The following is a 71730-nucleotide window of genomic DNA, read 5'->3' on the forward strand; positions in this document are numbered from 1 at the left end:
GGAGAGTGCGCTGGCGGTGCAGTGGACGCAGTCCGCCTTCTTCCCCTCGACAGTCAACGTGTTCGAGCTTCGGGACTCCTTCAGGCCCCTGTGGGGAGTGAAGACGGGGGGGAGAATTCGGGGCATCCAGCCCCGCGCGTCATCCCCACCGACTGCGCCGAGGCTGCCCCAAATCGGTACCCCTTCTTTGTCGATTATTTTTCTTGCGAGCTCTGTCCTCCCTTCTCCGATTTCTTCAGCGACGTCATGCATACCTTCGGCTTCCGCCTCCTGGATTTTACTCCGAATGCGGTGGCGTGCATGGCCCTTTTCGCGCATCTCTACGAGGGCTTCGCCGGAGTGCACCCCAACACGGCGCTCTTCCGCCATTACTTCTCCCCTCGGATCCAACCAGGGGCGCCATCTCCGGTTGCATCGCCTGGGTCTCAAGATCCAAGGGGGCGTATCCGAGGGCGCCATGAAGGAGAGGTGGGAAGAATGGCGGGGCCGGTGGTGCTGGATCGAGGAGAAGGACCCGCCGGCGTTCTGCGAAGTTCGCCGGGCGCCGCCGGTCCGCAGAAGCGACTGGAGCAACGTCGATGCTGACGACGATAAGCTCACGGTCGCCACCACCAGGATCCTCCGGCTCACCGAGGCCGGCCTCACCCTTGAGATGATCGGGGCGGACTTCATCCGCCGCCGGATCGCTCCACTGCATAACAAGGGGAGGCCAGCCTGGCTCTTCACGAACCCCGCCGACATCATGCGGCTTCGTCCCGGCCTCGACCACAACTTCACAGTGATGGGGCACGCCCATTTCTGCCAGTGGCTCTTCCAGCTTGACGTGGGCCATGACGGCGAGGTTGAGCGGACCGGCAAGGTCGTGAGGGCCGCCGCGAAGGCAGGCAAGGTCCTCAAGGGGCCTCTGTTCAAGCTGCCGACGGGGGTGGTCCCGTTGTGCAATAACTCGCGCCAGTCCAAGATCATTGCTATGATGCCGGATTGCAACGCGCATGGCCCTGACCTGAGCTGGAAGGAGCCGGAAGACGCCGAGGTGCAGGAGTTCTTTGACACTCTGCACGAGGGGTACGTCAACGCCGACGCTGAGCGGCTGCTTGTCCAGGCCACCACCCAGGCGGAGCTGGACTACATCGCCACCAGGGCGAGGGAGGCATAGCTTGCCAAGGAGGCCGGCAGCGCCGGCGGTGTGGAGGACAAGGCCGCGACGGCCGCGGAGGAGGAGGAGCTCGCCCGGTGGGCGGCGGCCGCCGAGGAAGCCAGCAGCGCCGGCACCGAGGCTCCTTTGGTTGAAGATGTGACCGGCTAGTCGGAGGAGGAGGAGGCCGAGCCCGCAGGCCCGACGCCAGCCGCGGGAAGAGGGAAAGTCCTGCGGCAGGCCAGTTCCGGCGAGCCGGTCCGGCCCGGCAGGGCTGCGCGGCCACAGCTGACCTTGGAGGGGTTCGGGCGCCACACGAGGGCCGCGGCGGCAAGGAAGCCGGCGAAGGTCGCGGTGAAGAAGAAGACAGCCGCCCCTTCTTCGTCCACGCGTGCCCACACACCACCTCCTTCTCCTCCTCCGGCGGATGTTGACACGGAGGTCACTTTTGATTATGGATCCCTCAGCCCGAGGAGGAAGAGGAAAACAGCAGAGGAGGAGGCGGATGACGAGTAAGTATCTGGTTCCTTTTCGTTATCTCTGCCTCCTCAATCTGTGTTGCTCGTCTTGACTTGTCTTCATCTTTGCAGGGATGTGGAGACGCTGGCCCAGAGAGTGAAGAGGGCCAAGGTCTCGGCGGGTGGCCAGCCCCCAGTTGGTACTTCGGGGGGCGCCACTGGTGGTGTTGAGCAGCCCGGACAGCAGCCCCCGGCACAGCCCCCGGCGTAAGTTCATCACCCTTCCCCCGTCGACATGTGTTAGGGGCACGATACTTTGGTGCTGACCTTGCCAGGTACGCAGGAGGAGAGCAGCAGCAGGAGGAGCCACAGAGGGCTACTCCCAACACGCCGCCCCCATCGACCACGCCGCCCCGAGGGGCGTCCCCGGCAAGGGCGCCAAGCACCGAGCCCACGCACATGGAGGAGGAGGAGGAGAACTTGGGCGCCGGCGGCTTTGCCTCGACGCCAAATGCTGGCGGGGAGGGGACTTCCGTTCCCCAGCCGGGTACTGGCACAGGTAAGTCATTCGTCGTTCGTCCCTGCTTCTTTTTCCTTCCGGCTCTTGGTCCTGGCCTTGCCTCACCCCCTTCTTCGGCGTCCAGATTCCTCCTTGGTGAACCCAGAGGACGTGGACGCCATCATCGAGGACATTGCCAAGGTCGCCGAGGCAGACGCCGAGAAGATCGCCGCCGAGGAGGCCGCCAAGGATGCCACCGAGGACGTCGCCGAGGGGCCTACCAGGGAGGCCGGCAAGGCTGCCGCTAAGGAAGCCGGCAAGGGGCCTACCGGGGAGGCCGGCGGGGCCACTGTCGAGGAGGAGGAGGAGGTGGCTGAGGACCAGCCTTCCTCTTCCACTGCTTCCGGCTCCGGCAAGTACCTGAGGGTGAGCGACGACTTGTTCGTCCACCTTCCAGGCGCGTCGAGCACCAGGACACCCGTTGAGGGAGAGGTGTTCGACGACGAAGTGCTTGACGCTGCCGGGCTTGAGGTCGTCGATGAGCCGATCGTTCGCGGCGACGGTTCGCAGGAAGAGCGGCTCCTCCACGCCATGGGCGCCAGCTTTCGGAAGCTCCAGGCGCTCCACCGCGCCCGCCTGGACAAGGTTAAGTCCAGGACGGCGGTGGTGGAGAAGGCGGAGGTGGACCTCCAGAAGCGCGTTGCCGAGACGCAGGACTGGTTCCGCGAGGCCCATCAGGAGCTCAAGGCTGCTCAGGGCGAGCTGGCCAAGCGCGACGTGGAGCTCACCATGAAGCTAGCCGACGTTGAGAAGGCTCAAGAGACGGCGAAGAACTTGGCCGCGGCCGCCGAAGCCGCCTGCACCCAGCACGAGGCCGCGCTGCACTCCCAGGAGGAGGACCTTGCCGCACGCGAGGAGAAGCTTGCCGCCATGCTTCGCGGCAAGGATGCAGAGGTGGAGAAGCTTGTCTTGCAGCGGACCAGTGAGCTGGAGCAGAGGCACGAAGAGGCACTCAATGCCCAGGCCCAGGTTCACGCCGGCAAGGTGGAGGAGTTGGAGGCGGAGCGCGACGGGCTGAAGGAGCAGGCCCTGAAGCTGTCCCAGGAGAAGGACACGCTTAACAGTGCCCTCACAGAGGCGCAGGGCGCGGTCGTCAGCAAGGCTGGGGAGCTCTCCGAGGCCAACAACTCCATCAACAACTTCAAGCTGAAGCTGGAGGGTCTCAAGAAGGTGTTGTTGGAGGCCAAAACCCGAGAAGGGACCCTGGCCAAGGAGCTGGAGGGCGAGAAGCTGTTGCGGAAGAACGAGGGCCTCAACTTCGCGGATCACGTGGCGGGCGAGAACTGTTGGCTCGATCGCCTCGCCACCGTCGCCAACCAGGCCGTCGCGCAGCTGGCCATCATGGGGATGCCGGACATGAGGTATGTCCCGGAGCGGAGCGTGAGCACCAATTGCAGCCTGACCATGTTCTTTGAGAAGGTCGTCAGCGCTCTGGAGCGGCTCCACGCCAACCAGGCGGCCTCACTGGCCGACGAGTCCCGGAGGCTTTGCCAGGGTGCCATGACCAAGGTTCTCACCAAGGTGGTGCACTGGTACCCCGACCTCGACTTCGATGCCGCGCTGGAGAGCTTGCCGGAGGGTACTGACCTCGCGCCGCACAGGGAGCGCATCAAGCCCATCATCAGCCGAGTCGGCGAAATCCAGAGGGTGGAGGGCCAGCGCCGGGATTAGGCACCCCATTCTTTATCGCCGCTGCAGGTTCACAACCAAGACAATCGCTATCTCTAGTTAGAACCGCAGCAACAATTTGATGTAATATAACTCTGCAGCACTTTCAGTATTATGCATGTTATTTTCCTATTCAATTTTCCTCTGTATGTCCTCCCTATGTTACTGGGTAGGCTTGCCGGCGCGTAAACCCAAGGCGGCGTCTTGGGGACGGATCCCCATTGGCCTGTCGGGTGTGCTTGCTGCCAGGCGAACCACCTTGCCCCCCTTAGCGCGGCCACCCGAACTGTCGAGCTTGACTCGAGTCAGAGTCGGGAGCGTTGCCAGGTGTGGAAGGCTACCCCGCCACTCTCGACGCGGCCGCTTTGAGCTGTTGAGCGGACTCGAAATAGAACAAGGGCGTTGCCAATTGCGGGAGGGCCCCTTTGCGTGCAGGTTTCTCATACATAGGCGAGATCTCCGAGGACGATAACCTTAAGTATAGGAGGAAATAACTCAAAGCTCTGAATGACTTAGCTTTTCGGTTGCCGAGCCGGCGTCGTTCCTCCAGCCGCCTTCTTCTCAGGAGCCAAAAGCGACAAAGAACTGCCAGGCTAACTACTAGACCAGATTCTCACAATTGCGCCCCCCTACCTGGCGCGCCAAAGATGTCGGTGTGGAACGACACCTATGGGATCACAAGAATCCCTACTACGGTTGCCGGGGCACGGGGTTGCGAGAAGAGCAGGGCTAGCAGACAGCACAAGGATCGTTTACCCAGGTTCGGGCCGCGAGGATGCGTAAAACCCTAGTCCTGCTTTGGTGGGTGTATTTCAGAGAGTTCTTGAGCTCTCGAACTAGCTGTGGTCAGTGTGTGGTTCGAAAGAGCCGAATCCTTCTCCAGTATGCCATGGGCCTCCTTTTATAGTCGGAAGGGGCTGCCACAATGGCACACAGGAGGTGGAAAGGCGTACAGTGCCCTGTGTAGGGGAACGCGACAGAAAACGAAAATTTTTGGTATAGCCAGCACGCCCAGGACCACTATGGAGACTGCATACAAGGTTTGATCTGATCCGTACCGACTCGAAGCGCAGCGGAAGAAGAGTCGGTGTAGATCGTCGGTGCAGATCCCCGCAGCTAGGATTTACAACCTCCCAACCGCGAGGATGTACTCCCTCTCCGGACAGCCCTTCGGGAGGCGGTCGGACAGTCCCCCGGACAATGTCGCGGACAGCCCTTCGGGAGGACCCTCGAAACTCGGACGGAGACTCGGACAGCCCTTCGGGAGGACACTCGAACAGCCCCTCGGGAAAAAGATCGAAACTACAATCTCTCTACGGGGTTGCACACATACGGTGTCAGCTATCCGGCAGGGCTTCGCCGTCCAGAACTAGTTCCTGCCGGAACCCAGACAGCCTTACGGCTCTACGAAACTCTTTTCGTGGGAGGGAGAGAAGAAGCCAGATAATGCATGGCATGTGTATGAGAGCAACGGATCCGTGTGGAGGGCTGCCCCTCCACCTCTATTTATAGGAAATCCCAAGGGGTAGGGTAGTTTCACACAAAAACCCAAAATGCACATGAATGAAGTCCTTCCACAAGGACCTAGAAGTGAAACCAATGAACAAAAGGGTCCCCAATGGGGGATACCCCATGTGGCCGGCCACACCCCCATGAGGGGCCCAAAAAATGGGTCCTATCCATCCATGTCATCCCCAAGATCTTTTGGAGCAAAGCCCCAAAAGGTGGCTTTCCATAAAGTAACCATAAAGCTGATTTTCACTATTCACGACGACATTTTTCAGCGTCTGATCGAACTGAAAATATTTATGTGGGCTAAGAACATTTCCAGTACCCACTAAAATGATTTTCAACGCGTTCCGAAACAATTCCGGTTTTAGTGATTTTCATCTGCGAAACGCATCTGAAGTGGCTCCGGCAGCTCCGGAACATTTCCGGTTTTTATCTCAGAAAATTCCAAAAAGCTTCCAGAATGATTCTGGCATCCTCCAAGAATTATCAGGCATGTGCCGAAACCAATTTGACTTAATGGTGTATCCCGAAACAACTTTTCGGTATCATCGAAACTTATCCGATGACCTCTCTCTGCGGTACGATTCCGCTGTCCGAAACTTTTCGGTGTCCGAAACTTTTCCGGTGATTTTCTCTCAGACTCCCTGTCTAGTATTCAGCAGATAGATGACCCTTAAGTGTGTGACCCTATAGGTTCGGTGAAGTATAGACATGACCTGGAACCCCTTCCGATCAATGATCAACATCGGAGCCGTGGACACCCATATTGACCCCTATACCCACACGAATGAATATTCGAGTGAACCTCCAGTTGCAGTGAGCTATTCCTGTTGCTTCACGATATGTCACAAACACCCGAGGTGAGATTTATTGCATGCCCATGGACGAACAATTTGTCCACCATGCAAGTTACCTCGTTACCGGTTTTGTTCTCTTTTCTCGTTTCCGTGTTCCGGCATCCCAGTGATCAAATCACAATGTGTCTGGCCAGACGATGATGGATACCGTTACACCGAGAGGGCCCGAGTATATCTCTCCATCGTCGGAGGAGCAAATCCCAATCTTGAGCTATCTTGTTACTTCCTATACTTTTCCGTGAACCCGAAAGCTGCCGTAATAGCCACCCAGTTACGGATGACGTTTAACAAACCCCAAGGTTCACGAAGCAAGCACGAAGGAACTTGATACTCTCATGGTCTAAGGAATTATGCAAACATTAACTATCTCAATGATATTAACCATAAACTTGTGATGAAGGTATCTCATAGCTTAACATCAATTTGGGTCGATTCAACACAAGTGTTCTACCAACATCGCGCCCTCAGAATTGCCAGCATAGACATGCCCATGATCAGGAAAACAGGATCATCATGCAATACATGAGCCAGTCTTAGAGGCAAGACTAGGAATACATTTTACCGTTTAGTATACCACACGTGCACATGAGTTTCCCTCCGAGCCTCGTGGATATTGCAGACTCGGGAATCATTGCAGTTATAGCATGGAAGCTAAACATTCATTACAAACTTTGGAGATACAAAATAACTGTTATTACTACCTCTAGGGCATATCTCCTACACCCTGAGCTTATCGCTCGTATTACAGGACAAGACGCATTTAATGCGTAGCTTAGGTGTCCCCTTGCTTTATCGGGGACGGGGGCGAGGCCCGTCCCGTCCGTCGCCGCTCCTCCTCACTTCGACACGCGCCTTGGCCAGCGATGCGTGCGGTGCCATGTAGGCAGGCAGGCAGCTGAGGTGGCGCGGTGGTGGAGCCTTCACGAAGATCTGCATGCGCCACGCAGGCGCTCGATGAGTTGGCCTGGAAACTGCATGTTGCCACGCAGGTGCCCGCCCAACTGGTTGGGCTGGCGGCTGCATGTGAACGGCGGTGGAAGCTTGGTCGCAGGCGGGCCTGCCGGTGGTCCTACTGGCATCCCTCGCCTTGCCGGGTGGCCCGGCAAGGGTCTTGCCGTGGCGCGCTGTCGTCCCCGGCAAGGGCCTTGTCGGGGGTCTGGTGGCCCTCCTCGACAAGGATCTTGCCGAGGATCGTCGTCTTCTAATCCTCATCTGATCTTGAATATGTCTTCACAAAGATCTTCATGCCACCACAGAGGTGCCTTCCCGAGCCCTGGCCCCACGTGGATGATGGCGTTGTTGACCGTGGGCTCAAGGGTGGCTCGCTCTGTGGGTGTGGGGCGAGCCGCCCCGGCAAGGGTCTTGCCGGGGCTGCTGAGGCTGCCCCGGCAAGGGTCTTGCCGGGGGAACCTGCTTCGTCCCTCTGCTCTTTGTGGTCTTGGCCTTGGCGTTGCTCTTGTTATCTTGGGCTTCGGTCTTACCTTGGCTCACCTCCCCTGTTCTGCTTGGTGTGACCGTAAGCGCGGCTCCAACTGCCCGTGCACAGGTAAAGGGGTACAAAAACGTGCCCCTCTTTTTGTACACCGACAAGGAGTTCATGTATTCACTAAGTGCTAATGATTTGGTCTGGTACTCTATTAAAAGGAGGCCTTAATATCCCTTAGTTTCCAATAGGACCCTGCTTCCACGGGAGGGTAGGACAAAAGATGTCATGCAAGTTCTTTTCCATAAGCACGTATGACTATATTCGGAATACATGCCTACATTACATTGATGAACTGGAGCTAGTTCTATGTCACCCTATGTTATAACTATTGCATGAGGAATCGCATCCGGCATAATTCTCCATCACTGATCCAATGCCTACGAGCTTTTCACATATTGCGCTTTGCTTAGTTACTTTACCGTTGCCACTGTTACAATTACTACAAAACTACTACTGTTACTTTTGCCACCGTTACCTTTACTTCCATACTACTTTGCTACTAAATATTTTGCTGCAGATATTAAGTTTTCCAGGTGTGGTTGAATTCACAACTCAACTGCTAATACTTGAGAATATTCTTTGGCTCCCCTTGTGTCAAATCAATGAATTTGGGTTGAATACTCTACCCTCGAAAACTGTTGCGATCCCCTATACTTGTGGGTTATCAGGGGGGCCCTCACGTTTGCGCGAGACGGAGGGCACCGTAGGACAGCACCATAAATAAAATATACAATCATACCAACCAAGATCACGATTAACCCACAAGACAAAATGGATCTACTCGAACATCATAGGATAACCATAGATCATTGGGAAATAATATATGGAGTTGAGAACCATGTTTAAGTAGAGATTACAATGGGGAGAAGAGGTGTTACACCACTGCATAGAGGGGGAGAGAGTTGGTGTTGACGGTAGCAAGATTGTTGTTGTAGATCGCGTCACGATCCTAGCCCCGGCGGCACTCCGGCGCCATCGGGAGAGAGGGGGAGAGAGCCCCCTCCTTCTTCTTCTTCCTTGGCCTCCCCCTAGATGGGAGGAGGTTTCCCCCTCTGGTCCTTGGTCTCCATGGCGCTGGAGGGGCGGGAGCCCCTCCGAGATTGGATCTCCCTCTCTGTTCTCTTCTATTTCGCGTTCCCCTGATACGATTTATATTCCGGGAGATCCGTAACTCCGATTGCGCTGAGATTTGAACAAGATTTTTTCCGGATATAAGATTCCTTGCGCCCAAAGTAGAGCTCCAACCGACGTTCGAGGAGGGCACAACCCACCCCCACGCGCCAGGGGCCTCTGGCACGCCCTGGTGTCTTGTGGGTTGTGTGGGCCTCCGTTTGCGGTGATTCCAACTCCCAAAAATCACAAATATTCCAAAATAATTCTCCGTGAAATTTTATTGCATTTGGACTTCATTTGATATGGATACTTTGCGATACAAAAAACATGCAGAAAACAGGAACTGGCACTGGGCACTGGATCAATAGGTTAGTCCAATAAATCATGTAAAAAGTTGCCAAAAGTATGTGAAAGTGGTATAATATTGGCATGAAACAATCAAAAATTATAGATACGGCGGAGACGTATCAGCATCCCCAAGCTTAATTCCTGCTCGTCCTCGAGTAGGTAAATGATAAAAAAGATAATTTTTGATGTGGAATGCTACCTAACATAAACTTGATCATATGTCTAGTCATGGCATGAACATTAAGACATAAGTGATTCAAAGCAATAGTCTATAATTTGACATAAAGACATCAATACTCAGGCATCCCGACAAACAATCATGTCTTTCAAAATATCAATGCTAAAGAAAGTTATCCCTACAAAATCGTATAGTCTTGTCATGCTCTGTCTTCTTAACACAAAGTATTTATCACGCACAACCCCGATGACAAGCCGAGCAATTGGTTCATACTTTTTAACGCGCTTCAGCTTTTTCAACCCTCACGCAATACATGAGCGCAAGCCATGGATATAGCACTACGGGTGGAATAGAATATAATGATAGGGGTAAACATATAGAAGACAAAAAAGTAAGAAAGTCTCACACCGACGCGGCTAACCAACGGGCTATGAAGATGCCCATCGATTGATATCAACGTGAGGAGTAGGGATTGCCATGCAACGAATGCACTAAGAGCTATAAGTGTATGAGATCTCAATATGAAACTAAGTGGGTGTGCATCTAATCCTATAATGAAAAATTCCCACTAGTATATGAAAGTGACAACATAGGAGACTCGCCATATGAAAAACATGGTGCTACTTTGAAGCACAAGTGTGGTAAAGGATACTAACAATGCCCCTTCTCTCTTTGTTTTTTTTTCTTTTTTCCTTTTTTTTCTTTCCTTTTTTTTTCTTTTTTTCTTTTTTTTTATATTTTTTTCTCTCATTGTCCGGAGTCTCATCCCGACTTGTGGGGGAATCATAGTCTCCATCATCCTTTCCTCACTGGGGCACTGCTCTAAAAATGAATAATGATGATCATCACACTTCTATTTACTTATAACTCAAAAGAAATAAAAAATTACAACTCGATACCTATGACAAAGTATGACTCTATATGAATGCCTCTGGCAATGTACCAGGATGTGCAATGATCTAACGTGACATGTATGAAAAATGATGAACGGTGGCTGAGCCACAACTACTATGTCAGCTATATGATCATACAAAGCAATATGACAATGAATGCTCAAGTCATCAAACGGAAGTGGTGGAAGTTGCATGGCAATATATCTCGAAATGGCCATGAAAAAGCCATAATAGGTAGGTATGGTGGCTGTTTTAAGGAAGATATAATAATGCTTATGTGTGATAGAGCGTATCATATCACGGGGTTTGGATGCACCGGCGAATTTTGCACCACGTCTCGATGTGAGAAAGGGCAATGCATGGTACCGTAGAGGCTAGCAAATTGCTGAAAGATAAGAGTGCGTATAATCCATGGACTCACATTAGTCATAAAGAAGTCATATACTTATTGCAAAATTTTATTAGCCCTCGAAGAAAAGTACTACTACGCATGCCCCTAGGGGGATAGATTGGTAGGAAAAGACCATCGCTCGTCCCCGACCGCCACTCATAAGGAGGACAATCAATAATAAATCATGCTCCAACTTCATAGCATAACGAGAGACTATACGTGCATGCTTAGAGAATCACAAACCTTAACACCAATATTCTTACTAAACACAAACATTTACTAGTACCTCCAACATATTCCATCTCTATATCGCAAAACTATTGCAAGGAATCAAACATATCATATTCAGTGATCCATAAGTTATATGTAGGATTTTATTACTAACAATGCAATTGACCAATTCCTTTTGGCTCTCTAAATATATATAAGTGAAGCATGAGAGTTCAATTCTTTCTACAAAAGATCATGGTCTAATAAATATAAGTGAAGCAAGAGAGCATTCTACAAACAACAGTTTTATATGTGAAGAGAAACAGGCAATCCAAACTTCAAATGATATAAGTGAAGCACATGAAGCATTCTATAAAGCCACACTCAAAAGATATAAGTGAAGTGCAATGAGCATTCTATAAATCAACCATGGACTATCTCATACCAGCATGGTGCATGAAATAAAAATGAAAACTAAAAGCAAAAGACGCTCCAAGGTTTGCACATATCACATGAATGAAACGAAGACGAAAACATACCGATACTTGTTGAAGAAAGATGGGATGCCTTCTGGGGCATCCCCATGCTCAGACGCTTGAGTCTCCTTGAATATTTACTTGGGGTGCCTTGGGCATCCCCAAGCTTGAGCTCTTGCCTCTCCTCCTTCTCCTCATATCGAGACCTCCTCGATCTTTGATCACTTCATCCACACAAAACTCAACAGAAAGTTCGGTAAGATCCGTTAGTATAATAAAGAAAATCACTACTCTAAGTACTGTTGCAAACCAATTCAAATTTTGTTTTGGAATTTTAGCTACTGTAATATAACTTTTTCATGGCTTAATCCACTGATAGAAATCGATAGTTTCATAAAAACGAGCAAAACAATGCATAAAAAACAGAATCTGTCTTAAACAGGACAGTCTGTAGTAATCTGAACATTCACCATACCTCTGGTACTTCAAAAATTTCTGAAAAAAATAGAAAAAATAAACAATTTGTATAGAAAGACAGTGCAAAAAGTTTCAGAACCGTTTGACGTTCCAGTAAAAAATGTAAAATCACGCACTACAGCCAAAGTTTCTGTTTTGCACCGCACAAACCAACAAGCAATGTAATTAAACATCCTAAAGGCAAATCTTGGCACATTATTTTTATAATACAATGGAATTGTACAAGGGGATAATTATTTTTGTTGAAAAGTTTCTGTAATTAAGATTCACAAAGTTTCCATGGGCATGAACAAAGTTCAAGGCTAGCTCCCGCTTCCACGGTGCTCGTCTATCTCACTTTCACTTTTCTTTTTGTGAAGCTTTAAGTTCCCCTCTATTTTTTTAACTTTATAAAGGCAATCAACAGAAATAAATGACTCTCTAAAACCTCCGGGTTGTCTCCCTGGCTGCACTTTCTTTAAAGCCATTAAGCTAGGCATAAAGTGCTCAAGTAATGGATCCACCCGGATCCCAAGGTATATCAAAGCCAATTTGAATTAACAATGATTTGGCATTTAGTAGTGAGCACAAAGCAACATATATCAAGCAATGATGAAGTCTAACTCTCTTCCTATGCATCGGCATGTGATACAAGAAAAATTCATGCACATCAAGTAAAGGCCAATACATAGCATAAGCAGTTTCTTGCAATTTTATCGTGTTGGAAACATAAAGAGGTGGAGATATAGTTCCTCTCTCATAATAATTGCAAGTAGGAGCAGCAAGCACATGCATATTACAATCATCAAAATTATCATGTGTAACGGTAAAAGGCAACCCATCAACATAATCCTTAACAAGAGAAAACTTCTCCAATATAGTGTAGTTGGGAGAATTCAAAAATGTAATAGGACTATCATGTGTGGGTGCAATAGCAATAATTTCATTCTTAACATAAGGAACAATAGCAAGTTCATCTCTATAAGCATAATTCATATTGGCATCTTGGCCACAAGCATAACAAGCATCAAGTTCATTAAAAAGGGATATTTCAAATGAATCAACGGGATCATAGCAATTAACATAGCATTCATCCTTCGGTAAGCACAAAGGGAAATTAAATAATGTATGAGTTGAAGAGTTACTCCCATTAGAAGGTGGGTACGGCTACCTAACCCGATCTTCCTCCTTTTTCTTCGCTCTCCTCATCATCTTTTTCATCCAATGAGCTCACAGTTTCATCAATTTCTTCTTCCATATACTCCTGCAAAATATTAGTCTCTTCTTGGACAGCGGAGACTTTCTCAATAAATTCATCAATATCGGAATTGTATTTATAATTATCATAGCAATATTTAAGGATGGCAAAATTTTCAGGTCTATAAACATCATCATCAAGAGCTTCATATTTTTCAAACAAAGATTCAATTTCATAAGCACCCTTAAAAGCAACAAATTCTTCTATTCGTTCCACATCATAGTAATCATATATACCTCTAGCATAAGAAGCCAAGGTTTCATTATCATTAAATTCACAAGAATAGGGAAGGTGTGGAACCTCAATCTTAGAGCAACAAGTATAATCATATCTCAAGCATAGATTCCAAGCATACCATTGCAACATTTCAATTTGATCCCATAAAAGTTTTCCTTTTTGTGTCAAGCGATAATCCCTAAAGTATTCGCGTTGATCCAACGTTACTCCCATTATCAAGTTGAATGGGGTTTTCTCAAGATTATCAAAGTAGTGCATAATATTTTTCACATAACGAGCATCGAGGGTTTTAGGAGGTTCCCCATCTCCATGAGTAGCAAGTACCACTAATGTTTTTGGTGTTTCGTGTTCCATATCCATAACTAAAGATAGAGAACAACTTAGAACAGAAAATAAAAACTACTTAGTGATAAAGCAAACAAGCACACACGAGAATATTCACCCCACGCTATTGCTCCCCGGCAATGGCGCCAGAAAAAGGTCTTGATAACCCACAAGTATAGGGGATCAATTGTAGCCTCTTTCGATAACTAAGAGTGTCGAACCCAACGAGGAGCTAAAGGTAGAACAAATATTCCCTCAAGTTCTATCGACCACCGATACAACTCTACGCACGCTTGACGTTCGCTTTACCTAGAACAAGTATGAAACTAGAAGTACTCTGTAGGTGTGATAGGATAGGTTTGCAAGATAATAAAGAGCACGTAAATAAAATCTAGGGGCTGTTTAGATAAAGACACAACTAAGTTAGTTTTAGTAGAGAGCTTTTGTCAACAAGAAAGTTATTTGTCCCTAGGCAATCGATAACAAGTACCGGTAATCATTCTTGTAATTTTATATGAGGGAGAGGCATGAGCTAAAATACTTTATCTACTTGGATCATATGCACTTATGATTGGACCCCTAGCAAGCATACACAACTACTAAAGATCAGTAAGGTCGTGAAACCCATCCATAGCATTAAGTATCAAGTCCTCTTTACTCCCATATGTCATACCCCAGTTACTCGGGTTTAAGTTTCTGTCACTCTCGCAACCCACCATAAGCGAACCATGAACATATTGCGACACCCTATAGCAGGGGCCCCTCACGTTTGCGTGAGAAGGAGGGCACCGTAGGACAGCACCATAAATAAAATATACAATCATACCAACCAAGATCACGATTAACCCACAGGACAAAACGGATCAACTCAAACATCATAGGATAACCATAGATCATTGGGAAATAATATATGGAGTTGAGCACCATGTTTAAGTAGAGATTACAACGGGGAGAAGAGGTGTTACACCGCTGCATAGAGGGGGATAGAGTTGGTGTTGACGGTAGCAAGATTGTTGATGTAGATCGCCATCACGATCCTAGCCCCGGCGGCACTCCGGCGCCACCGGGAGAGAGGGGGAGAGAGCCCCCCTCCTTACTCTTCTTCCTTGGCCTCCCCCCTAGATGGGAGGAGGTTTCCCCCTCTGGTCCTTGGTCTCCATGGCGCCGGAGGGGCGGGTGCCCCTCTGAGATTGGATCTCCCTCTTTGTTCTCTTCTGTTTCGCGTTCCCCTAATCTGGTCGAAAACCATTCCTTATATTCTGGGAGATCCGTAACTCCGATTGCGCTGAGATTTGAACACGACTTTTTTCCGGATATAAGCTTCCTTGCGCCCGAAGTAGAGCGCTAACCAATTTTCGAGGAGGGCACAACCCACCACCGCGCTAGGGGCCTCTGGCGCGCCCTAGTGTCTTGTGGGCTGTGTGGGCCTCCGTTTGCGGTGATTCCAACTCCCAAAAATCACAAATATACCAAAATAATTCTTCGTGAAATTTTATTGCATTTGGACTTCGTTTGATATGGATACTCTGCGATACAAAAAACATGCAAAAAACAGGAACTGGCACTAGGCACTGGATCAATAGGTTAGTCCAATAAATCATATAAAAAGTTGCCAAAAGTATGTGAAAGTGGTATAATATTGGCATGAAACAATCAAAAATTATAGATACGACGGAGACGTATTAGGCCACGAGCTGAAGCTCATGCCTTGCTTCACTGCCCGGTTACTGTTACACTCGTTGCACACCTATACTCGCTCACATCACAACGCATGCACGCAGTGCACCTCCCGCAACTCGTGCACATGCACAGGGCCTCGCCCAGCTCCAACCGCCCGCCTCACTATGCTCCACTGCCATGTCCGCAAGGCTCCATCAGCTCCTGCCCCGCGCACACCCTCGAACCCCGCATGTTCGCGCGCTTCGCCACGAGAACCCTCACCAGTTCCCGCACGCCCACCACTGTTCTGTAGCCGCGACTCGCGTATTGGGTGTTACACTGGCTGAGGGTAAAGAGGCAAAAAACCAACATATGCATGTTGTTCGGTAGCCTACATAGCCTGCATGGGGCGAAACAAAAGGTGGGTTGTTTGGTTGCCCGCTTGTTTAGGCGAAAACACAAGCCATGGTGTTTGGTTACATGCAAAGCATGTGTCTGGTAACCTCTTCGTCGAAGTGGTGAGGTTATCAACACACAGAGAGCGTGTAGAACAAACCGAAGACACACAAATAGATAGCATATAAAGATAGTTTTAAACATAGCACCGCACTTAAACCAAGCAGTTTCCAAGCAAAGCAGTACGACATAGTCGATACCAAACTAGCAGGCGCAACAGAGAGTTGTCCTAGACGTTCACGCTGAAGGCGTCGTCGTGCCTCCCGCACTTGGTCACCACTTCAATCCCGTCATCGTTGAAGATGATCACCTTGAGTGTGTCGGGGGTCAGCAACTTGAAGGTCATCATGTACCCCATCTTGCTCTAGTGGATGGCGGCGAAGGGTACCCAACCCTAATCGAGGGTGACCCTGTCGTTCATCACCCGAATAGTGACCCTCCATGCGTAGCCGGTGGATCTTCAGCTTGAACTCCATCGGCACAACCGGGAAATGTTTTGTGAAGTCCAGGGGCATTGGTAGACACTCCAACTTGGGGGCAAGCATGACCTGCAGAAGTGAGTTGGCCCACCCTCCTCATGGTAGTGCCCGTAGTTCCGGCGCTTGCCGCTGCGGGGCTCCTCCAACACCACGTCGTCATCCGTTGGCGGCACCACCTCCTTGCCCTTCTCCATTGCTGGCGCCACCTCCTTGCCCTTGTTCCCCGTCTCGATCTGCATTATGAAGAGCACAAAGTTCAAAGGTTGATCGGCATTAAATCCTATCGTCCAACACCCTATATTTACTCACCCAAACGCTCATGACTTACCCAACACCGCACTCGATTAACCCTCTCTGACTCTCATTCCTCTTCTACCTCTCCATTGCCCTGAACTCCAAGCCCAACCCCTTCCCCGGGGGCATAGGATGGAGGGCATTCTTCCTCGGGTGCTCACACCAAATTCTAGAACACCATGGAAATGTGTTGTTCTCCGAGCATCGACATCAACAAGATCACCCGCAGCACTTCGGCAACATTATCCGCTGATCGCCGTCGCCGGTGTGAGAGTGGGAGAATGGAGAGAGGGGAGAGAGCGGCGAGGGAAGGTGAGAATTATTTTCGGCGCTTCGGGAAACAACACGACTTCTCAAGCGTGGCTCCTCGTGTGTAGCCGCCGCCGCCCACGTACATCCCGCGAGCCTGGCTATGGAAAAACTGCCGACTCTGGGGTTCCTTGCGGGTCTGGCTGGGAGGTGATTTGAACGTCGTGTGATGCAGGCCAAACAGTGAACACAGGTAACCAAACATGCCATTTTCCTCCCGCACGGGCTTGATTGGGCCTAATACGGGCAACCAAACACGCCCTTTCCTCATCCGTTTTGATGAACGGTGTTAGAGATGCCCTTACATGCACCGACTCTAGAGATTCGTCCAAAGAAATCAATGAGGTAAACTGGACATTTCTCAGAAATGATTGAGAACAACCCAACTAGATAACCGTTTTATCCTCGCAATCTTCTAAGATAAAAGTAATTTGGGGCGAATGTAGTACTAGGCAAATGTTTCCTGCGTCATGATTGATTCAATTAGTGCGCGTAGTCTCTCATGGAGTTCACCCCGGCATACAATGTTTTTTTAGGCGAAAACCGTAGAAACAATTGTTCTACGGTATAGCTTTCATTAATCAGAGAGCATATGTACAAGAAAATACAGGGCGTGAGCCAAAACCAAAAAATCTACCACTAACCAATTCCTCTCTTAGTGAACCTCTTGAAATTAAGACGTCTGTAAGAGCAACTCCAATGGGACGACCCATTTCGTCCGCCGCCGTCCGTTTGGGTCGACGCGGACAAAAGAGGAGACTCAACGCGCCGACTCAAACCCAAATCGAGTCCGCTTCGCGTTCGCGCCGACGCATTTGCGGCCCAAATTTGCGTCCCAAATGCGTCGGCGCGGACGCAAAACGGACGCCACGCACGCCTTCTCGGTATCTGCCGCGTCCCCACCTGGCGGTCGTCCAACTGCCCGCGGCCTTCTTGGTCAGCTTAATTTATGACCTCGGGCCCACGCGTCAGCAACGGCGGTCGTCCTTTTTAAGCCAACCGTGCGGCGGGTCGTCCTCATCCGCTTCCAGCTAGCCCCCGTCCCCATCTAGCCACACTCTGCTCCCCCGTTGCGGCGGTCTATCGGGAGAGCGAGGAGGACGAGAGGCGCAGGGTGGCGGCGGTCAAGGAAGAGGAGGCGGCGTACGAGGCGGCCATGGTCCTCTCCGCGGCGGGCAACTGCGTCCTGCCGCCGGTGGCCCCGCCGTCCCCTGTCAAAGCCGAGCCGGAGCCGCCCCCATCGAGCGCTACTCCTGGACGGGAGTAGTGCGCGAGTGGGTCAACGCGCCGCCGGTCTGGATGGGGGCGACGCCGCCGCAGGAGGCGGCGTACCTCGAGCAGTGGCGTCAGCGACTGCTGGCCGAGGAGCGCCGCCACGACGAGTACCTCGAGATGCTCGAGCGTGATGCCGAGGACGAGCAGCGCGAAGCCGAGGAGGTGGCGCGCCAGGCCGCGGCGGCACAGCCCCCGCCCGACATGAACGCCCTCTGGAACACGGCGTTCCCCTGAGCCGGCCCTGCGCCAACGCTCATCGACCTCACGGACCCCGAGGACGACAACCACGACGCCTAGGCAGCGCGCCGCCTCATAGTTTAGTTTGTTTTTAATTTTCATTAATGCAAATGTGGACGCGTGAACTCTCGCCGGCCTTCGTGGCAGGCTTTAATGCTTAATTAATGTTGTTTTTATTTTAAAAATGCATGTATTCTTTTTTTTCTCGCGCCGTCAAAATGGATCGAGCCAACGTTGGGCGCATGCACCGACCGAAACGCGGAAGCGGACGTTCGTGTCCGCCTGGCCGACCTAAATGGACAAAAAACGGACAAAATCGCCGTCCGTTTGGGTCGGCCCGTTGGAGTTGCTCTAAATGTGCTACTCTATCCAGTCAATAAAAGACTTGCTTATACTTGAGCTGTACTTTGTGCTGTAGGAGGACAAGGTCTCTTTTAAGTAGCACTCTCCAGGAGGAGAGACTTGGATTGATCTGTCTAAAAAAATTTGTCATTCCTTTGCATCCAGATCTGCCAATAGGCCATAATAGTTAAGTTCATACCAACTTAGAATGTGCTACTAGACCCGGAAGCCCACGGCTCGTCTGATCTGCTGATCATCGCCATTTGCCGGTGCCGACGTTCGAGCAGCCGCTTACTGCCTCACAGGAAGATTGGAATGAAAAGGGTTCAAAAGGGCATTGCCACACGCGACAAGATGGGACTGAAAGAGCTCAAGGTGTGCAGTGCAGGAAATGGGCGAAAGAGAAAAGAAGGCGTCGGTGGAGGGGCATGCAATGCGGCATGGCCCCCACCCATCGGCGCGGCGGACGGGGCAGTGCAGAAGATATGGGAGGGAGGAGGCACCGCGAACGGAGGACACGGGACTCTTCTTCTCCACATGGGGGGCGTACAGTAGAGGTCTAGAAGAGGAAGGGGCGGGGCCATTGATGTGCTGTGCGGGCAGATGCCGTGCGGCCCCTCCGGTCCGGCGTAACCACCACCTTCTTGATTCCAACCCACGCAACGCAACGTACCAAAATCTCTCGTGTCCTGTTCAAGTTATTTTACGCGCCGAAGCAGAAGCGAAGGCCATGGATTTGCTCGCGGCTACGTACGGAGTGGGGTGCCTGTGTTTTATCACTTTGGAAGTTTGGAGTAGGGCACCGGGTGCGCAACCAAGAGCAGCATGTCGGTTGCATTGATCGTCACGAGCTAGTACTAGCGTGCACTGCGAGGTCGGCACGTCGTTCCACTGCCCATCTCTTTCCTCCGCCGTCCCATTCCCACGTGCCTCCACATGCGCGGAAATGTATGGATACGGAATTCAGAACAGGACGTCTGTGCTCTAGTACCAGTGTACCACAGTGTCGGTTCAGCGTTTACAGAGACGAGGCAAATGAAGCGAGATCAGCGAGTCGACGCCACACCGCAGTTAAGCATCGTCACTTAGAGCAACTCCAACGGGCCGACCCAAACGCGGCGTTTTTGTCCGTTTGGCTCGGCCGCCCGCCCGCCCGTCGTCCGCCCTCTTTTAGTTTTGGGTCGGCAGTGCGCCCAACGGGCCGACCCATTTCATGACCGCGCGCGTTTTAGATCATGCCATCGCCCTGGTTTTGGCGCTACAGCGCGCGGGAAAGGTTCGCGCGCGCCGCGGCCGGCGCTCGTTATAAAGAAGGCGCTCCTTCCACACTCTGTCCGCCGCCCACTCTCGCCGCTTCTGCGCCACCATGTCGATCCGCCGCCTGGGCACTTCGGATTTTCGCGGAGTCCGCGAGCGCCGCTCCGGCGCCTTCTCCTCCAAGATCTGGTTTCGCGAGAAACGTCTCATCCTTGGCACCTTCGACACCGCAGAGGAGGCGGCCCGCGCGCACGACGCGGCGGCGTGGCGCCTCCTAAGGCCTCGTCGGGATATGAATTTTCGCAACGTGTCGAGCCAGCGGGCGCAGGATCTGGCGCCTCTCCCGCGGCTTTTCACCGACGAGGATCGTCGTGTCCACCGGAGGCGGCAGTGTCGCCTCGCCATCGCGGAGAAGGACGTGGAAGCCTTGGTGGTGTAGTGCGGAGGCTTCCCGCAGGACATCGTCGACGTGCGCCAGTTCTACAAGCAAATGAGGTTGGAGAGGGACGCGAGGAGGAGGGAGCAAGCCGCCTATCGGGAGGACAAGCGTTCGCGGAAGCAGGCAGCTCAATTGAAACTGAAGCTACGAGAAACGTCGGGTTGGGACTTTGAAGACGAGCAGCTTGCTGACGCCTACATTCAGACGTCGGAGGAGGACATTACCGAGTCGGAGTCAGAAAACGACGAGTAGTGGTCTTTTTCTTTTATCTGTGTACGCTAGAACTATCTATGTATCCATTTTATCTGAAAAAATGGCCGGCGGCGTCGGCGACGTAGCAGGCGGGCGAGGGTGTGAATCCAATGTGCCACCGACCAGCGGGCCCGGTGAGGAAAGAGAGCGAGCGCGCGCCCGTCCGTTTTGTGTCCGCGCCGACGCAAATCAGGCTAAAAAATGGGCCGGGAATGGGTCGGCAGGCGGACGAAAGCGGACGCGTGTCCGTTTGGGTCGGCGCGTTGGGCCGGCTTTTTTGTCCGCGCCGACCCAAACGGACGGCCGCGGACGAAATGGGTCGCCCCATTGGAGTTGCTCTTAGGAGCTGTTTGGATTGTGACTATGTTTGCCTTATGTTGTCACATTATTTTTTGTCACACTTGTCATACTTGCCAAACTTGAGTTGCTCAAATTGTTAGCCACATTTTAGCTTGCCTAAGGAAATCTTGCCAAAAACATCCAAAGGCTTCATCACCCCTTCCTTTCTTGAGAGCCGAGGAAGGCAAATTTGATAATTTTGAGCTGTGGATGAAATTATTTCACAAAATGAACTGCTCCTAAAAAATTTTCACTCGGCTGACTTTTTGAGTGGCGCCCGACACGAAGGCCCCACACTACATTGTGCGGCGCCTGACTGACAGGTGTTGCACGCCTAGCCAGCGTTGCACCCGGGTGATTCAAAAAATTACTAAGTCAGTGCGCAACGCCTGAGAGCTTGCACATTGTCAGTCAGGCGTTGCACATTGTCAGTCAGGCGTTGCACAGTGTAGTGTGGCGCCTTCATGTCGGGCGCCACTCTAAGGTCAGCTGAGTGAAATTCTTTTAAGGACAGTTCATTTTATGAAATGATTTCATTCAGAAGTTAAAATTGTCAAATTTGCCGCCGAGGAACAAACTAAGTTTCAGGAAGGTACTAATGATTACTTCTCAAATGGCGCTGCAGGATATGGTGCCTGTCTTTATCAGAATCGCACCTTCAAACACTGAAATGAACTAATATGCAGTTATGCACATACAGGACAGGGTACCAGGAGTCGATCAGGGCCACACCTATTACTAGAAGAGATCACAGGCGAGTCGCTAGAGACCAATTGCAGCTATTCCTCTTGTTTTGCGCGTGGCGGGGCAATTCATCTTCCAACATTATTCATCTTCATCGCGACCAACCGTACATTACTAGCTCAAGGACAAGAGTGAAGCACGTGGGATTAGCTTAATGGTGTACTTTTTTTTTGAAACCAAGCCAAAAAAATTTGGCTCATCTATTAATTAAGCCGAAGAGAATTGCCCAGTAATTAAGGAAAGCCGGGCAAAAACCGTCACAATCCGCTGAGCGGCACACATAGCATACCCCACACACTCCCCTCTGAAGAAGGCCTCGTCGAACTAGTACACATGTGTCGTCGTCATCACTTCTCCTTAAGCGACGTCATCGCTATCCCTAATCCCGAGCAAGCGACTCCAACTTTACCATAAACGAGCATCAACCCAACCCATACCATAGGGGCCAATGTGAAGACAAATGAAGATATGCACCATTACTCAGCCACCCGCGCCCAGGACGGCGCAACACCGACTCTGACGGAGAGCTACGAAGAACTATGTAAGGTTGGCGCCATAAAGACCACCGAATAGACCACATGCTGTTCGTCATCGTTGCCGCCCGCCGCAGCTCCGATTTCACAGCAACAAACAGACCAAGGTAATCCCACGAACACACCGAAGAAGAGCCAACTAACACAACCATTCCCGCGTCTCCGACCTCGCTCACCACCGCCATCGTTGCCATAGAAGCCTTCTCGCCAACTCACCCTACTGGCACACCTGCCACCAGTACTTCCAACTGTAGCGACCAGACCTCAAATGGCCTGTGCTGTTGTGCACCAGTGTCATCCCTGGATCAGTAATGCTGACACGCACAGTACAAATGGAGGATTGATAACAGAGTAGCAATCACACACTTATTACATCGAAAGATCTCCAAAGAGATTAAGTATGAAAACATGGCTTAAGGCCATCTAATAACGATAACAGCGGAAGACTTGGAAGATAAGTGAGTCCATCAACTCCAGCGGCATCACTGAGTATAAGACCACGACCTAAGGCACCTTACTCGTCGTCTGAAAAGTCTGCAACATGAAACGTTGCAGCCCGAAAACGGGTCAGCACATAGAATATGCTGGCAAAGTAACACATAGAGAACAATGAACAATGATAATGCTATACTATATGCATTTATGGCTGGTGGAAAGCTCTATGGTTACAGTTTTGCGAAAAGCCAATTTTATCCTACTTCAAAAGGAATAAATTTTATTTAACTATCATGGTGGTTGAAACATTGAGAAGGTACCTCCAACTCAATCCCAATTAAGTATCATCATTAACCCAACAAAATTAATTATAAGTATCACGGTGATGAGATTCAAATGATAATCCAGGTACTAGATACTCAAATTGTCCATAACCGGGGACACGGCTAATCATGATTAGTTTGTACACTCTGCAGAGGTTTGTGCACTTTTCCCCACAAGACTCGATCGCCTCCGCTTGATTCTCGCACTGCATGATGTTTGAGAAACGGATGGCCGAGACACAGTCTTTCAGAAACAATCACTCTTTACTCTGGATGGACCGGTACACCTACTTTCCCCTACATCTGCTAGTCCACTTCTTCAAGAGATCCTGTAACCTACTCAGCTATGCTAGAGCCCATAATAGCTTGTGGCTGCACACGGAAGTTTCTAGCATGAATAATCTTATGATCCCTTTGAGCCTGGGTGGCGGACCTTATACATACAGACAACACTGGGTTCTCCAGGTGCCTCAATCCACCCAGATGTGAGTTTTAGTTGTCACCTTAAGTTGAACCATTAATAAACAACTCACATCTGTCATGAATATCACTCAAACCCAATCCACGTCTACGAGCATAGCATAGCAATAATAAAAGCAACGTAGAAGTAACTCCCAAGGGTTTGATAAGAAAACAGGTAATAGGTACTACCTCAACTACTTCCCAGTACCCACAATTTAATTAGATCCTAATCATGCAATGTTTGAGAAAATAGATCTAATGCAATAAAACTGGGTATGAACGGGGTATGATCAAAGTGTTACTTGCCTTGCTGATGATCCGCAAAACCTAACGAGTCGAAGTAACAAGCGGCACACTCCGGGTACTCTATCGCAAACAAACAAGCATACAATCAGTACTCATCTAATGCACGGGTAAAAATTGAATGAAAGATCCAACCAGAAAGTTCAACTTAAGAACTCCGGTTTGCAAAAAGAATCAACTCGAAAGAAGCAACGAAAGTCAAACGGCGAAAGAAAGAAACTTCGTTTGCTAATCTGGATCTAGGTCAAATTTTACTGTAGCAAAAACTTGTTTGAGTAGGTTAAACGGAAAGAGAATTTCGAGACGAAACTCTAGGCGCTTGAATCGCCTAATTCCGATAAACGAGCGAGAAGTTAAACAGAATCGAAGATTCGATCAGAAATCGAATCTGAGAAAATAACGAGAAAATCCGACGAAAAAGAAAAACGGACGAACGGTTAAATAACGGACGTTCGTTAACAGAGAAAAACCGACGAACGCGTTCGTTAAAACGAACGGTTCGGTGAACGCTCGCAAAATAAGAAAACCGAAAAAAACCAATCTAGGATTTTTTTTAAAAAACAAAAGGGTTTTTTTTACAGAAAACCGGTCAACGACGGAAAACGGCCGGCGGCAGTACCTCGACGGCGGGCTCCGGCGAGGGGCTCCGGCGGGGGCGGGGCTTGGCGGCGGGGTGCGGGGCTCGGGGAGGGCGCGAGGGGGCGGCGAGGGCGGCGGCGGCGGCTTCCCGGCGGCGGCGACGAGCGGCGCGTGCGGGCGGGCGGCGGCGGCGATGTCGGCGGCGGCGGCTCGAGGTGAGGAGAGAGAGAGGGGGGTGCGTCGGCGTGGGGAAGGGGGCACCCGAGGCGGCGGCGGCTACCGTGCCCGGGACGGACTCCGGCGGCGAGCTCCCGAGCGGGAGGAGGAGAGGGCGCGGGCGGGCCGTCGGCTGGGCCTTTGGCCCAGTCGGCGCGCGGGCATTTAAAAAAAAAATAAGTTCCGCGGAAAATATTGCGTAGAAAAATAAATAAAAATCAGAAAAATATGAAATAAATTTTCCCCGTCTTGTTAGAAAATCTAGAATAGGGTGAACATTTTTAAAATCAAAAATAAATATTTTGAAAACATGCAATATTTTTAATGCAATAAAAATTGCAAATAAAATCCAAATAATGTTTTTAACATTTTTCCTCCAGTATTTCAATTGTTTTGGAGAAGTCATATTTTCTCCTCTCGTTTATTTAAAATGAAATATTTTTCCGGAGAGAAAAATAATTAAAACCAAAATCCTCGTTGGAAAATAAATTTGAAAAATTCGGGAAAATCCCCAACTCTCTCCGGGTCCTTGAGTTGCTTAGGATTTATCGAGGATTTGTCAAAATGCAACAAAACATGATATGCAATGATGATCTATGTATATCATTCCAAATTGAAAATTTGGGATGTTACACCAACTGACCCCCCCCCCCCCCCGCTTTAAAGACGAAGCCCACAAGAGGGGCACGACGCAATACGCCGCCATCGCCCGATCCATGAATGCACAGATTTGAGGTTTCCCTTGGAGAAAGGGTCGATACGGAGATGAATGCTTCACCACGGCAACACCTTCAAGAAGATTGCAATGCCCACAAACGCCGCCGTCGCCAGCTCCGGCCATAACCGGAGTCAAGCTTCACTCGGTGTCGTCGCACCACACCCATAACTAACCAACTGAACCTCCAGCAATGCATCGTCACCTGTTGACGGAGAACGGCAAGGAACCGCCGCAGTCAACCGCACCGTGCAGAGGCGGCAAGCGTCCCGCCATCAAATTCAGCCGCCAATCCAGATCTGACCACGGCTGGCCAGATCCAAGGCCTCCCGCCGCGGACTGAAGCCACCGCGCCCTGCCAGCACCGTGCTGACATAGGGGACAGAGAAACGCCGCCCTTGGCCAAACCCAGTTGCACCGCAGTGCGCACCTGCGCCAACGTGTGCCCCCGCGATGCACCTCCAGGCGCCAGGCGAGAAATGCGCCCCTCGCCTCCGTGCCACGCCACCTCATTGTCGCTCGCATTCAAACCATGTCGCCCTCGTCGCGGTCGCCGTGCCACGCCGCCCCTCGTCGCCGCCACCGCGCTGCACCGCCCAGCGGCCGAGCGCACACACGCCCGACTCTCGCGCCACCCGCTGCCGTTATAATGCTGATCGAGAACGTAGTTTCTTTTATCTGCAAGAGTTTCTCGAGAAAGTAATTTCAATGGAGTATATACTTATTTATAGACATGTGAAATGAGCATGTCCTGACCGATTGCTTTTACCCGGACCGCAAAACCCTCTCATTATGTTATGGGGCTCGAGATGGATTTGGTAAACCCTACCGAGGACCGCAAAACCGTACTGTTCTACCATCGTGTCCTTTTCACTACCCATGTGAGGTGCCAATAAATTGCTTCCATGGTACCGACGAAGTTAATGTCCCCCTCTCCGTCCCCACCCGCGTAACGAACCCAAACTGTAGCTCAAAAAACAGCTCTGTGCACAAAATGGAACACCAAAGACCCGCTGACAAGTGGGTCTCCGTCTACTACAGTCTGAGTTTACTCAATGGCGCGACTGTGAAACGAAGCCTTGAAAGCTTTGGTCTATTTAAGCACCCACTGAGCTTCAGCTCACCGCCATTGCCATCCAGTTTCAGAGAGCGCAACCTCCTAGCAGACCAGCACGAAACCCCCCAGAAGAAATGGGGCTTCATCATGGAGCACCGCTTGCTCTGTCCGTGCTCGTGCTGCTGTGCGTCCATGGAGGCCGAGAAGCAGAGGCCGCGGGCGGCGGGTTCGTGAGGGCGCAGGGCACGCGCTTCGTGATCAACGGCAGCCCCTACTACGCCAACGGCTTCAACGCCTACTGGCTCATGACCATGGCCGCCGACCCCGCGCAGAGGGGCAAGGTCACCTCCGCGCTCAGCCAGGCCGCCGCCCGCGGCCTCTCCGTCGCTAGAACCTGGGCCTTCAGCGACGGCGGCAGCAACGCGCTGCAGTACGCCCCCGGCAGCTACAACGAGAACACCTTCAAGGTCCTTGCCAACATTTTGCTCAACTCTTCTCTTTGTAACTTGCACTACTTTTTGAAACATTCAGTTTCTTGGATCATTTGGTTCTTTTCCTTCAGCTGCTATATATTTCGCCTATGATTCTGTTTCCCTGAGAGGATTCTTGCTGTTGTTGTTTGAGCGTGCAGGGGTTGGATTTTGTGCTGTCCGAGGCTAGGAAGAATGGGATTAAGGTGATACTGAGCCTTGTGAACAACTACGACACTTTTGGAGGGAAGAAGCAGTATGTAGAGTGGGCAAGAGGGCGGGGGCAGGCCGTCGGATCTGAAGATGACTTCTTCACCAACTCCGTCGTCAAGGGCTTCTACAAGAACCATGTCAAGGTATGAACAACAAATCTTGAGTAACTTCCAAGGTTTTCTTGCAAGGCTTTACCATCTTTGTTTATAGACATTTATTTGGCCAGTAATCTTTGTTACCTTTTTACATGAGGTAAAGATGCTTACTTTCTCATTATTATTACGTGGGAGAAACTACAAGATTTTGTGGAGTATCGTTGGCAATCCTTGTTCTTGCTTTTGCTTTTGATTTGTGGTATATTACTTTTTAGAAAACATAACCGTGAAACCCTTCCAGGGGATAAATATTCACCACTGACAAGTACCAAGGTCAAAATAACGTAGAGTAACTACTAACTGTTTTGCTCTGCTCAGTACGTATGTCTACACCGAGGCCCCGACAGTGTCTTAGTTAGCGTTCAGACATAATAAATCGCCGCTGCAAGTCACAGTAGTGACATTGGAGTGTGCATAAGAAGCACTTTTTTGTAATTTTATTCGTGGGAATACTGTTGAATGGATGCTTCTGGACACCAGACGACTGGTCAAACACCACTCGGCTGGGCCGTGCTCCTACTGTCACTCACTGCGACATGATGATAACTCTTTGAATCTCTTTATTGGCACTCCCGGCACGCTCGTGACAACTTTACTTTGCCTCTCTTTGCATCATGGAAGACCGTGCTGACGAGGCTGAACACTGTGACTGGGGTGGCGTACAAGAACGACCCGACGATCCTGGCGTGGGAGCTGATGAACGAGCCCCGGTGCCAGTCCGACCTCTCCGGGCGGACCATCCAGTCGTGGATCACGGAGATGGCGGCGCACGTCAAGTCCATCGACGGCAACCACATGCTGGAGGCCGGCCTGGAGGGCTTCTACGGCGCGTCGTCGTCCCGGGCCGCCTCCGTGAACCCGGCCGGCCGCCAGGTGGGCACCGATTTCATCGCCAACAACCAGGTCCCCGGCATCGACTTCGCCACCGTGCACTCGTACCCGGACCAGTGGCTGTCGAGCTCCGACGACCAGGCGCAGCGGAGCTTCCTGGGCAGGTGGCTGGACGCGCACATCGCGGACGCGCAGGGGACGCTGCGCAAGCCGCTGCTGATCGCCGAGTTCGGCAAGTCGCAGAGGGACCCCGGGTTCAGCAGCGCCCAGCGGGACGCGCAGTTCGGCATGGTCTACGCCAAGATCTACGAGTCGGCGCGGAGGGGCGGCCCCACGGTGGGCGGGCTCTTCTGGCAGCTCATGGCCGACGGCATGGACTCCTACGGCGACGGCTACCAGGTCATCTTCGCGGAGGCGCCGGCGTCCACCACCGGCGTCATCACGTCCGAGAGCCGGAAGCTCAAGATGCTCGGCAAGGCGTTCGCGCGGGCCGAGCGCGCCAAGCGGGACGCGAGCGGGAAGGGCACCGGTGGCAATTAGGGACCACTGACCACGACAACAAAAGAGGATCTCTACTTTATATAATGCGTGCTTTTTTTCGTGTGTGAGTGAGTCTAGTTCTCCTCGAGATGATTCACGATTATTCATCCGGGAGAGAAGGAGTAATATTTGTCATCCTTCTTGCTACCTTCCTTGGGAAGAGGACATGTTTTCTTCAGTGCTCTTGTGGATCACGAGATAGCCAAATGTGATGGACTGATCATCATGGCTTAGAAGCAGCCGGTGATTAGAACCTTGATCATACTGGCTTCTAGATTTTATATCTATGGTGGGGTGCTTAATTGACTAGCCTTGATTATTATTTTTTCGTTTGTCCATCTTGTTCTTAGTGAAAATCACTTGCGAAATACTGGAAGCCGGCACAACCTCACCATGGCAACTACAGTAATGAGTATGAAAGCCTGCCTCATTATATTGGACAGGTTTATTGGTATCTCGGATCACACGAGCATTATTAAGCATGTAACATACGCACATACATACTTTGCCCAAGACCAAACCAACCTGAAGATTAGACAGCTCTGCGGCTCATCCGCCCACCATGGGGGAACCCTATGCCGCCTTCGCGAACCCAATCTTCATGTTGCCATAGTCGAAGACGGTATGGTAGGCTCCCATGAATATAGGATCCTACAACGCCAAGTTCTCATTGTCAGAGTCCGCAGCTGTTTCGTGGAGCATTCGCTTTCAGTATTTCGGAGGTGTTTAGCACTCCCAACGACTGCAGATAAACCTCACAGATGAAGAAACCTTAATTGCTAACCCGTATGATCATTAGTTCAGTACTACACTAAAAAGGGGCCAGCGTCGGTAAAAGGAAAAAGCTCTGACAATATAAGGGGTGCATAATTTTACCAGAGAGGGCCACGGGGACGAGGAATGTCCATGGCCGTGAATCCGCTGATGCACTGGGTAGCATCTCCCTCACCGATCTTCAGGATATACTAATAACGGAAATCAAAAGTGAAACAAATTCAGTTCACTGCAAATAAAAACAGAATATACAAATCTGAACGTATGACAACCACTTGCATAGAGCACTCAGAATTTTGCCTAAAAAAGTACGTAATAGCTGTAGTAGTCCCCTATATGTAACCTTCGCCACCGGTTTGTGCACTATGGTCTCCACAGGTTGTTGTTTCAGTTACCAAACATAAAACTGAATGACCACAGTCTTAACTATGACTCTATGAGTGAAGTAATAAGCCTTGTGTGTCTCTTAAACTTTTATGTACAAGCAAAAAAAAATCAAAATCATGCTTAGCTTCATACATCAGTGTTAGTATGCCTATGTGAAACAACTTAAGAGAACTCATGTACATTTACATTTTCGAAAAGGAGGAAAAAGCCCCCAGCAAGAGACTTCCAAGCCTGTGTGTCTACTATGATCTCTCCGAGATTTCTAACTTCGGAAAGTATAGGGACAAATCTACAACATGGATGAAAGGACTGAATAATCTCCATCTGGAATGTTTAAAGAAAATGATAGTGCCTGCTAAAATTCTAAACATGATAGTAGCTAATGTGGATGCAGGTCTACAGAGAAAATAACCATGGAGAAGCATTACTTGTTCTGGTGTCAGCACAAACTGTTTGCCCCCGATGGAGAAGGCGACGTCAGGCATGGACGCAAGTCTGCTGCAGTCCACAGATGATTCTCCCATAGGGCTAGGAATACGGTCACATAGCTGCAATGTTGAACCAGTTTGTAAAAGTGTGCTACGATGTGATTCTCTCATTGGTGTTACAAGATACTAGGAAACATGCCTGATTAATGTACTTGAATATAAGATCCTGAGTTTGATTCTTTGCAAGTTGGTTCGTCATCCATACAACAGCCATCTCACAAGCATGGCACATGACATCATTTGATCTCCCAACTTCATGATCTAGCACACTTCGAATACCAGCCCTGCCATTACATTACATACGGAGACAATGACTATCATGTGAAAGGTACATAAGTAAAACAATGTGAAAGGTAAAGAGGATATGTAACCGACTTCATGCACTTAAGCTATGTTTCTTCCGTGCCGGTTAGGGAAAAATTGGTAAAATTTTGGTAATGGCAACTATAGCAAAAGAACTGGGTCCAATTTGAGAACCCACGGTAAAAATAATTTTCTAACACAAAAGTGTCATGCAGGCATAAACTCGCTCTGCATCGTTGGTTATAATCCTGACGCCGAATTTCATATCCCCAATGGAGACTTTTTTTGAAGTGCCAGATTTTGAATTTGGCCAAAATAATAATAAATTTAATACTCTGGTACTTGCATTGGCATCATCCATAATCAAGTGACCACTAATTTGCAGCTAATTGCAAGTGTAAATACTAAATCTATATACCGACATGAAAGGTGCAACATTTTTTTATTGAATCAGTCCAAACCATCTAGAAGATTGATCAAATGGATTAGAAAATAAGTGGGAACCTTGTACTTTGTAATTACTCACACACTAATTACTCTATTATTTGCACAAGTATTCTTTTAATTTATCAAATAATTTTCCTTCACTACTCAATGTTTCAATCCCATCTTTTTCTGGTTCAGTTTACAACTTGTGTTATTGTGCACGGTGGTCTCTAGATCCCTTCTCTCAGCTATGTATGACAATTGAACATATAAACCTTGCTAGAGTACCCGCCCATCTGGGGGCACTGCGCGCGCGCGACGCGTTCGGCCGCAGGATTGGGTTGCTCGAAGCGCAACAGTGTATTTTTTGGCTGCTGGCGTTTGGTCAGCCGTCCACTTTTTTTAACCTTTGTGACTGCTTCGGAAGAGGATGACAGGTGGGGTCGCGAGCCTATGGAGGCCATCGAGGAGAGGGAGGGTTTCGTGGAGCCTGCGTGAACGAGGCAGACCAATCCACTCCCGAAAACGAGATCCTCGACAAGAGCCAGGCCAATCCTCTCCCGGAAACCTAGCGCTGTCGGGCCAATCCTCCGCGTCCCCTCCTCGCTGCGCCGCCTCCTCCTCCCCTCCACTTCTATCCACCTCTCGACGCCCCAGCGCGTGGTCGCCGTCGCTGCTCGTCTCTTTCTTCCCACGACGCCTCCCCATCCTCCATCAGCCATCGCCGCGGCTGTGGGCGCGCAGCGGCGGAGCGGGAGGCAGCGGCAGGCGTAGGCGGGCGGTGAAGGGAGGCGGACGCGGTCGGGCCACGGCGGCGGCGGGCATGGCGGCTGCGGAAGGGCGCAGCGGAAGCGAGCAGCGCTAAAGGGTGTGGGACAGGGCGCGGCCGGCGCGTGCGGTGCACGAACAAGGTGTGCACGGGGCGGTCAGGCGGGGCGAGCAGCAGCGCGCGCGGGTGGCGCTCAGAAGCAGCAGCGGGCTCGCGCGGGTGGCACGGGGCGCGGCCTGCAGAGCCGACGGGTGGTAGCGGGCGGGGGCACACGCCCCAACCACCCAACCCCAACTCCGGCGGCCTCCTCTCCCTCCATCGCCGCTGCTCCCCTCGATCTGGGGCCTCCCCTCGCGTCTTCCAACCACCAATCCCTCCGCTCTCGAGCCCCGTGTCCCCCCTCCGCCTCCTCCCCTTCGTGTTTCTCCTCCTCCCGCTAAGGCTCCATGGCGGCGGGCCGGCTCAAGGCGGGGGAGCGGCGGATGCGTCGGCGGCAGCACGAGAGGAGCGGTGGTGGCGGCGTCGAGCTGCGATGAGGTGCCGCTCGGGCACGAGACGACGGAGACGGTGGCGGCTATTCCGGGGCCCATCTGGGGAGGGTACGAGGCAGGGAAGGATGCCGTCGTCGCCTTCGCTGGTCTTCCTTCTGCCCCTTTTGCTCCCTCTGATTTGCCCTCTTCCTATCCCTCTTGCTCGCCAGCGGCGACTCCTCCCCTGCCTCCGCACGCCGCCCTCGAGTTGGAGGAAACGAGGACAACATGCGGTCGAGCTCAGGCCGGCGACATGTGCGCTATCCGTCTCTTATGTTTCCCTTGTGTCTCTTGGCCTGAGTTTTACGGCCAGTATTGCCTTAGTGAGATGTGTTGTTGAGTAAAAACTAAAATTTTGTCCCAGATGCTACTACTACTGATTACTCGCAGTAATTAGAAATTTGTACTTATGATACACAAATCAGTTACTTTACTACTTTGCCTATTTCACTAACCAGTCTTCATATAAATATATAATAGAGGATAAGGCCATGGAAGTCCGAATGGGTTCTGCTGGTGGTCACACTGGTAGGAACGGCATTGCCTGTTAGTTGTTATGAGAAGTATGTTGGGAGATTGCCACCTTCCTGAAAATCACTGGACAAAGAAGCGATGTGATGGAAAACCAGAGTGCCAAAAGAAGGTGGATTTGGCAGTTGCTGCTCCATGAGACGAGTTTATTTGCCTGCTCAAAATTCAGACCTGGAAAGGATGAAACCAGATGGAACGCAAAAGCTACATGGCAGAGCACATTTTGGGCACTGGTTCATTTGGCGCCGTCTTTCAGGTGATTGCTCTAGCCAATGTTTGTTTCTCTGTTTGTGTTGTCGATTACCAGCCTGATGTTTAGCGAAATGGTTGCATGTGTAGGCTAAATGCTTGGAAACTGGGGAGACGGTAGCCATTAAGAAGGTACTGTCGGGAGCTGCAGCTTATGCGTTCGATTAACCATTCCAATGTTGTCTTCCTCAAGCACTGCTTCTTCTCAACCACAAGTGGAGTGAGCTGTTTCTGAACCTTGTCATGGAGTATGTCCCGGAGACGCTCTACCGCGGGCTTAAGAACTACAGTAATACCAAACAGGGGATGTCACTTATCTACGTCAAGCTTTACACCTATCAGGTTTGTGAATTGTCAATGAATAAATGTGAAATGTGTGTCTTCCATTGTGCAACTATTCTAAGTCAATTCTACATTGGTGGTGTCTATTTAGGGGGCTCGTGTACATTCATTACTATTCGGAATCTGTCACAGGGATGTGAAGCCACAATTTTTTTTGGTATGCATCAGTGAACACTTGCTGTGTGCATCACTTATGCAGAGGCCAGGGTCACCCCCTTCTAAAAAAACAACAAACAGTGAACATATTAGCTCGGTTATCATGTGTTCTCATGCTTGCTTTTGAACTTGCCTTCACTTGCTTCCTTATACAGGTGGGCAGGGCCTTTGGATGGGAATCATCTTCGGTATTTTGGTCCAGGTCTTGTTGTTCGTGGCCATCACACTGCACACCATCTGGCAAAATAAGGTATGTGTTCAAAGGTTGTAGCTTGACTAGGCCATTTCTGGTTTCTCAGATTTAGGATCATGTGTGTAAGTATAAAGTAAACCATGTTTCGTCAACTGAATATGTGTATGTATGCATAGGCAACAAAGTTGAAGAATAGAGTCTTCACTTTTTCTCTTCCAGCGGATATCCTAGCAAAGCGAAGATATGGATAGGTGCTACTGAAGTAGCCAACATATGCTTAGTATGGAAGAGAGCGTGCCGGTGTACAAAATAGCGAAGCAAGTGTGATTCTGAGAAAATCCGCATACAAGTATATCGCAGGGTCAATGCTATATTATTCTTAAATGAAAATTACACTAGGTTGGCTTTTAATTAATATATACTTGGAGCATCGATAGATTTACATATTATTTTCAATAGCCTAATTACTCCATGTAACTACCACATCCATTTTGGTATGTGGTATTGCAAGTGTAAATTCAGGAAAAAACTATGTTGGTTAGTGCGAGCTGCAAATTTTGTTTTTCGGTATGGATAGGTATTGTGGGTTGTAACACACCATGGTTAAAACAAAATAAACAAGCCGTGAGCTTAACTTGAATGATACAACCACTCAGCTAGGGTGACTTACTGAAATGAATATGTCGAGCAGAAGGAGCTAGAGTGAGATTGTGTTGTACCAGTTATCAAATGATATTTTGAGAAGGAAAGAGTAGTAGTCTAAACATATTAGAAAAAACAAAAGTAGATTGGTTTACCCTAAAAGTTTACTCACCCTTATTCTTTATTGTGCAGCAACCATGTTGACAGCCTGGCATCTCTTTGTTCCATTCTATTGACTTCATGTGGCATTATGTATGAAGCCCTTTGAGCACAAATCTTTCTATGGAAGGACCTTCATGGGATTTGGAGTGCTCAATGGCATCTCAATTTGGCTTCTCAATCAGAGTCTATGTTTCAACTCTGTTGGTTTCTATCAGGTAAGCATTGTTCTTTGTTTCTGTCCAAACTTCTAAAAAATGAATGGTCAGTTCTTTTTGGTGTTGGAGTTGCAACTGTGGATGAAATCCTAATTTCTGAAAATAACTCTGAACCATGTATATATTTGCAGGGCAAGTCGAGTGCATTGGTTGGATCTAGATTCCTGATATTGCATAGGACTTGTCAAAAGGTTAGCATCTATTCTATAATGTGGGTCACATAAAAATCAAAATTTTAATTTCTAAAATAAGATTGAACCATGTTTGAACCATGTATATATTTCCGGATAACAATTTACCTCTAATATCTATGTACCTTATTATTCTGTCGCCGCTCTTCCGATTTGCTCGGGTACCTTATTATTTCTCCCTATTATAGTGTTTTCTCAAAGTTGTAATCCCATATCGTAATTAATTCCTTATAGTATACTTGCTTTTGCTCCTGTCATCATAACGAACCTATTTAACTCATGACATGTGTAATGGTCATTTGTACCCATTTAATCTCTTCTAGAGCTCTTCATGAATCTATGCTCTATTTGCTGAAGAGGGTTCAGTGCAGTGTCTTCAAAGGTCGGGAAAAAAATGTTATGATGCAGAGGGGACAACATCTTGAAGGGAGCAATGTTTTGATACTTGCTTTATAGGAATTCTCTTTCTTTGCCTAGAACTTGTGATTTATGGCTGATGACTATTCCATCTTTGCAGGTGCTTCTCAATTATAGATGGAAAACTTGCCATGGAGGCACATAGCTTGCTGATTTTGTTTCTGGATTGGCCCTTGAGAGGGAGACCGACGCATACTTCAGCATGTTTCAGGTGTGCGACCTCTATTCCTTGTGTTTGTTTCCCTCGCTGAGCTTGGGCATTGTACATTTTGGTAAATATAGTTAGTTACTTTGTTTACTGGCAATTGTGAATATTCAGAGCACATACATGCTTGGTTTACTTCAGTTAGTACCTGCCATTCAGTAATCAAGCCTGAAGAAAGTGTGCCTCCCTATTTTGTGCACATAAATACTTAGCTTACTATGACCAAATTAAGTAAACTTATACAATAAGCTTCTTCATTGTTTCACTTGTGGAAACTAAACTACTACTGTGTTAAATTTATTATAGTCATCTTTAAAGGAGTTGTGGTTGGTTGCCATTGTGTTGAAGTAATTTCTTGCTGAAGCACCGGTCTAAATTTATCATTGGTTTCGCTGGTGCTTCATGTAAGCGGGATTACTAATTGTTCCATTGGTTTTGCTCTGGTGAGTTCTTCCCCATATACCTTTGATGCTTTTGCCTCCATACCTTCGAGCTAGTATTTTTTTCAAGGGTTATCATGTTTTTGTGGTAGTGTGACTGGCTCAGAGTTTATAATCATTTGTCTTCTTCAATGAATGTCTGTGCTATGATATTCTGTAAGGCTAGGCACACACTAAGTTGGTTAATGCTTTTGATCTAGGTTGTTGGGAGATAATGAAACAATAATGTTTATCTGCTCACAATGCCTTATATTGATTGCTCTGGACAGGTATTTTAATCGTAAGAGATGTCTCCAAAAAGGCAAAAACAACAATTCACTGTTGATTTACTTTGCTACGATTGCTCCCATTAGATTGTCCTTAAATCATGTGCAAAGCTGAAGTATTGTTCGCTGACTGTCAGCCTGACAGATCAGATGGGATGATGATGCAGAGTGTTAAAAGGCCTAATGGGTTATCTCCTTGGTAGATGAAGCTTGTTGGATTGATTTCAGGCCATTGAAAACAGATGACACCATGCCTCCCCCAGTTAATGAACATGTGTCGCTTCCAAGTAATAATGAATTTTCTACTATCTCTGCTCTGCCGAACTTTCTTTTCTTTTGCCATTTTGGCTGGTAGTCTTTCATAGAATTTTGTGATATCTACCTGACTCCAGAAGGTCATGCAACATTAAGAATTGCTGGGTTTGAAAAACACAGGATGGAATTGTTAATTCATTATCTCTGTCTGAAGCAAGACATTTTTGGTACACTGTTGAATAGAGTTGATGTATCAGCATGAGTAACATTGCGACATTCTAAGGGTTGGTGCTAAAAGCCAACCTAGAAACCATTGTTTTCCCAAAAACTATGTGGTTCATATGTTGACATGATTGTTTACTAGTAGGACAACCAGGAGGTAGTGCAATATCCTTATTAGTTATACTCAGGGATGCAAAATCTTCACCTGATGATTCCACCCCTTTTTACATGACACTAGCTGCCGCATGGTAAAAGGTGTCTCGCCGATGCTCTTTATGACACCCGCTGACAGATTAATGAGTGCACTCATAGAGAACATAACAAGGTATTTTAGGAAGTGCTTGGACTAGGTTCAAATTTTTGAAAGTTTTAGGCACGCTTTTTTTACAGTGTTGGTTTCAAGTTTTTCTTTCCGACACAGTTAGACTTTCTGAAATACAGCCTTGAACTACACATGAAACAATAGTGTTTATTTGGTCACCAGCAAGATGATGATGTGAAACGAATGACTTTGCGTCTTTCAGAGTTTCTACCATTAAATAGTTTCCCATAACAGAATATTTGCTAATATTGGTAGCTAAAAATGAGATACTTATGCTTGTTGATGCATTCCCTTTTTGTAGTAACATCCATGTGTCCAGCATATGTAGAATATTAGATTTTTTTGGCTGTTTATTGTAGTTCGTTCTCAAGGTTTGGAAAATTCTTTAGCTATATTCCTTGTCTCAAGCGAGCATGAGCAATATCTTCTTTATGCCGCATGCCGCCAATTTTCTATTTTAGATGGTTGTGTATTTTCTCTTCTAAAAAGGGATATGTATTTTATTAATCTGACTATAATTTGTGGTAGGTACATACTGAAGGATGTTCTGAGGCTAGCACCTGGTTTAGAAGTTTTGCAATTCACAACAATACCTCATAATTTTGATTTGATGTCCAGAATGTCAATTGAAGAATGAGCCTATGAACTGCATTGTATTTTGTAATATATCCTTATATATGGTGCTTGTGGCGTTTTGTTTTTGCAATTATAAGTTTACGTTTATGGGTATTATAGAGTCCTTTCTTTTTCCACAAGGGGCAGTAGCTGTGCCATTCGATTCGAAGGACAAAGAGTTGATCACAAAGGGGTAGCACTTAGGATATATACACAAGAGTATAGAACCAAATTATATGATGTAATTCACCACTATTTCTATTAACTTCTCATGTACAAATGTTCACGAGTTCATGTATTAAGTACATTTTATTGTGTCACTTGTGTTTACTCTTTTTAATGCAAGTTTACAGCTACTCGGAGTTCCTAATTGCAGACTCAACTATCTTGACCTACCGATAATCTAATTTGTGGCATTATTACCTTCAGAAAATATTTGCATTTAATTTCATTTATGTATAGGGGTATAAGTTCTTACCAAATGTACTCAAATATACGGTTATTGAAAAAATGCAAATATTTTCAACACGAACATGGTTTTAAATGGGTCTTTGCGCCATTTGGCGCAACTGGTCATCTAGTATATATAATTCATGTGATATGCACACCTCCTCTCAGGTTTTTTTAAAGGAGGAAGACCCCCGGCCTCTACATCTCGGTGATGCATGCAGCCACTTTATTAATCACCTCCTCTCAGTTACATATGTCACTGTATATTTAGCTGCATATATATTGTGTATGATGTGCATGAGTGTGAAAAGTACAAGAGTTCCCAACTCTTACCTTACACCTTGTGTTCCATTGGGAGTACATAGACCGACTAAAGAGCATATTTTTGATGGCTCGATCTGCATCATAGACACAAAAAGAGTATATTTATAATGCTAACATAGGACTAATCAAACAAAAAGTTGCCTTTGAAAATGTTCAAACCTCCTTTAACAGCAGATCTAGGATCCGCTGCCCATACTGAGAAACAACAGCCTTGCACTCTTGGCTGACTACCCCAGGTGCACCGATCTTTTCATTTATTTGAGTAATTATGGCCTGCATATTTCAATGTTGAACCACTAGGTCTAAGACACACAATGATTAATCTAACAATGGAATATGCACCCACCAGAGTAGAACTATAAAGCATAGATAAGGACATTGCACATATTATGCTTTAAATGGTCTACCAGGTTCTACTTCACTGATCTTCACATTCTGTAATGTACCTATTGATCCAGACATGCTCTTAGAAGTTTTTAGTTTCCAAATTTATTTGTAATAGTTCAAGAGCATCATGCAAAAAAAATCATGTCGTACTGCTTGCCCTTCAGGTGTAATTACCATAATTTAATCAAAATAAAGACTATAAATATAATTTATCAAAGCATACACCTTGTTAGAATGCACATTTCCTCTGCTAAAAGGTAAAACTCGAACCGAAAGCTTATGTTAAGGAATGACTCCTTTAGGTTGCTTCAAATGTTTATTGTGCTGACTTGATATTGTAAAGCCATTTTCCTTGTTTATGAGATTAAGATAAACAGAGGTCACAACCATACTGTGGGACCAGAAAGCAATGAAGTTCCCGAATCTGCTATAGCTGCACAGCGAGACGCACATAATCCTAGTACATAGAGAGTATAAGAAAAAGATTATAAACACTTTGTTATATACAGGTACATTGGGCATGGCTACTTTTTTGATAGGTCAGAGGTTACTACCTGTGGAATTTCCTCCAATCAAGACATCACCCATATCAAACTGCAAAAAGCGAGTCAAGATTTATCAGCACAAATCACTTACCACTTCTTGAATTTTAAAATTACTCAACTAAGTGAAAGAGATACACCTGCCAGTATCCCTTCCTAGTAACAGGGACGTATGTATGATCTCCATTATGATGATTAGGATCAATTCCTCCAAACACAATTTCTCCCCCTTGCCCTTCACCGGCATGTCTGTTCAACCAGAATGTGAAAATAGGGCTACCAACTAGACCTTGGCTAACCATGTTATACCTACAGGTTTTGTTGTGATGTTAGGGATAACGAATATGGTCTACATTTTAAGTAAGATATGCCAATAAATCAGAATAACCCTGAGTGCTGTGTGTGGATCTTAATAATACACCATAAATTTTGCATAAAGTAAAATATTCACATCTAGTGTTGACATCACCACCAAATATGCACACGATATTTAGATAGAGAGACTTGCTCACCAGACAGGTACAACATCACCTTTTGAGATTTCTTTAAACCCAAGACCAAGAATGCCATCAAATTTTGCAACCATAAAAGTAATACTTGGTTCCCTGGTAGCTTCAATAAAATCCTAACATGGTGCCATAATGAAATTAGTATACTCTAAAATGGGATGCGCATGATCAGATAGCATAAAATAAGTGTGCAATTCGGATGCAGGCATAAACCTGATTTTTCACAACTACACCACCAACTTGCACATTGTCCTGGCTAACATATCTAGAAATTGCACCAGTTCCATATTGAATTGCAACCATTTTTCCTGCCAAGAGGGGAAATAGAAATTATATTCACGAAGTAAACATAATTTGCCTGCTTGCTACAACTTAATGTAAAAAAACAAGCCCAATGCCCAACTGTTCTAAAAAGATCCTAATATAAGAAACATGCACATATAGTGTGTTCGAGCGTCTCCAAAAAGATTGCAAAAAAAAAGAGTCCCAATAAATGGTTATTGGGGCTCTCCCAGTAAATTTTCGGAGGGTTTCCAGGTGGAGTATTTTTTTAGAGCCCCAATAAAAGTTTTATGCCTAACTTTGACCATTAATTCTATATGCCTAGCTTTGACCATTAATTTTACCAATAAAAAGTGAGTTATATGCCACAAAAATTATGTCATTGGATGCACATTTGAAAGAACTTTCCGATGATATATTTTTGATAACATATAACCCATATTTTGTGATCAAAATTACAAGTCAAAGTTTGACACAAAAAACGAAGTGGCCTTGTACAGAAATGGAGGGAGTATTATTATTATTTTATTATTAATATTATTGTTGTTGCTGCTACGATGGTAGTTGACCAATACGGTTGTTGTTGCTTTCTCCGTTGGGGGCAACTACCATAGTATTTTTTTATTAATATTATTGATGTTGCTCAATACGGTTGTTGACCATGTCGTCCGACCATCTCAAACGACTTTCATGCAAGGTAGAAATATACTCGACGGAGTTGTAATCCTACATGAGACCGTTCACGAGATGCACCGTAAAAAAATAGTGGAGTAGTTTTCAAAATTGACTTTAGAAAGGCGTACAACAAGGTCGAATAGTCATTCCTTCAACATGCCCTAATAATGAAAGTATTGTTTGATAATTGGCGTCCGTGGATCCAAAATTTTGTTACTAGAGGCAGTGTGACTGTCAAAGTCAGTGATGACATATGCCATTACTTTCATACGAAAAGACTACAACAGGACGATTCCATATCTCTAATGTTATTTAACATCGTTGCTAATATGTTGGCTATTCTAATTGATTGCATCAAGCGGGATGGTCAAATTGCAGGAGTAGTACCACACCTTGTGGATGGTGGCCTCTCTATTCTGCAATATGCTGACAATACAATTCCTTTTATAGTACATGACCTGGAAAAGGCTCGAAATATGAAACTATTGCTTTTAGCGTTTGAGCAAACGTTAGGGCTTAAAATTGACTTTCATAAAAATGAATTGTTTTGCTTTGGAGAAGCCGGTGAGGTGGCGGCTGAGTATGATGACATGTTTGGTTGTGCGCGAGGCTAATTTCTGATTAAATATTTGGGAATATTGATTCATTATGGATGTCTCACAAATGCGGAGCGAAAACATGTAGAGAAGCCCTTAGAGAAACGGTTTAGCAGTTGGAAAGACAAGTTGCTCTCTGTTGAAGGACGACTGGTCTTGATCAACTCTGTCCTCACAAATATGGTTTTCTATATGCTTTTTTCAACTCTCAAAATGATCTTGCTAATTATTTCAAATCCAGATTCTTTTGACAAGGGGATAGTGAAAAGAAAAGGTAAGCCAAATGAAGCGTGGTTTGTAGACCAAAAGACCAAGGTGGACTTGGCATTCATCCCCTGCATGTTAAGAATAATGACTTACTAAGTAAATGGTTGTTCAAACTACTTATTGAGGATGACGTATGGCAAACCCTGCTACGCAATAAGTATCTATGGCAAAATGATGTATCCCAGGCCTATTGAAAACCTGGTGACTCGCACTTTTGGATTGGTTTAATGACGACGAAGAAACATATTTTTTGCTTTACATTCTTCGCGATAAAAGGCGAGCCAAAGATTCGTTTCTGTGAGGACAACTGGCTAGGTAATGCCAGCCTCTAAGAAAAATATCCAGCTTTGTACCACATTGTTCGTGATAAGAAGATACTCTTGCGCATGTGCTCAATTCATTCCCGCCAAATATTTCTTTCTGACAGGATTTGATTAGCCCCCCGCCTTATGTCATAGCGAAATATGTTAGGAATTGATTAGCCTAACACAAGGTTGGGACGTGTTTCGCTGGAACCTCACTACGTGCGAATCCTTCATAGTCAACTCTATGTACCATGTGCTCACACATTTAGAGGTCCCAGTGGATAATAAAAAGAAAATTTGGATGTCGAAGATTTCACTAAAAGTGAAAATCTTAATGTCGTATTCTTTGGAGTGAAGTTGTGCTAACTAAAGACAATCTCACTTGACGCAACTGACAAGGAAGCAAAAAATGTAACTTTTGTACTCATGACGAGACAATCAAACATCACTTTTTTAATACAAGTTTGTGGGTTCTACGTGGACATTCATCGAAATAGCGTCCAATTTGTATCCGTCCACAAGTGTTCCAATATTTTGATCATCGTTGGACGGAGTTTCAAATAGGTTCAGAACCGTAGTAAGGGTGGGAAAATATGCCTTATTATGGGCACTTTGGCTATGTAGAAATTATTTGATTCTCGTAGGCAAAACACATGTCATTTGCGGCTTATTTTTCGCTCTACATATTCGCTTCATACGTAGTTTACGCTACACTAAACGGAGCAACAACCGTTGTTCAAAGTGGTGTATGCGGTTGGAGCAGGTGGCTAAGGATGTTTTTACCTAACATGGGTGGTAGCATAATCTCCGGATTGGTCCACTACCTCCTTTAACATAGGCATAATATCGGCTCTATATGACTATCTCTACTATTAAAGGGGATCGACGTAATGGTTCGACCTCCTTCCATCCCCCTCCTTCGCTCCTCCCCTCGAGAGATCCCGCACCTAAAAAATCGCTAGGAAAGAATCCACGTTCACAACCAACCAGCCTCCCACCCCCTACAATTCCCACTTTTCAGGTAAGATAAAAAGAAAAAGAAAAACAAAACGGTCCCACGATCCCTAAGGCGCCCGCTCAACACCCCCACGACCCCTCTTCTTTCACTTCCTCTCACGAACGGCCTCCCTCTGCTCCGCCGCTGGTTCCCCTTCTCCATCTGCAGTCACACGCCCGCACCACACCCCTGTTTCCTCCTTCCTTCGGGCGGTCACCTTTGCTCCTCCGCCTCGCGAACGGGATCGGTCGATGTGGCCAATGGAGATTGCGAGCCCCGGCAGGGCAGAGTCAACCGCCAATACACGGTCCACCGGCACCCTCCGTCGCCCTCGCACAGCGCCAGCCGCTTCCCATGTCTCGAGAGATCATGAGTGGCCAGGGAACGACGGAGTAGCGGTGGCCTGAGAAAGAGAGCACAACGATAGTCTAATTCCTCTATGTCTATCCATGTTGCGTTGTGGTAATCTCTCTCTCTCTCTCTCTCTCTGGAACACACATCACACAGATTAATGAGGAGATGAATCAGAGCACCTCAATCATGATCCGTCTCTGCCTGGTGATCAACCCTCATCTGGTCTGACGTCCCGGCCAACTGCAATCAATCATCGTCGTCTGGATCGATCTTCTTCGATTTGGCCGATAGGGTTCGGGATGAACAGGCGGGATGATGTTCTTAGCATCCTGCTACAACGATGCAGATATACTCATTGATCTAGCCCCACTCGCCCCGACTGCCAGGACGCCCCCAAGTCGCGCTTCAAGCTCCAGGCACGCAATCCTCTGTTCCTCAACCTATTTTTCTTCTGCATTATTATTCACGTTTGGACACCTACATGGTCAAATTAGAACACAAGTTGGTGTCCATAAGATTGAAAGCACATGTGGCTATGTGTGTGTAAGAGTAATAATGATAGGCAAAACCACAACAGAAGTATCAACCCATATATCTGGAACATCCTCTGTGCCTATGCGTAAAAAAATTCAGAGTCCCAAAAGCTGATGCCAGGGCAAGACCGCTCGTCTCGGCTTCGCAGAATCGCAGCCGAGGGCGACGGTGACGGCCGCTAGCTGCTCGTGGAGCTAGCGGAGGGCACGGCTGGGGCACGTGGTCGATGCTTGGGACATCTGCGGAGCGGCGTGGGCACGAGTGCAGGGCAGCAGTAGCCAGGGTGGCAGGAGAGGACCCAGGACACGTTGTGTTCATGTAGTTTTCCTCTTTGTATCCTCTAGCTCTGACTACGGTTTCCTCTTGCATCCTGTAGCTCTAAGAATGACTTGTGCAGATAAAGATGAAAAATCTAGGGGAAGATTTTGGTGAGGAAGAAGAACAAGGTAATTTATTTCTGGTCAGCACAACAAGTTTGTTCCTACACTTTGATGTTATGATTAGTGCTTATTCACTAACAATGGAAGTACTGATGGGTATAGCATGGTCTGACCAAGAGAAAGAATACTTTTCTACAAGTTATTTTATTAATGATAATGATAAAATATCATCATGGAATATTAATATAAGATCATAGTACGTACACTCTTTGCTTGATATATGTATATTACATTCTCTATGTATATGCTCATGCCATCAAAAGTCTTTATTTCCTAGAGATAAAACAGCTAGCTACATTATCACACATTTTATATGTTCGTTTAGACTAATGATTCTAATATTTGTTTAGTAATCTTTTGCAGATTTTGAGGTTGCTCCATTCCATATTGTTGAGCTTCGTAAAAATGGAGAGGGGACTTGTTGCGGATTCATCATCTATGATCTCACATGTCAAATTTCTCATTCCATTTTTTTTCAAACATATTGAATGAGTTTGACTCTTAGTACTCTTACATAAGTGCCAACATTCATAATGTAGTTATACATGAGTTTATCATTATAATTTAAATACGGTTTTCTAATCTTTCACAAGTGCAACAAAACAGATATGATATGCTACTGAGCTTTCATGTTAGACTGTCAATGCTACTTATTGTAGATATGTTGCTACGCTCTTAAGCTTTCATATTAGGATTTTAACATTCCTTAAGTACTTCCCTTTACTCCTAGCCTTCAAGGTATGATGATCAGGGTCAGGTTTCACTAATTAACTGATGGATTTGTGCAAATATTTTGGGATCATCTGAAAAGAAAATTCAACTTCTTGATTTCCCAATTTAGCGAACCAGATCAAAGAGTTGTGTAGCCATTAGATGGACAGCTTCACACTGGCGTAAGTATTCATGACGCTGTAATATAAGGCTTCTTTACCTTCTACCTATATTTGCTACTGTAAAGGAGAAACCATCTATCTTGGTGTGTCATTGTTTTTTTAAGGGAAGGTGTGTTATTGTTATATTGTGTAAATTGTAACCAAGCATATGAAAGATTTGGTATATCGTTCTGTTGGTCAAAAGTCATTATTCATGTTTCAAGGGGATGACATATACCTTTAAGCAAAACATGAAGCAGACTTTTGCTTTAGGTACTCCCTCCATGAAATATAATGCCCCTGACTTTGCTTGTGCGACTTTGGTCATTTCTATATACAAAAGTACATGCATTGGACATGTATAAATTGTATTGTCTTATTTTTCTTGCAAAACAATTTTATTTCATATATGTTTATACTAATTTTGTAGACATACAATAAGTGATAATAATTATTAAGTTGTGAGATGAAAATCAGATAAGTAGTATTAGAAAGGAGGGAGTACTATTTATTGGCGTCATTTAATATCTAAATATTTTGTTTCAAATAAAGTGCCACATTTAGTCATTAATTTTTCTTTCCTGTGGCATGCACGTGCCTCTAATCTTTATGGTTTTGGCCGATGTACCTAGACTGTACATGGAATCCTAATGATCTTCACTGCCAATTACACCAGGTGACATATTGCTTCAATAAAGCTTTTGTCTGCGACGCAATTAAAATGGTGTGACACGGACAAGGAAACGAATTGTAAAAGTAATAGAGTTGACACTTAAGTTTCGGATTCAATTTTAGTCTTTGAAAGTCATCATAAAAAACTTATTCATAAAACTTAGCGATCATAGAACTTCTATGATACGCCTAAATAAATAATGTATTTGCTATACCCAAACCGATCAGATTATCTTATACTCCAAAGTAAGCACATCAAACATTGAATAGTGCAATGATTTGATTGGTTACATCATTATTTTTTGATATCTCCCGTGGTAACGCACGGGCATTCGACTAGTACTATTAATATGTTGCTTTTTTATCTTCTTGTTAGTTTGTTAGTGTTTGGCTGTGTGCATCTTATTTATGCAGAGACGAAGTGTTGCTCATTATGCTTTGTATCCGCATGGCTACATTTTGCGATAACAAAAATGCTCTTTATCGAAAAATCAACAAAAACAAAACACTGTGGAGCTTGAGAAGAGATTACGATAGGAAGGGCCAAGGCACAAACCATTCTTCTTGTACGTGCTCGACCGCTTGGCCTTGTAGCTCGCGTGGAAGTAGCAAGCAATCTGCAGCATAAATCATAAAACGCGCACTGCAGATTAGTAGTACGTATCATAAACCAAACTGTGTAAAACCATCACGGCGACCAACACGGGCGGGGCGCACCGAGAGGAAGCACTTGGAGGAGGGCACCCAGAGGTTGGAGCTGCCTGTGTCGAAGATGACGGTGAAGTTCTGCGGCGGCGTTCCGATGCCGATCTCGCCGTGGTACTGAGCGTTGTGGTAGTTCTTCAGTGCCACGACGTGGCCCTTTGCCTCGGCGTTGCCGCCGAGAGCGACGAGTAGCTGGGCGTCGTCAACCGGACGCTTCTTCAGCGCGACGCGGACAAGGCCCTCCGCAGGCGTGGCGAGGAGGGCATCGAAGAGGAGCACGCTGGAGAGGAGCAGGAGGTGGAGCGCGAGGCGGGGGGTTCCCATGGTTGCGCCGCGAGCTGCAAATTACAGAGAAAGAATACCGATGAAGTGAGACCGGGAAAGGAGCAGACCACTCTGGGGCGGGGGGTGTCAATTTATGAACTTGATCGGTGTGGCTACATGATCACCCAATATGTCGCAAATTCTGCGTGATCGATTGAAAAAGTTGATCCAGGAAGATACTGGACCACAGTTGTGTTCACTCAACAAAAAGGTTTTGCAGTTTGTACCATTCCCACAAGAAAACAAAAGTTTGCTTGTGCGTGCAGTGGTACTAGTGTCCGCCGCACGGTTCATGACTCTCACAAAGCACGAGCAGAAACTATCATGTCATGGTTGCAAAAGGGGAAAGTTCCAACAACAAAAATCTCCCTCTTGATGACATTCATCGGATTCTTGCGGACTCCCGCGCCACACCACGTCCAGATGGACATCGGAGAAATGATTTAATTGTTTTTTTGGAGATCAGACAAGTGTGTACTTCACTTGATCATGCCTTCTGTTTGTGATCACCCTTTTCCACGTCGATCTGAGTTGGGGATGACATAACCGTGTGAGCTCACCAATTTCGTGTTGCTGCATGCATATTTTGAGGATGCATACTAAGACTACCGCTTTGCTAATAGTTTGCAAAAAACATCAATTTTGAGTAATCCGCCGCCGGCCCCTCTTCTTCCCATTGCAGCCGTTGCCCTCCTGCCGCCGCTGCCTCTCTCCCTCCCACACCGACGCCGCACATTGCCGCCGCCACTATCAGTGTCAAAACCGGCAGATCTCGGGTAGGGGGTCCCGAACTGTGCGTCTAAGGATCGAGGGTAACAGGAGGTAGGGGACACGATGTTTACCCAGGTTCGAGCCCTCTTAATGGAGGTATAGGGGTTACAAGAGTTGATCTACCTCGAGATCATAATGGCTAAACCCTAGATGTCTGGCCTATATGATTATGATTGCCTCCACAGACTAAACCCTCCGGTTTATATAGACACCGGAGGGGGCTAGGTTTGTACAGAGTCGGTTTACAGAGAAAGGAATCTACATATCCGCACGCCAAACTTGCCTTCCAGCCAAGGAGAGTCCCATCCGAATACGGGGGAAAACCTTCCATCTTGTATCTTCACGGCCCATGAGTCCGGCCCATGTCATATAGCCCGGACGCCCGAGGACCCCCTAGTCCAAGACTCCCTCAGTAGCCCCTGAACCAGGCTTCAATGGCGATGTGTCCGGCGCGCAGATTATCTTCGGCATTGCAAGACGGGTTCCTCCTCCGAATACTCCAAAGTAGTTGATCAACAAGAACTATATCCGGTTCTGTTTAACAGTCACAATATCACTGCCACAGGGCATAATACTTAATCACAAAACACGATATGTCTACACGGACAATTCCGCTGGCGAGATGTTACATCCAGCCTCCTCATTATTTTGAATCGTTTCTCCCATTTCGCGTTTCAAGATGCAATCCCCGATGACACGTCTTGTCAAAGCAAAAGATCGTGTCCCCTTATTACGGGTTTCCCATCAATACAAGTTTGGGTAATCCAACCGTGCCGTTCGCATGACCCCTTGGGAATAGGCGAGTTTTGATGCTCGTGGGGAGACGCTCTATATTCACTGCCTTTATAAGGAGATAAGAATCCACCTTTTCACCCCACGCCTTCTTCTTCCTCAGCCCATCCTCCCTCGAGCTGCAGCGCCCAAGCTTCGATCCCTTCCGTCCCCAGAAAACACTCTAGCCATGTCCGGATCTGGAGTGCAGGGTAGGTGGATGGCCTCCTCCGTCACGGAGGGGAACATCAAGGAGCTTCGGGAAGCGGGGTATTTAGCCAAGGAAATCGCCCACCGGCTTCCGGCCAAGAAGCAGATCGTCCCTACTCCGGAGCCCCACGAGAGGGTGGTTTTTATTCCTCATTTCCTTCGCGGATTAGGGTTTCCCCTCCATCCTTTCGTCCACGGCCTTATGTTTTACTACGGGCTAGATTTCCATAATCTAGCCCCGAATTCCTTCCTCAATATTTCGGCGTTCGTCGTCGTGTGTGAGGCATTCCTTCGCATCCTTCCCAACTTCGGCCTATGGCTCAAGGTCTTTAATGTGAAGCCAAAAGTGGTGGATGGTCAACACGCGGAGTGCGGCGGCGCCATGGTGAGCAAGCTCCCCAACGTCACTTGGCCCAAAGGTACCTTTGTGGAGACCGTGAAGCGGTGGCAGCAAGAGTGGTTCTATGTCACGGAACCCCGCGACTCCACATGGGCCGCTTCCCCCGAGTTCAAGTCCGGGCCTCCAATGCGGCTTACATCCTGGCTCAATAAGGGCCTGGACTGGGCGTCGTCCGACGAGGTGACGATGCTGCAGAAGTGCATCAAGAGTATGGTGGACAAGAATACAAGTCTTGCCAGCGTGATCCAGGTAATGCTCTTTCGCTGGATTCTCCCCTGCCAAAGCCGGACTCAGCACATGTGGGAGTTCGACCCGACCGGTCCCCGGACCCTGCAGTGGTTCTTCGGCATGAAGCACGAAGACATGTGCAAGCTGCTGTTCAAGACCCAAAAGACGTGGCCAAAAACGACCGATGACCTCGGCCTCGACTGTACTCACGCAGTGTCTCCCGTAAGTTTTTATGATAACCTTACTACTTGTAAATCCAAGGGGCATGCTAAGCTTTCCATTCCTCCCACAGGGCTGGACGAAGAAGGCGGAGCGGATTCACTGTCTGGCTCCGCTACCCGAAGTCCCAACCATCCCTCTGCTGACGAGGATGCTGGTTCCGGCGCCCTATCAGGCGCCGGAAAAGAAGGCCAAGAAGAAGGGCAAGGAGGCCAAAAGTGGCCTCCGTCGTAAAGGCGCTTCGGACGTAGTGTCCGAAGACACCAAGACTCACTCCTCCCCTGACGAAGACGAAGGGGAGGAGGAAGAGAGTAATTCTCCCCTTAAGGGGGGAAAGAAGAAAAGGGGGGCTTCCGCAGATCTAGAGGCGGAGGCGTCCAAGAAAGGAAGAATCTCCCTCACGGATGACTCCGAATCGGACGCCGATGAGTGGCGCCCCAGGCCGAAGCCCCTGGCCGGATCGTAAGTACCCCGAAGGCACTTGTACTTACATACCTTTCCGCCTTGTGATTGTAATATACTGAATTATGTGCTGCAGTCCGGCTCGCGTCCACCCCCAGCAATCCTCATCTTCGGGGAATTCGCTGGATCTGAACGTGATGGATAGTGGGTCACCTCCGCCGGCCTCTTCCCCCCAAGCTACGGACAATGATGAAGTGCTGTCCCGAAGGACCCTTCCGGGTCAGGGAGAGGTGCGGGAAGCCGTCGAGGTGGTGCCAGAGGGCGATACCTCTGCTGCCAGAAACATGGGGCACCGACCCCCATGGAGACTAGCGACGGGGGCCATGCCCAATTCGGCCCACAGCCGGACATTATTCCGGAGACCCATACGGCTCCGGAATCAGGTGAGCAGCCTTCTTCGAAAGAAGGGGGTGTGCCAAATCCACTGACGACCTCTGTCAATCCGGAGGCGCCGGGTACTCTAGTGGAAGCGCTTCAGGGTGCCACCATTGTGGAAGAACATCGTACCCTTATGGGTACGGTGGTTGAAAGGGTTTGGTCCGCTAAAAGTGGATTGAACGAGGCCTATACTAGCCTTCTGAGAGGCTTTGAGGTATGTAGTATAATGCCTTTTAACTATATGAGAAAAATATCTGTGTATAGATAGTAGCCCCTGAGACTCTGTTCGGTGTTCATAAAGAAAGGCCGAACAAAAAAATCTAATTACTCGTACAGGAGATTAACAATCAAACAGGCTGCGATGCAGGCGTCACCTTCCCATGCCGCCGAAGCGTTTGAGCTGAGGCGAAAGTTAGCGGAAAAGCAAGGTATGTAATACCAAAAATGCGAATGAAATAATATCAGCAATAATTTGTCATCTAAATGAGTGTTATAGCTTTGCTCACAGCTGACTTGTCTGAGGTCGAGACCCTCAAGAGCACACTGGCCGAGGCTAAGAAAGAGGCGGAGGAGGAACAAGACACCCGCCTAAAGCATGATTCAAGGGTGGAGGAAGTCCAGCAAGAGCTCAAGGATGCTATAAGAAAATGTGAGTCCTTAGAGTGCAAGATTTTGGATAAAAAAAATCTGAACTTGCTAAGGCCCTCCAGAGTGCTCAGGAGGCCCGGACTGAAGCCCAAAACGCCTGCCGGGAGATCCAAGAGGCGATGCAAATTGCGGCTGGTAAGGCCTTTAATATGCAGAGCAAATTTGTGAGGAAGAAATACATCTTACTGACCTGGGTTTGGAGTTCTCCAGGAGCGTTTGCAGATCTTCCTCGGAGTGTTGTGACGCTGCGGAGTTCTTCCGAGCCGAAGAAGGGAGCACAACGGAGAAGCTGTTCTGTTCGCAATACCTTGCGCCAGAGCATCCAGTGTCCTTCAATGATCAGCTGAAACAGCTGACCGAACTGCATAGGATGGCCGAATTGGCCATGAAGGATTTTATAATCCGTTTGTGGCCTGCCGAACCCATACCCAACAGTTACTTCGGGCTCGTGAAGCGGCCGGTCAATGCCTGCCCCCGACTTGATGCTGTAAAGCGGCCGGTCTGCATCGAAGGTGCGCGGATGACCTTCGCCCGTGTCAAGGTGCAGTGGGCGAAGATGAACGCCGTCAAGCTCGCAACCGTGGGACCGCCCGCAGGCAGAGAGCACCGCACACCGGAGCGGTATTTCGATGATGTCCTAGAAGGATCCCGTATTGTAGAGGGCCAGTGTTCGAAAGACATTATTTTTGAATGAATGTATCTATGTTGTCCAATCCTATATTATGAAACAAGGCTTATGTATGATATGTTGCTTGTTTTACTTTAAAATATCTCCTCATGTGCGGCTGTTTATGACATCTGAGGGTTGGCCAGTCGTCGGCTTCAGCCCCCATGTAGGTAGTACGGGGGTGTTCGAGATAGCACTTAAACACACTTGACCCAACGTCTTGGTCCGTGAAGGGGGTGTTAGTGCGGCGAACCAGGCAATCGGACTATGTGGCTTTATCGCTCTCACTTAGCCATAGGAGTTTTACAATGTGAGTGTGGGCGCAGCCCCTAGTATTGTTCGATTATCCAAACTTGGGTGTTGTGAATGCCCGGCCGGGTTGAGGCTGGCCTATCGCATAATGTGGAGAAAAAATCGCAAGATATTTATACTTAGTCACCGAATAGCTGACTAGCGCTCGCCACATCATGACAGTCAGTTTTTGGCTTTCTCTACTGAGGTGTTTGTCCGGATGAACCGGAAACACAATCGCAGTAGTTCTCCCTCTACTACCTTAGCCGAACAAGCGGAACGTAAGGTAGTAACCACAGGAGCCGGGCAACCCAACTATTGACCAAAGACATGATTCGGAGCCGATGCATATAATGCTATATTCGGGACGCCGAATTGTACTATAAAAGTGTTCGGACTTTATTTAGTATTTAGGAAATGTACGTGGCTCAATAGAGCCCCTCGCGATTTGAGTCGTACCAAGGTGTACATGACAATTGGACAAAAACAGGAGAATACGGATGAAAAGGTAGGCCAGTACCGCATAGGTTGGGTTAGAAACCATTTCCATTATAGTCTGATTGATACGTCAAAACGTATTGGTACAAATAGTGCAGTAAGCAACAAGGCTATTTTACATGCCGGGCACAAGGGAAAGCTGTGTATGTGTCCTGAAAACGGATGAGGTGATCTTTAAAGACCCTTTAGATACTCTGCCACGCGTCTATGCTGCTTTCCTCCGTGGTGTGTTGTCCTTCGAGAGGATCCTCGATCAGGTTTTTATAATAGGCCTCGAAAAGAGGCCTTGGTACCGTCGAAAGGGTGATGTGGGTTGTAAAGAACCTGGAAAAATAAAAAGAAGAGAAAAAAGAAATATGAGTGTCCTGATAGGGTCTAGCCGTATTGTGGACCTTATCTTTATTATGCCTCCATCCTTTCCCATGGTATCTTTAGTGCGTAATTATGTACGCGTGGTACATATGCCACAATTTGGTAGGGGCTGAGATGGAGGCCGAATTGCTAATCGAGCCCCTAACGAGCTGGACTGTCGTACTGTGGGGTAGTCCGGACTCGTTTGACGGTGTCCAGGGACTTGGCCGCCGATGTAATAGTTGGCTTGATAAGGCCACCCTGTATTTCCGCTGCCAGGGCCATGGTGTGCTCCTCATACGGAGGGAGCGTTCCATGTTTCCATTGACTATTATAACGTCGCGTGGTCCGGGCATCTTGAGTTTGAGATAGGCATAGTGCGGGACCGCATTGAAGCGAGCGAACGCAGTTCGTCCAAGCAGTGCATGGTAGCCACTTCGGAAGGGGACGATGTCGAAGATCAAGTCTTCGCTGCGGAAGTTGTCCGACGAACCGAAGACGACCTCCAATGTGATTGAGCCCTGATAATCCCCAAGTGCAGGGAATCATCGTAGCAATTCCCAAAGGTGGAAGTGATAAGTATGAAGTGTTGAACCCACAAGGAGCTAAAGGTAAGATCAGTACTCTCTCAAGTCCAATCTGCCACTGATACGACTTTACGTACATCGAACGTTTGCTTCCAACTAGAAACGAGAAATAAAACTATGTTGTGGGTATGAAGAGGATAACTTTGCATGATATCGGAGAGCTAAAACATAAAAGTAGGTGTTGTTATCATAAAGTTAGAATATATTACTAAATATTATAAATAGTGAGTGTGGAATAATGATGGGTCGGTGTGCGGAATTATCCTAGGCAATCGTTAACAAGACTGGTAGTCATCATTGCAATTTCATATGAGGGAGAGGCATAAGCTAACATACTTTCTCTTCTTGGATCATATGCACTTGGATTGGAACTCTAGCAAGCATCCGCAACTACTAAAGATCATTAAGGTAAAACCCAACCATAGCATTAAAGCATCAAGTCCCCTTTATCCCATACGCCACAACCCCCTTACTCGGGTTTATGCTTCTGTCACTCAAGCAACCCACTATAAGTGAATCATGAACATATTGCAACACCCTACAACGGGAATCCCTCACGCTTGCGCGACACAGAGGGCACAATAGGACAGCACCAAAATAAAACATACAACTCGTACCAATCTAGATCATCAATCAACCCAAAGACAAAGGATATCTACTCAAAAAATCATAGGATGGCAACACATCATTGGATCATAATATGTGGCATAAAGCACCATGTTCAAGTAGGAATTACAGCGGGGTGCGGGAGAGTGGACCGCGTAAAAGAGATGATGATGGTGATGTTGATGAAGATGATCACCGCGGCGATGATTCCCCTCCCGATGGCACTCCGGCGCCACCGAGAGAGAGGAGGAGAGGTTCTCCCCCTTGTGCTTCCTCCTCCATGGCCTCCCCCTGGATGGGGAGAGGTTCTCCCTCTGGTCCTTGGCCTTCATAGCGATGATGGCCTCTCCGGGATCCTCCTCCATGGCCTCCGGTGATGAAGGCCCCCTCCGGCACGGTGCCAGAGAGGGCCTAGATTGATTTCTCGTGGCTACAGAGGCTTGCGGCGGCGGAACTTCTGATCTAGGGTATTTTCTGGGGGTTTCTGTATTTATAGGAATTTTTGGCGTCGGTTTCACGTCAGGGGGGGGGTCTCTGAGTCGTCCACGAGATAGGGGGCGCGCCCAGGGGGTAGGGCGCGCCCTCCACCCTCGTGGACGGGTCGGGACTCTTCTGGTCCATCTCCGATGCTCCGTGGGCTTCTTCTGGTCCATAAAAAATTGTCAAAAATTGGCACGTCAATTGGACTCCGTTTGGTATTCCTTTTCTGTAAAACTCAAAAACAAGGAAAAAACAGAAACTAGCACTGGGCTCTAGGTTAATAGGTTAGTCCCAAAAATTATATAAAATAGCATATAAATTCATATGAAACATCTAAGATGGATAATATAATAGCATGAATACTTCATAAATTATAGATACGTTGGAGACGTATCAGCATCCCCAAGCTTAATTCCTGCTCGTCCTCGAGTAGGTAAATGATAAAAGAAATAATTTATGAAGTGTGAATGCCAGCAGGTGCACAAGTTTGATCAATGATAATTTCAATCACCTTTTCTAGCATCATTATATGTCATAGTAGTAGCTCATCTCATAAAAATTTTCATGATCAAGTAACAAGCTATTCACATGTTAAAGTATAGATCATAAACTTTCTTGAAAACTAACAAACAGTGCTCTTAGTCATCAAACAATTATAATTCATCTTATTTTCGGGAAGGGTCTATGTAAGAGCTTTGATTCAGCAAACTCCACATACTCAACTATCATTTAATCTTTCACAATTGCCAACACTCATGTGATATTTATGGGTTCAAAGTTTTAATCGGACACAAAGAAAGATAGGGGCTTATAGTTTCTCCTCCCAACCTTTTACCTCAAGGGTAATGTCAACAATAGTAATTTATGAAAACCTACATCCAAGTGGATATATATATATATATATATATATATATATATATATATATATATATATATATATATATATATCCGGATCGCTCCAACACAAAGTGCTTGCCAAAGGAAAAAGTGTAAAAGGAAAGGTGATGATCACCATGACTCTTGTATAAGGGTAGAAGATAAAAGTAAAAGATAGGCCCTTCGCAGAGGGAAGCAGAGGTTTTCATGCGCTTTTATGGTTGGATGCACAAAATCTTAATGCAAAAGAACGTCACTTTATATTGCCGCTTGTGATAAAGACCTTTATTATGCAGTCCGTCGCTTTTATTTCTTCCCTATCACAAGTCCGTATAAAGCTTCTTTTCTTTGCACTAATAGATCATACATATTTAGAGAGCAATTTTTATTGCATGCACCGATGAGAACTTACTTGAAGGATCTTACTCAATCCATAGGTAGGTATGGTGGACTCTCATGGCAAAACTGGTTTAAGGGATGTTTGGAAGCACAAGTAGTATTTCTACTTGGTGCAAAGAATTTGGCTAGCATGAGAGGAAAGGCAAGCTCAACATGTTGGATGATCCAAAACAATATAACGTTTCGGATATAGGAAAACATAACGCATTAAGTTGTCTTCCTTCTCCAACATCAACTTTTTTAGCATGTCATATTTTAATGAGTGGCCACAATTACAAAAGATGTCCAATATAGTATACTTATATGTGAATTCTCACTTTGTTCAATATTATTTCATGAATTGTTCAAGTGACCAATTCTGCGTTTGCTAACTTTCAATAAGTTTACTACCTATACTCATTATGTGTGAAGTCATTACTCCCCATGTTATAAGCATATGAAACGTATATAAATTCAGATTTATGATATTCAATTCATTCAACCATTTACTCATAGGATATATATGAAGCACGTGAGTAAATGACAAACTACTCCAAAAAGATATAAGTGAAGAACACTGAGTAGTCAAATAATTGACTAGCCATGGGAGGATTCTTTTTCATTCAAGATTTCAGATCCAATGATTTTATTCAAACAGCAAGTAAAATTGAAAATACGCTCCAAGAAAAACACATATCATGTGACGAATAAAAATATAGCTCCGAGTAAGGTATACCTTTAGTTTTGAAGACGAAAGAGGGGATGCCTTCCGGGGCACCCCCAAGCTTAGGCGCTTGAGTCTTTCTTGAATATTAATTTGGGGTGCCTTGGGCATCCCCAAGCTTAGGGTCTTTCCACTCCTTATTATCCTCATATCGATATCTCACCCAAAGCTTGAAAACTTCAATCACACAAAACTTAACGGAACTTCGTGAGATAGGTTAGTATGATAAAGAGTAAACCATTCACCTTGTTACTTTAAAAGACAAGGTTAATAATTGTTATCACACAATGCCTACTTTACCATATCATTTCTACAATATATATTGAGAAATCTAAGCCATAGAAACTAGAAAACAAGCAAACTATGCAATGAAAACAGAATCTGTCGGAAACAGAACAGTCTGTAATAATCTGAACGGCAACCATACTTCTGCTACTCCAAAAATTATGAAATAAATTTGTGGACGTGAGGAATTTGTCTATTAATCCTCTGCAAAAATAATAAACTCAAAAGCACTCTTCTGTAAAAAAATGACAGCTAATCTCGTGAGCGCAAAGTTTCTGTTTTTTACAGCAAGATCACATTAACTTTCACCCAAGTCTTCCCAAAGGTCTTACTTGGCACTTTATTGAAAGAAAAGATATAAAACATGATTACTACAGTAGATTAATCATGTAAACACACGAAAACAGTAAGGGTAAATATTGGGTTGTCTCCCAACAAGCGCTTTTCTTTAATGTCTTTTAGCTAGGCATGATGATTTCAATGATGCTCACATAAAAGATAAGAATTGAGACATAAAGAGAGCATCATGAAGAATATGACTAGCACATTTAAATCTAACCCACTTCCTATGCCTAGGAATTTTGTGAGCACATAATTTATAGGAACAAGAATCAACTATCATAGGAAGGCAAAACAAGTATAACTTCAAAACTTTAAGCACATAGGGAGGAAACTTGATATTATTGCAATCCCTACAAGCATGTATTCCTCCCTCATAATAATTTTCAGTAGCATCATGAATAAGTTCAACAATATAACCATCACATAAAGCATTATTTTCATGATCTATAAGCATAGAAATTGTACTATTCTCCACATAAGCAAAATTCTTCTCATTCGAAATAGTGGGAGCAAACTCAACAAAATAACGGTCATGTGAGGCATAATCCAATTGAAAATTGAAATCATGATGACAAGTTTCATGGTTAACATTATTCTTTATAGCATACATGTTATCATAATAATCATCATGGATAGCAACTTTGTTTTCATAATCAATTGGAATCTCTTCCGAAATAGTGGAATCATTACTAACTAAAGACGAAACTCTTCCAAATCCACTTTAGATGATAGTATTATTCATACTCCAAAAGATATAAGTGAAGTTTATGGAGCATTCTACAATTAAAATAGACTAACTAATATCCAAGCTCAAAATATATAAGTGAAGCACACGAAGTATTCTATAAAACCATACTCAAAAAGATTTAAGTGAAGCACAAAGAGCAATTCTATAAGATCATACTTAAAAGATATAAGTGAAGCACATGAAGTATTCTATGAATAAATGAAGGGATATCTCATATTAGCATGGTTCTTAAAGGAAAAACAAAAACACAAAGGACACAAATCATGTGAACAAAACAAAAACCGAGGTGTACCAATAATTGTTGAAGAAGAGAGATGGGATGCCAACCGGGGCATCCCCAAGCTTAGATGCTTGAGTATCCTTGGAATATTTAAGTGGGGTGCCTTGGGAATCCCCAAGCTTGAACTCCTGCCTCTCTTTATTCTTCTCACATCGGTAACTCCTCGTTCTTCGAACACTTCATCCACAAAAACTTAAGAAAAACTTTGTGAGATCCGTTAGTATACTAAAGCAAATCACTACCTTTAGGTACTGTTCCAAACTCATTCCAATTTCATATTAGCACTTTATCTACTGTATTACAACTTCACCATGGTTCATACCCCCCCCCCCCCCCCGATACTACCCATAGATTCATCAAAATAAGTGATCAACACATAGAAAACAGAATCTGTCAAAAACAGGACAGTCTGTAGTAATCTGGAAGTTTAGTAAACTTCTGTAACTCCAATTTTTTTTTTAAAATATGAAAATTTAAAAAATTTGTACAGAAGTAATGTGCAAAAAGTTACAGACCCGTTTGACTTTCCAGTAAAAAATGTAAATTCTCGCACTACAGCGAAAGTTTCTGTTTTTGTACTGTACATAGTAAACAAGCAATCTAATCATCCTAAAACCAAAGCTTGGCAAATTATTTTTATAATACAATGGATATATACAATGAGATAATTATTTTCAGAGAAGTTTCCATGAAAAGTTTTACATTGTTTCCATGAGCATGAACACAAGTGCTCAAGGTCGACCCTCACTTCTTCAATGCATAATCTTCCAATCACTTCTCTTATTGAAAAACTTTTTAGGCATGAAAGGAAAGTAATTTTTTGTATTTTCATTCTTTTAATTTTTTTGTATGTTTCACCCACAACTAAATAGAAACAAAAAGGAAAAACAAAATCTACTTAGTGAAGAAAGCAAACAAGCACACACGAGAATATCAACCCCACGCTATTGCTTCCCGGCAACGGCGCCAGAAAAGAGCTTGATAATCCCCAAGTGCAGGGAATAATCATAGCAATTACCAAAGGTGGAAGTGATAAGTATGGAGTGTTGAACCCACAAGGAGCTAAAGGTAAGATCAATATTCTCTCAAGTCCTATCTGCCACTGATACGACTTTACGTACACCGAACGTTTGCTTCCAACTAGAAACGAGAAATAAAACTATGTTGTGGGTATGAAGAGGATAACTTTGCATGATATCGGAGAGCTAAAACATAAAAGTAGGTGCTGTTATCATAAAGTTAGAATATATTACTAAATATTATAAATAGCGAGTGTGGAATAATGATGGGTCGGTGTGCGAAATTATCCTAGGCAATCGTTAACAAGACCGGTAGTCGTCATTGCAATTTCATATGAGGGAGAGGCATAAGCTAACATACTTTCTCTTCCTGGATCATATGCACTTATGATTGGAACTCTAGCAAGCATTCGCAACTACTAAAGATCATTAAGGTAAAACCCAACCATAGCATTAAAGCATCAAGTCCCCTTTATCCCATACGCCACAACCCCTTACTCGGGTTTATGCTTCTGTCACTCAAGCAACCCACTATAAGCGGGAGAGTGGACCGCGTAAAAGAGATGAGGATGGTGATGATGATGGTGATGTTGATGAAGACGATCACCGCGGCGATGATTCCCCTCCCGATGGCACTCCGGCACCACCGAGAGAGAGGAGGAGAGGTTCTCCCCCTTGTGCTTCCTCCTCCATGGCCTCCCTCTGGATGGGGAGAGGTTCTCCCTCTGGTCCTTGGCCTTCATGGCGATGATGGCCCCTCCGGGATCCTCCTCCATGGCCTCCGGTGATGATGGCCCCCTCCGGCAGGGTGCCAGAGAGGGCCTAGATTGATTTCTCGTGGCTACAGAGGCTTGCGGCGGCGGAACTTCTGATCTAGGTTATTTTCTGGGGGTTTCTGTATTTATAGGAATTTTTGGCGTCGGTTTCACGTCAGGGGGGTCTCCGAGTCGTCCATGAGATAGGGGGGCGCACCCAGGGGGGCAGGGCGCGCCCTCCACCCTCGTGGATGGCTCGGGACTCTTCTGGTCCATCTCCAATGCTCCGTGGGCTTCTTCTGGTCCATAAGAAATCGGCAAAAATTGGCACGTCAATTGGACTCCGTTTGGTATTCCGTTTCTGTAAAACTCAAAAACAAGGAAAAAACAGAAACTAGCACTGGGCTCTAGGTTAATAGGTTAGTCCCAAAAATCATATAAAATAGCATATAAATGCATACGAAACATCTAAGATGGATAATATAATAGCATGAATACTTCATAAGTTATAGATACGTTGGAGACGTATCAAGCCCGTGCAGTGGGCCTCTACACCGGGTATTACTCCTTTAAAGGTAGTTTTGGTGGGCTTGATCCTTGACGGATCAATGCCCATCTTTCGTACTGTATCCTGATAGAGCAGGTTAAGGCTGCTGCCACCGAGCATGAGGACTCGGGTAAGGTGGAATCCATCGATGATTGGGTCAAGGACTAGTGCAGCCGAACCTCCATGACGGATACTGGTCGGATGGTCTCTACGACCAAAGGTGATCGGACAGGCAGACCATGGGTTGAATTTTGGGGCGACTGGCTCTATCGCATAGACGTCCCTTAGCGCGCGCTTGCGCTCCCTCTTGGGGATATGAGTGACGTATATCATATTCACCGTTTTGACTTCGGGGGGAAATTTCTTCTGTCCCCCTGTTTTCGGTGCGCGAGGTTCCTCATCGTCATCCTCGCTGGGCGACCCTCTCTCCTTATGTTCGGCATTTAACTTGCCGGCATGTTTGAAGACCCAACAACTTCTGTTGGTGTGGTTGGCAGGCTTGTCAGGAGTGCCGTGGATCTGGCAAGGTCGATCAAGTATTCGGTCGAAGCTGGATGAACCGTCCTTGTTTATCTTGAATGGCTTCTTCCGCTGACCGGATTTGGAGCCACTGAATCCGGCGTTGACCGCCGTGTCTTCGGTATTGTCATTGTTGTTTTGACGCTTATTTTTGTTGCATCGGGGCTTGCCGTTGCCGTTTCTAGCTTCAGAAGTTCCAGGGTCGCTGGTACTGTTGCTGCTATGGGCTAGCCAGCTATCTTCGCCCGCGCAAAAGCGGTTCATGAGTGCTGTAAGGGCTGCCATGGACTTCAGCTTCTCTTGTCCAAGGTGTCGGGCGAGCCATTCGTCGCGGATGCTGTGTTTAAAGGGCGCTAAGGCTTCGGCGTCCAGACAGTCGACAATTTGGTTCTTTTTAATTAGGAACCTGGTCCAGAATTTTCTGGCCGACTCTCCGGGCTGTTGGACTATGTGACTGAGGTCATCGGCATCCGGAGGCCGGATATAAGTGCCTTGGAAGTTGTCTCTAAAGGCATCTTCCAAGTCTTCCCAACTTCCAATAGAGTTTTCTGGGAGGCTGTTTAACCAGTGCCGAGCTGGCCCCTTAAGTTTTAGGGGAAGGTACTTGATGGCGTGTAGATCGTCACCGCGAGCCATGTGAATGTGGAGAAGAAAATCTTCAATCCATACCGCGGGATCTGTTGTGCCGTCATATGATTCAATGTTCATGGGTTCAAACCCTTCTGGGAACTGGTGCTCCATTACCTCATAGGTGAAGCATAGGGGGTGTGCGGCGCCTCTATATCGGGCCATGTCACGACGCAGTTCGGATGAAGGCCGTATGCGGTTTTCGGCCCAGGCGTGGTCATGCTTGTCGCGCCAGGCTTGGTAGCCGTCTTCTCGCACCGTTGCATGCCCCCGCGATCCATAGATTGATCCTGGTCTGACCTACTCTATTTTTCAGGTCCTGCCGCAGGTCATATGTGTATCCCCAAGTTGTTGTTTCTCTGCTTTTACAGCGAGGTGGTGCGAGGTGGTGTTCGGCTTGAGTTACCGTTTTGTCCCGGCCACGTGGTGGTCGGTCGGGTCCGTCAGACGCGTTACGGGCGGGTGGTATAGGCTCCGGTGCCTCCTTGTCGAATAGGGGTAGCAGCTTACGCTTTGAGTAACTCTTTGTTGGGCGTTCGAGGCCGTATTCTTCGGCTGCCAGGACGTTAGTCCATCTGTGTTGAGCAGATCTTGGTTAGCTTGAAGCTGCTGCTTCTTCTTCTTTAGGCTTATTGCAGTGGCTATTAGCCAGCGTTTAAAGCACTCTTGTTCGAGGGGTTCCTCTGGCACGATAAAATCTTTGTCGCCGAGGCTCACGTCGTCCTCGGAGAGTGGTAGATAGTTACTATCCTCCGAGTCTTTGTTCCCTGTTTGCTCGTCAGGGTCAGCTTGCCCGTCCAGCGTCCGATGAACGGCGGGTTTTGGGCCTGCTCCTCTCCGACATCGTCGTCCATACCGTTGATGTCTTCGGAGGCGTAGTCGAGCATGTCGGTTAGATCCTCGACAGTGGCTATAAAATGGGTGGTGGGTGGGAAGTAAAATTCCCTATTTTCAGCCCCTAGTCCAAGCTCGGCACAATTCGGAAGCGGTTCCTGTGTGATTGCGAGGGATCGCATTAAATCCAGAGCCTCGTTTAAGAGCGAGGTTTGGACGGGGATGAAAATTCCCTGGCCGAGCCCGCATGACGCGGACTGCGAGGGTTCAGAGCTAGTGTTCGAATTAAGGCCCGACTTTGTGATGACTGCCGGTGGTGCTATCTTCTCCGGTTCTCCAGTGTCGAGCTCTGTAGCCGCAGAGAGTCCGGCGGGCTCTAGACTCCCGTCTTCGGACCTGGGGACGCGCTCGGGATCTAAGGCCCGAGCGGTGGTTGGAGCCGCGAACCCTTGGAAGATCAAGTCTCCTCGGATATCAGCGACATAGTTCAGATTTCCAAAACTGATCTGGTGACCAGGGGCGTAGCTGTCGATCTGCTCCAGGTGGCCAAGCGAGTTGGCGCGTACTGCGAAGCCGCCGAATACGAAGATCTAGCCGAGGAGAAAAATCTCCTTCTCGGCAACATTGTTGCGGATGGTCGATGGAGCCATCGAGCCTTTCGACGACGACACAATGGAACTCTCAATGAAAGCACCAATGTCGGTGTCAAAACCGGCAGATCTCGGGTAGGGGGTCCTGAACTGTGCGTCTAAGGATCTTTGATGAGTATAGGGGTTACAAGAGTTGATCTACCTCGAGGTCATAATGGCTAAACCCTAGATGTCTAGCCTGTATGATTATGATTGCCTCCACAGACTAAACCCTCTGGTTTATATAGACACCGGAGGGGGCTAGGTTTGTACAGATTCGGTTTACAGAGAAAGGAATCTACATATCCGCACGCCAAGCTTTCCTTCCACGCCAAGGAGAGTCCCATCCGGATATGGGGGAAATCCTTCCATCTTGTATCTTCACGGCCCATGAGTCCGGCCTATGTCATATAGCCCAGACGCCCGAGGACCCCCTAGTCCAGGACTCCCTCAACTGCCGCCGCCGCCGGCCCCTCTTCTTCCAACCGCAGCCGATGCCCTCTTATCGCCTCTCTCCCTCCCCACGCCGCCGCCGCAGCCCTTTTCTCTCCCCACCGCCGCCACCGCCACTGCCTCTCTCCCTCCCTTCTCATCTCCCTAAAAAAACCTAACCCTCATCCATCTTAGCCGCCGCATTTTTTCCCCATCTCCATCTGCTGCTGCTGCCATGGACTCCTCCCTCTCGGGTGCCTCCACTCCTTTCGCCGGCCCCAACCCATGGACCAGCGTGGTTCATGCCCAACACACACCGGTTCCTTGCGGCCCCGCACCGAGCCTCCTCGGTCTGCGCCCGACCGGCCATCAGGCGCCCCTGGCGGCGGCGCAACAGTCGCCCGGCGGCAACTACCCACCGCTGCCCGCGCAGCCCATGACGGGTGGCTACCCACTACCGCCCCCACCCATGCCGCCGGCCCCCACGCCCTGGGATCCCGCTCCTCTTGCGGCGCTACACTCGGCTCCTTCACCGAGTAACTCTGGCGGCGGTAGTGATTGGTACATGGACACGGGCGCTACCGCCCACATGTCATCACATCTCGGTAACCTCATCTCTTCCTATCCGGTTAGCACATCCACTCGCATCACCATTGGCGACGGGTCTTCTTTACCTATCACTGATATTGGTCATAGTTATTTTCCTTCCACATCCATGGCATTATCTATGTCTAACATTCTTGTCTGACCTGCACTAATCAAGAATCTTGTTTTTGTTCTTTCTTTTACTCCTGAAAATCCTGCTACTTTTGAATTTGACGAAATTAGTTTTTCTGTTAAGGACACCCGTACCAGGATGGTTCTCCACCGGTGTGACAGTCCAGACGAGCTCTACCCGGTGCATTCATCTCCCACCTCCCCTGTTGCCCTCTCCGCCGTGTCGACCTCTGGCATGCTCGTTTAGGTCATCCCAATTCGGCCGCACTTCCTCATATTCTTCAAAGTTTCTCATTCACATGTAATAAGATTGACGATCATACTTGTCATGCTTGCCATGTCAGGAAGCATGTTCGTCTTCCGTTTAGTGCATCCACCACCATCTCTTCTTTCTGTTTCAATTACTTCATAGTGATATATGGACATCTCCGGTAGTTAGCAACACTGGCTATCTTTACTACCTCATGATTTTAGACGCTTTTTCACACTATGTGTGGACATTTCCCTTACGCCGCAAGTATGATGCACTCGCGACTCTTATGGCTTTCTATGCTTACGCCTCCACACAGTTTGGTCGTCCCATACATGCAATCCAAACCGATAACAGGAAAGAATTTGACAACCTTGCCGTTCGCACACTTCTCGCATCACATGGCACCATCTTTCGCCTCACATGTCCTTATACCTCTCAGTAGAACAGCCGCGATGAACGCGTGCTACGCACTCTCAATGATTGCATCCTTACCCTTATCTTCCATGCCAACGTGCCTCCTCGGTTTTGGCCCGACGCGCTCGCCACCGCATCACTTCTATTTAACGTATGTCCATGTCATGTTCGCTAGAACTACGCACCCCACCAGCTTCTTTTTGGGACTTCACCCTTGTATGACGAGCTTCGTGTTTTTGGGTGCCTTTCTTACCCGAGCATCGCCTCCACCACCCCTCACAAGCTTGCGCCATGCTCCCTTGCTTGCATTTTCCTCGGTTATCCTCCCAACACCAAAGGTTATCGATAGTACGATCCCGTCTCCCACCTCGTGTTCACCTCGCAACACGTTTACTTTGACGAGAAAGTTTTTCCCTTTCACCAGGTACCACCAGCAGCGGCATCTTCGCCAACTTACCTCGACGTGCCCTAGTCATGGCATCCTAGCCGGGCACAGGCCATGGCTCCCTTGGGCGCGACCGCCTCACCGCCCCCCTCGGGCGTGACCACCTTGTCGGCCCTCTCGTGGGCCTCGTCGGCCTCCTCGGGTGTGGCCGTGTCGTCGCCCATGGGTTCTTGATCCACGCCGGGCTCGCCACCACCTTCGCCCGTCGCTCCTTTGGTGGTGCTCCACCACATGATGACCCATGCTCGCGCCGGTGTACTCTGTCCCAGCACGCGCTATGCGTTCGACGAGTATGCATGCATGATGTCTACTACACAACGTTTCTTCTTGTACACTCGTGTTGGGCCTCCAAGCGCAGAGTTTTGTAGGACAGTAACAAATTTTCCTCAAGTGGATGCCTAAGGTTTATCAATCCGTGGGAGGGGTAGCATGAAGATGGTCTCTCTCAAACAACCCTGCAACCAAATACAAGAAATCTCTTATGTCTCCAACACACCCAATGCAATGGCAAATTGTATAGGTGCACTAGTTCGGCGAAGAGATGGTGATAAAAGTGTAGTATGGATAGTAGATGTAGGTTTTTGTAATCTGAAAATATAAAAACAACAAGGTAGCAAGTGATAAAAGTGAGCAAAACGGTATTGTAATGCTTGAAAACAAGGCCTAGGGTTCATACTTTCACTAGTGCAAAATCTCTCAACAATTATAAAATAATTGGATCATATAACAATCCCTCAACGTGCAACAAAGAATCACTCCAAAGTTTCTATCAGAGAACATAGGACGAAAACATGCACCAACCCCTATGCATAGATTACCCCAATGTCACCGCGGGAATCCGCGAGCTGAGTGCCAAAATATACATCAAGTGAATCAATATAGTACCCATTGTCACCACGGGTATCCATATGCAAGACATACATCAAGTGTTCTCAACTCCAATATTCAATCCAACATAACGAAACCTCAAAGAGAAAGACTCAATTCATCACAAGAAGGTAGAGAGGGAAGAACACCATAAGATCCAAATATATTAACAAGCTCGCGATACATCAAGATCATGCCAAGTCAAGAACACGAGAGAGAGAGACATATATAGAGAGAGAGAGATCAAACACATAGCTACTAGTACATACCGTCAGTCCCGAGGGTGAACTATTCCCTCCTCATCATGGTGGCCGCTGGGATGATGAAGATGGCCTCCGGTGATGATTTCCCCCTCCGACAGGGTGCCGGAACGGGGTCCCGATTGGTTTTTCGTGGCTACAGAGGCTTGCGGCGGCGAAACTTCTCATTTAGGGTTCTTTTCGGGGGTTTGGGTATTTATAGGAATTTTTGGCGTCGGTCTCACATCAAGGGGGTGCCCGAGGGGCCCACAAGCTAACAGCCAGCGCCCTAGGGGGTAGGGCGCGCCTAGAAAGCTTGTGGCCTCCTCGTCCACTTCCTGGCCCAGCTACGGTGCTTTGGGGTTCTCTTTTGGTCACAAAAAATCACCATAAACTTTCAGCCCATTCCGAGAACTTCTATTTCTGCACAAAAAACGACACCTCGGTAGTTCTGCTGAAAACGGCGTCAGTCCGGGTAAGTTCTAATCAAATCATACCAAAACCATATAAAATTATTGTAAACATGACATGAATACTTCATAAATTATAGATACGTTGGAGACGTATCAATGCACCACATCGACCTTGTCAGCTTCGTCGATTCCCTCTTTAGCTCACGCTGCTCTCCGCGACCCTCATTGGCTCGCCGCGATGTGATACGTCTCCAAAGTATCTATAATTTTTTATTATTCCATGCTGTTATATTGGGAACTACTCAATCGTTCTCGTTGACAGGAAAAGCATGCCTCCCAAAATGTTTTTATCTCTATCTTTTTTGCTTTGAGCTCTGGCACTTCTACAAATCCCTACTTCCCTCCGCGAAGGGCCTTTCTTTTACTTTATGCAATTTGTATTTTTTATCCAAGTCTCCATCTTCTCTTATAAAGCACCAACTAAGGGGCACTATGATCGTACTTGAGCATTGGGTGTAGCTAATATGCGAGTGTGTTTCATGAATTGATCAATAATTGAGCACAATGGGCTAGGGCTAACTTATTTTAGCGTTGATATTTTGAAAGACATGGTTGCTTGTTGATATGCTTGAGTATTTAAGTCCTCATGTCAAAACTAGACTATTGCTTTGAACCATATAAAAGTCCAATTGTCCATGCTACAAAGAAAAGAATATGTGATGAGCATGTTAGGCAGCATTCCGCATCAAAAAATCTGTTTTTATCATTTACCTACTCGAGGACGAGCATGAATTAAGCTTGGGGATGCTGATACATCTCCAACGTATCTATAATTTTTGATTGTTCCATGCTGTTATATTATCATTCTTGGATGTTTTACAATAATTTCATAGTCATTTTATATCATTTTTTTGGTACTAACCTATTGACATAGTGCCCAGTGGCAGTTGTTGTTTTCTGCATGTTTTTTACATCGCAGGAAATCAATACCAAACGAAGTCCAAATGCAGCGACACTATTTGCGGATTTTTTTGGGACCAGAAGACATCCAGTGGGCCAAAGAAGTACCGAAGAGGGAGCCCGAGGTGAGCACAAGACACCAGGCGCGCCTGGAGGCCCAGGCACGCCCTGGTGGGTTGTGCCCACCTCGGTGGCCTCCCGAACCGGCTCTTTGCTCTATAAATACCCCAATATTCCAGAAACCCTAGGGTAGTCGATGAAAATCAATTCTAGCCGCCGCAAGTTCCAGAACTACCAGATCCAATCTAGACACCATCTCGGAAGGGTACATCATGTCCATTGGTGCCTCTGCGATGATGCGTGAGTAGTTCTTTGTAGACCTACAGGTCCGTCGTTAGTAGCTAGAGGGCTTCCTCTCTCTCTTTTGATTCTCAAAACAATGGTCTCTTGGAGATCCATATGATGTAACTCTTTTTGTGGTGTGTTTGTTGGGATCAGATGAACTTTGAGTTTATGATCAGATCTATCTTTTTATCCATGAAAGTTATTTGAGTCTTCTTTGATCTCCTATATGCATGATTGCTTATAGCCTCATATTTCTTCTCCGATATTTGGGTTTTGTTTGGCCAAGTTGATCTGTTTATCTTGCAATGGGAAGAGGTGCTTTGTGATGGGTTCGATCTTACGGTGCTTGATCCCAGTGACAAAGGGGAACCGACATGTATGTACCGTTGCCATTAAGGATAACAAGATGGGGTATATTTCTACATAAATATATCTTGTCTACATCATGTCATCGTTCTTATTGCATTACTCCGTTTCTCCATGAACTTAATACACTAGATGCATGCTGGATAGCGGTTGATGTGTGGAGTAATAGTAGTAGATGCAGGCAGGAGTCGGTCTACTAATCTTTGACGTGATGCCTATATAATGATCATTGCCTGGATATCGTCATGATTATTTGAAGCTATATCAATTGCCCAACAGTAATTTTTTTACCCACCGTTTGCTATTTTCCTCGAGAGAAGCCACTAGTGAAACCTACGGCCCCCGGGTCTCTTCTTTATTATATTTGCCTTCGTGGTCTATTTTTATTTGCTTTTACTTTCAGATCTATTAAACCAAAATATACAAAAATACCTCACTGAATTTTATTTGCTTTATTTGCATTTATCCAATCTATCATATTTTTATCCCGTCTTTTTGCCAATTTCTGGCGCCATTGCCCGAAAGGGATTGACAACCCCTTTAATACATCGGGTTGCGAGTATTTGTCATTTGTGTGCAGGTGCTGTTCACGTAATGTTGCGTGGTTCTTCTAATGGTTCGATAACCTTGGTCTCATCACTAAGGGAAATACCTACCGTTGTTGTGCTGCATCATCCCTTCTGTTGGGGAACGACCTCGCTAGCTGCCGCCGTTTCTAGGACCGACCGACGCCTCACCTGCATGCACAGGTACCTACGTAGTTTCAAAATTTTCCTACGCACACGCAAGATCATGGTGATGCATAGCAACGAGAGGGGAGAGTGTTGTCCATGTACCCTCGTAGACCGAAAGCTGAAGCATTATGACAACACGGTTGATGTAGTCGTACATCTTCACGATCGACCGATCCTAGCACCGAAAGTACGACACCTCCGCGATCTGCACACGTTAGGCTCGGTGACGTCCCACGAACTCATGATCTAGCAGAGTGTCGAGGGAGAGCTTTGTCAGCACGATGGCGTGATGATGAAGCTACCGGCGCAGGGCTTCGCCTAAGCACTGCAACAATATGACCGAGGTGGATTATGGTGGAGGGGGGCACCACACACGGCTAAGAACAATGTCTGTTGTCTGTTCTAGGGTGCCCCTGCCCCCGTATATAAAGGAGCAAGGGGGAGGTCGGCCGGCCCTTGGGGCGCGCCAAGGAGAGGGGGGAGTCCTCCTCCTAGTAGGAGTAGGACTCCCCTTTTCCTAGTCCAACTAGGAAGGGGGAAGGGGGAAGGAAGGAGAGGGAGAGGGGGAGGAAAGAGGGGGCGCCGCCCCCCTCCTTCTCCAATTCAGACTCCCAAGGGGGGGGGGCCAGCCCATGGCTCCCTCCTCTCTCTCTATCACAAGGCCCATGTTGGCCCATTAGTTCCCCCGGGGGTTCCGATAACCCCCCAGCACTCCGATAATTATCCGGTGACCCCCGGAACACTTCCGGTGTCCGAATATAGTCGTCCAATATATCAATGTTTATGTCTCGACCATTTTGAGACTCATCGTCATGTCCGTGAGCACATCCGGGACTCCGAACTATCTTCGGTACATCAAAACACATAAACTCATAATACCGATCGTCACCGAACGTTAAGCGTGCAGACCCTATGGGTTCGAGAACTATGTAGACATGACCGAGACACGTCTCCGATCAATAACCAATAGCGAAACCTGGATGTTCATATTGGCTCCCACATATTCTACGAAGATCTTTATCGGTCAAACCACATAACAACATACGTTGTTCCCTTTGTCATCGGTATGTTACTTGCCCGAGATTCGATCGTCGGTATCTCAATACCTAGTTCAATCTCGTTACCAGCAAGTCTCTTTACTCGTTCCGTAATGCATCATCCTGCAACTAACTCATTAGTCACAATGCTTGCAAGGCTTATAGTGATGTGCATTACCGAGAGGACCCAGAGATACCTCTCCGATACACGGAGTGACAAATCCTAATCTTGATCTATGCCAACTCAACAAATACCATCAGAGACACCTGTAGATCATCTTTATAATCACCTAGTTACGTTATGACGTTTGATAGCACACAAGCTGTCCTCCGGTATTCGGGAGTTGCATAATCTCATAGTCTGAGGAACATATATAAGTCATGAAGAAAGCAGTAGCAATGAAACTGTAACGATCATAATGCTAAGCTAACGAATGGGTCTTGTCCATCACATCATTCTCCTAATGATGTGATCCCGTTCATCAAATGACAACACATGTCTATGGTTAGGAAACATAACCATCTTTGATAAACGAGCTAGTCAAGTAGAGGCATGCTAGGGACACTTTGTTTTGTCTATGTATTCACACATGTACTAAGTTTCCGGTTAATACAATTCTAGCATGAATAATAAACATTTATCATGAAATATGGAAATAAATAATAACTTTATTATTGCCTCTAGGGCATATTTCCTTCAGTCTCCCACTTGCACTAGAGTCAATAATCTAGTTCACATCGCCATGTGATTTAACACCAATATTTCACATCACCATGTGATTAACACCCATAGTTCACATCGCCATGTGACCAACACTCAAAGGGTTTACTAGAGTCAGTAATCTTAGTTCACATCGCCATGTGATTAACACCCAAAGAGTACTAAGGTGTGATCATGTTTTGCTTGTGAGAGAAGTTTAGTCAACGGGTCTGCCATATTCAGATCCGTATGTATTTTGCAAATTTCTATGTCAACAATGCTCTGCACGGAGCTACTCTAGCTAATTGCACCCACTTTCAATATGTATCCAGATTGAGACTTAGAGTCATCTAGATCAGTGTCAAAACTTGCATCGACGTAACCCTTTACGACGAACCTTTTGTCACCTCCATAATTGAGAAACATATCCTTATTCCACTAAGGATAATTTTGACCACTGTCCAGTGATCTACTTCTAGATCAGTAGATCACTATTGTACTCCCTTGCCAAACTCAGTGTAGGGTATACAATAGATCTAGTACACAGCATGGCATACTTTATAGAACCTACGAGGCATAGGGAATGACTTTCATTCTCTTTCTATCTTCTGCCGTGGTCGGGCTTTGAGTATTACTCAATTTCACACCTTGCAACACAGGCAAGAACTCTTTCTTTGACTGTTCCATTTTGAACTACTTCAAAATCTTGTCAAGGTATGTACTCATTGAAAAACTTATCAAGCGTTTTGATCTATCTCTATAGATCTTGATGCTCAATATGTAAGCAGCTTTACCGAGGTCTTTCTTTGAAAAAACTCCTTTCAAACATTGCTTTATGCTTTCCAGAAAATTCTACATCATTTCCGATCA

At 47.0% G+C, this 71730-nt stretch overlaps 2 protein-coding genes and 1 long non-coding RNA gene across 23 annotated transcripts; 2 read left to right on the top strand and 1 right to left on the bottom strand.

Annotated features, from left to right (window-relative positions):
* Positions 1–23728: 23728 nt before the first annotated feature.
* LOC123078729 (phytepsin) lies at positions 23729–46981 on the bottom strand. 6 transcript variants are annotated; one of them, XM_044501322.1, is made up of 14 exons: positions 46926–46981; positions 46497–46822; positions 46336–46396; positions 39999–40093; positions 39789–39901; positions 39417–39585; positions 39289–39328; positions 39127–39191; positions 38507–38620; positions 38357–38421; positions 30262–30406; positions 30063–30182; positions 29350–29438; positions 28833–29124 (listed from the first exon to the last, which is right to left on the bottom strand). In XM_044501322.1, the coding sequence occupies exons 2-14, from the start codon at positions 46806–46808 to the stop codon at positions 29073–29075; spliced, it is 1440 nt and encodes a 479-aa protein (XP_044357257.1). In that variant the 5' UTR covers positions 46809–46822; positions 46926–46981; the 3' UTR covers positions 28833–29072. The 6 variants fall into 6 exon arrangements, 5 of the variants coding, with proteins under 5 accessions (XP_044357259.1, XP_044357257.1, XP_044357258.1 ...); XM_044501324.1 differs by lacking the exons at positions 28833–29124; positions 46926–46981 and adding an exon at positions 23729–23760 and having other exon boundaries at positions 46497–46919; XM_044501323.1 differs by lacking the exon at positions 46926–46981 and having other exon boundaries at positions 28833–29215; positions 46497–46919.
* Positions 26325–28809, top strand: LOC123078730 (mannan endo-1,4-beta-mannosidase 1). Its single transcript, XM_044501326.1, has 3 exons — positions 26325–26731; positions 26896–27090; positions 27724–28809. Exons 1-3 carry the CDS (start codon positions 26399–26401, stop codon positions 28471–28473), a joined length of 1278 nt encoding a protein of 425 aa, XP_044357261.1. The 5' UTR covers positions 26325–26398; the 3' UTR covers positions 28474–28809.
* On the top strand, positions 31325–37893 carry LOC123078731 (uncharacterized). Of its 16 annotated transcripts, XR_006437617.1 has the most exons (10): positions 31326–32937; positions 33021–33272; positions 33364–33429; positions 33584–33678; positions 34456–34640; positions 34772–35459; positions 35760–35896; positions 36094–36162; positions 36297–36446; positions 37487–37893. It is a non-coding gene; the product is annotated as an uncharacterized lncRNA (long non-coding RNA). The 16 variants fall into 16 exon arrangements; XR_006437615.1 differs by having other exon boundaries at positions 35760–36162; XR_006437612.1 differs by having other exon boundaries at positions 36094–36446.
* Positions 46982–71730: the final 24749 nt, after the last annotated feature.

This window comes from Triticum aestivum, chromosome 3D (assembly GCF_018294505.1).
Source record: "Triticum aestivum cultivar Chinese Spring chromosome 3D, IWGSC CS RefSeq v2.1, whole genome shotgun sequence".
In the NCBI taxonomy this organism is placed as follows: Eukaryota; Viridiplantae; Streptophyta; class Magnoliopsida; order Poales; family Poaceae; genus Triticum; species Triticum aestivum.

Bases quoted from the DNA above. Each gene is read 5' to 3' on its own strand.
- LOC123078729 (XM_044501322.1), bottom strand. From the start codon at position 46,808: ATGGGAACCCCCCGCCTCGCGCTCCACCTCCTGCTCCTCTCCAGCGTG. The intron at 39,902-39,998 runs GTTTATGCCTGC...GCACCATGTTAG, and splicing joins GTGTAGTTGTGAAAAATCAG to GATTTTATTGAAGCTACCAG. The intron at 29,439-30,062 runs GTAATGCTTCTC...TTCCGTTATTAG, and splicing joins TTGTGCTGACACCAGAACAA to TATATCCTGAAGATCGGTGA.
- LOC123078730 (XM_044501326.1), top strand. From the start codon at position 26,399: ATGGGGCTTCATCATGGAGCACCGCTTGCTCTGTCCGTGCTCGTGCTG. The intron at 26,732-26,895 runs GTCCTTGCCAAC...TTGAGCGTGCAG, and splicing joins ACAACGAGAACACCTTCAAG to GGGTTGGATTTTGTGCTGTC. The intron at 27,091-27,723 runs GTATGAACAACA...GCATCATGGAAG, and splicing joins TCTACAAGAACCATGTCAAG to ACCGTGCTGACGAGGCTGAA.